The following is a 56,010-nucleotide window of genomic DNA, read 5'->3' as shown; positions in this document are numbered from 1 at the left end:
TCAATGTGATGACAGACATATTCAATGCAATATAAACCCTGTAGGAAATATTACTGATAAATGATACTGTGAAACATGTTATTAATACATTCTTCATAAGGCAAATTATATGGTAGCAATAAAAGAATCTCTGAATCCCAACATGAGCAAGTCTCAGTTTCAACTGTGAAGAGAAGACTGAGCTGCAGATTTGACAGGACAAGTTGCAGCAAGAAAACCACTGGTATGATGTCAGGATAAGACAAAGAGGCTTGTCTCAGCCATGAAACACCACCGTTGGAATGCTGCAAATGGATGGTTTGGGGCTATTTGCTCCATCTAGGGTTGGTGATTTACAGAGTGAGAAGCACCCTGAACCAAAACAGCTACCACAGCATTCTGCAGCGCCATGCAATACCCGCAATATACACCTAGTTAATCGGGGTTTCATCCTACAGCAACGGGTGTGTTCAGCTGTTATATTTGCCAAAGGGGGGTACTTTAATGAGTCAAAAGTTTAGAATACATTTTGGTCTATAAACTAATTCCATGATTTCTTTTTTAATCCCAATAACTTAGTTGTACCATGCTTTCATTTCAGAGTGCAATGAGACATTAAACTGCATAATATTCAATAACAAAAAAGGAAAAATTATGTGCAAAAACTTTTGACCGGCAGTGAGCAGGCAAAAGTGGCTATTTTTAAGAATCTAAAATGCAAGAAATGCAAGAAAAAACATTGTTTAACTGTTTTTTTTTTTACTTGTTTTTTAAAACATTACTTCCTAATATTGTTGATGGCTGTCCTTCAAGCCTATGAAAACATTACAAAATAAAATGTATATGCTAATGTCTGCGGTCACAGAAAGTGCTCGAGAAAGTATTTTATCTTAATTTAGAGTACAAAGTACCAGGAAACTGTTTTTTTTGTAATTGCAAGTACTCATGTGGAAGCAGATACATATATAAATATGTTTGCCAACATATTGCTTTATCTGAACTTTCAAGTCTTCATTGTGACTAAGTACATTGTCCTGTTTATGGGTACGGTTTTAAAAAGTGTTCTTAATGCATGTTAGTCTCACGGGAGTCAGGCTGCAGTATTTGAAGAGTAGCAATAAGTTTGATTGACTTTCTGAACCAGGGATAAAAAAAGACATAAATGATAGGGTTTAGGCAAGAGTTAAAGTACACCAAACAAATTACAAAGGCAGCAGATGAAGCATTTAGGAAGTTATCTTGGCCTGTGAGAGCAACGCAGTAATATGGGCACATGCATATAAGAAACACAACTACAACAACACCAAGAGTCCAGGCTGCTTTCAGCTCCGATTTCGTAACAGTTACTGTAACTGATCGCTGGTGAGTGACTGCAAGTTGACACCTCATGGCACGAGCCTGAGACACAGCCACCACAAACACTCTCAGATACAGAACTACAATCACAGTAATGGGAACAATGAAGGAAAACAAAAGATCAAAAAGCCCAGCAATGTAGTTAACGACAAAGACACACTCTCCAATGCAGGAGTTATACCTTCCTGGTTGTTTCAAGTTATCCTTCACAATCAAACTCTGAAAGATCACAGAAAAAAACCAACACAAACTTATACATATATTAACTCTTTGTTGTGTGATTTGGGTGGAGTAATGCAGAGGGTAACAAATAGCCAAATACCTATCAGCAGATATGATCACCATGGTTCCTACTGAGGCTGAAGTAATAATGAATGCTAGATACTGATACAGAGTGCACATGATGTCACCGAGGAACCAGCATCCATCGATGAGCACTATTTGAAAGAACATAAGGAGACCTACAAAGAAATCAGCGACAGCCAGAGAGAGAAGGAGGAAGTTGGTGGGGGTGTGGAGCTGCCTGGAGAGAAAAAGGAGCATCATATTTAGTTTCCTGCATCAAAAAATGCATGTGGATGCACATACAACAAAAACTGAAATAGAAATGCACTTCATTAAAAAAAGGTCTACTCTTACTTGTAGATACAGATCATATTATGGTTTTAATTACTATTACTGCTATGTTGCTACACAGCACAATTAACTAAACTATTAAAATAATTATTCAATATTTGGAGATAATGAAACATTTTCATACCTGAAGTGTGAGATGGAGATAATGACCAGCAGGTTAAGAATCACAGTAAGCAAAGAAATGAAGGAGAGCAGAATGTAAGTTAGCATGATCTCAAAGTGAGGACGCTTTGGCCTCCTGCAGGAGATATTAAGGAGTTTTGGAAAGCAGAGTTCAGGTTCCTCCATCATCACAGTGAGGCGAGCTGCTAATCATATTCTGTGTCATACAGCATATATCTTTGTCCTCCCCTTTTTATTAAATGCCACACCTTCAGAAGCAGAAATAGTACTAAGTGATAGAAATATGTAAAAAGCAGGGGTGGGACTCAATTAAAAAACAATCTTATTAATTACAGGCTTCGTAATGAATTAATCTTGATTAATCGCAGTTAATCGCTCAAAAAAAATTGCCTCAAAGCACAAATCCTTTTTTTTTTTATTCAAAAGGATTTTAGTGGGTGACAGAATCAAATAATAGACATGGACATGGGGGGTGGGACAACTCCAAGGTGTGATGCAGGTGGCAGAAAGCAGGTAAGACCACTGAATATGAAAAGTATGTCTCACCTCCAAGAAGCTCAGTCACAAACCTGTAGTAGACAGTTCAGGAAAGTCTATATTAATCTCCACAATAATTGTCAACTATAGAGCTTTTTGAAGAAACAGTAACAATAAGTTAAAAAATAGTTTTATTTACCTGCATGGGTCAAGGACAGTGGCCAGCTTTTGGAGTTTCGCCAAGCTAACTTGTACTTACTTTTCCCTGGAACACTCTCTCACAGTCTGTTCTCTAAAACCTAAAAGAGGAATTATGGATTTGATCAACTGGTCCCTAAATGCAATTGACACCCCCTTCTCAACGAGAAGTCGGGGCTCGGGTGAGCCTGAGCGCTGAAGATATCTACCTATTCGGAACCATGGTAACAGGGTTCTTGCTGATCGGCGCTGGCTTGGCCCTGACTTATCAAAGAATTAATCAAGTGGAACCGGCTGTTCAAACCCCCCACAAGGCTGCCCGCTGGGATTGAAATGATGGGATGAGGCGTGCAGCACGGAGAAGATCTTGGAGAACGCACAGTTGCCGTGAATACTCAGAACAAGACCTCTGAGTGAAAAACTGGATTACATCTGGAGGGGCTCGCTGGAACAACACCTTTGAGTGCAAATTCGATCACATCTTGGGGAAGTGCACTGCGGTCGTGAATTCTCAGAACCTGCTCTTTGGGCAAAAAGAATGACAACATCACAGAACGTAAGTTTGGATAACATCATAGAAAGCTGGCAGCTCTCCAACGGGAGATTGAGAGACCAGTGTTGGACTGTTAGAACAGCTTTGAAATTCATATGAGTTGTTCGCACTAAAGTAAAAGCCATCATCACTTCATGCGGAGACCCCTTCGGCGCCAGCTGCGGCCTCAAGGCTGGAGCTGAACAACAACACCCTGATAACGACTGTGTTTAGACTGTTCCCCCCATTCCATGCAAGGCCACCTGGGTTGGCTGGCAGAGTGTTTACTTAGCCTGGCAGGGCGAAGGACACTGTCTCAGCTGCACTCTGGACACACACACACATACACTGATATGCACACACTCATCCCCCCTCCCTTTCCAAACGCCTTCGATGCTTGTCCCCTCCCGGGGAAGATGGCGGTCGACTGGACCAGCGCAGACATGCTGCAGGACCGGATGCGCTGTCTACACCGGCTCTATCTTACCCTTTACCCGCCCCTGTTGCTTGTCTTGTGTTTCTATGGTGTATTGATAGTCATGTGCTTTTTGTGCTGAGGTGTTTTTTCTGTTATCAAACTGTTCTCCCACTAGGAGCTCAGTCTGAGTGGAGTTTTTGTTCTCCTCCTCTCACCTCATGTTATGTATTTTCGTCGTTTTTTTCCTATCAGCCTACCTTTCTGACATGTCTCCCCAATGTGATGTTTGTGTAAAGTTGGTCAGAAGGTTCCTTTGTGAGTGCGCATGCGCCATTAGCGTGCTCAGAGTAAATCATATCACAGAATATGATGAGCGTATGTTGAGGTGAACTGAACAGGAGGAGAGGGACAGGTGCTGCTACGGCGAGACAGACGTCTCTCACGGAGTCCTTTAGTGCTGCAGGCAGGAAACGTGTTCAAATAGCGCACACCTTCAGGTTTTTTATTTCTATATGATTATTCTGCATTATTAAGCAATAAGAACAAGTAGTCTGATGTCCTGTAATCATTATGAAGCTATATTATTATATTATTATTACAATTACATAATGCAATTATATATGAAATACAATGAAATATTAAGGTTTTTGTACAAAGTATTGGTATCGGATCAGTATCGTCGATACCACCCTGAATATTACTTGGTATCGGATCAGGAAATCAGTGGTATCGCACATCACTACTGGTTCTCAATCTCATGTCTCATAATGACATGAATATATATATATATATATATATAAAACACCCAGCACGCCCCTGCGGGCGGTTTATCCTTCAAGCTCGGGTCCTCTACCAGAGGCCTGGGAGCTTGAGGGTCCTGCGCAGTATCTTAGCTGTTCCCAGGACTGCGCTCTTCTGGACAGAGATCTCCGATGTTGTTCCTGGGATCTGCTGGAGCCACTCGCCTAGCTTGGGAGTCACCGCACCTAGTGCTCCGATTACCACGGGGACCACCGTTACCTTCACCCTCCACATCCTCTCGAGCTCTTCTCTGAGCCCTTGGTATTTCTCCAGCTTCTCGTGTTCCTTCTTCCTGATATTGCTGTCATTCGGAACCGCTACATCGATCACTACGGCCATCTTCTTCTGTTTGTCTACCACCACTATGTCCGGTTGGTTAGCCACCACCATTTTGTCCGTCTGTATCTGGAAGTCCCACAGGATCTTAGCTCGGTCATTCTCCACCACCCTTGGGGGCATCTCCCATTTTGACCTCGGGACTTCCAGGTTATACTCGGCACAGATGTTCCTGTACACTATGCCGGCCACTTGGTTATGGCGTTCCATGTATGCCTTGCCTGCTAGCATCTTGCACCCTGCTGTTATGTGCTGGATTGTCTCTGGGGCATCTTTACACAGCCTGCACCTGGGGTCTTGCCTGGTGTGATAGACCCCAGCCTCTATGGATCTTGTGCTCAGAGCTTGTTCTTGTGCTGCCATGATTAGTGCCTCTGTGCTGTCTTTCAGTCCAGCTTTGTCCAGCCACTGGTAGGATTTCTGGATATCAGCCACCTCCTCTATCTGCCGGTGGTACATACCGTGCAGGGGCCTGTCCTTCCATGATGGTTCCTCGTCTCCCTCCTCTTTCTTGGGTTTCTGCTGCCTGAGGTATTCACTGAGCACTCGGTCAGTTGGGGCCATCTTCCTAATGTATTCTTGGATGTTCGTTGTCTCATCCTGGACTGTGGTGCTGACACTCACCAGTCCCCGGCCCCCTTCCTTCCGCTTAGCGTACAGCCTCAGGGTGCTGGATTTGGGGTGAAACCCTCCATGCATGGTAAGGAGCTTTCTTGTCTTTATGTCAGTGGCTTCTATCTCCTCCTTTGGCCAGCCTATTACCCCAGCAGGGTACCTGATCACGGGCAGGGCGTACGTGTTGATGGCCCGGATCTTGTTCTTACCATTCAGCTGACTCCTCAGGACTTGCCTGACCCTCTGCAGGTACTTGGTGGTTGCAGCTTTTCTAGCGGCCTCTTCATGGTTCCCATTCACCTGTGGGATCCCCAAGTACTTGTAACTGTCCTCTATGTCTGCAATGTTGCCTTCTGGTAGTTCAATCCCCTCAGTTCTGACTACCTTCCCTCTCTTTGTTACCATCCGACTACACTTCTCCAGTCCGAACGACATTCCAATGTCATTGCTGTATAGCCTGGTAGTGTGGATCAGTGAATCGATGTCTCGTTCACTCTTGGCATACAGCTTGATGTCATCCATGTACAGGAGGTGGCTGACAACTGCTCCGTTCTGTAGTCGGTATCCGTAGCCAGTCTTGTTAATGATCTCACTGAGGGGGTTCAGGCCTATGCAGAACAGCAGTGGGGACAGAGCATCTCCTTGGTAGATCCCGCACTTGATGGTGACTTGTGCTATGGGCTTGGAGTTGGCCTCTAGTGTTGTACGCCACATCCCCATTGAGTTCCTGATGAAGGCTCTTAGGGTCCCATTGATCTTGTACAATTCTAGGCATTCCAGTATCCAGCTGTGGGGCATTGAGTCATAGGCCTTCTTGTAATCAATCCAGGCAGTGCACAGGTTGGTCAGTCTGGTCTTGCAGTCTCGGCTGATTGTTCTGTCTACCAGTAGCTGGTGTTTTGCGCCTCTGGTATATATATATATATATATATATATATATATATATATATATATATATATATATATATATATATATATATGTGTGTGTGTGTGTGTGTGTGTGTGTGTGTGTGTGTGTGTGTGTGTGTACCTCGTCAATCTCTAGCTGTGATAGCAGTCCCTTCTTTCTTTCTTTTTTTTTTTTTTTCTTTTGTATAGAAAACAGAGATCTGTAGTACCAAATCCCTGGGACAGAAGCAAGGAAGTAAAGTCATGGAGATTAAAGTGAATCTTCCTCATTCCTCTGCTACAGAAAGTCCTCATTTGTGTATAGGCTTTTAGCTGTCGATTGGGGTGCAACACATAGCACTGCACTGCAATCAAAAAATGACTGAACATGTTAAATTGGAATTTAAAGCTATGCTAGATGACTTCAGGTTGTCAGAGGTTGTGTGTGGAGGCATGGAAGAGATGACCCAAACGCTGGACTCACGGTGCAGAAATGAAGAAGATTTATTGGAGGGTGAATGAATAAAGCAGGAACGATGGAGTGGCTGGCTGGCTGAAAGACTGGAAGAATGGCTGGCTGACTAGCTGAACATACAGACGGAGACGACGACATAACATCAATGACACGACAGAGAACTGGTGAAACCGAGGAACTTAAATACACAGGTTGAATGATGACAATGATTGGAAACAGGTGAGTACAGGGCTGAACATAATCTGACTAATGACATGGGAGACAAGCTGACACGGGGGAAAAACAGGAAGTGAGAACATTAATGTGGCGAACTAAACTGAACATGAACAAACTGAAATCACTGGGTCAACGACCCAGGAACCCTGACACAGGTTAGAGTTTAATAATTTCAGAATGCCCTTTGGTGAAGCAGGCATGTTTCTTTCTTGTATACCTTCGAGCCCTGCAGCCTACGGCCCTCAACTGACCCCTGGTCCAAGTTTAAGCTTTAGGGAAGTGTGTATTACAACTCTCAGGTTGGCTAATGGATCCTTTTAGGGAAAGTAAATATGGACCTCTTTTGCAATTTCTTTAAAGACGTTTTTGTTTGCAAACCTCTGGACACTGGATGGAGGCCAGGCAAAGTTTGAAAATTCAGTGTACAAAAAAAAACCTCTCACAGTTTTCACATTGTAGAGAGTGTTTATAGGTTTGGGTCCATACTGTGAATCTATGTCAAAGACATAAACAAACATAAAAAGACAAATGACAACTGTTCTTCCTCATATACACATAAGAGTTCATCAAGAGTGCTTGCATTTGTCTCAGGCTTTTGTTTTATACTTTCAAGTCACTTTCAGGGAATTGTTGCACTGTTTCAGGGAACGGTTGGACTTTGGATGGACTTTGCTCTAATTACATGCAAATCATGAAAATGCATTTATAACACTTGTGTTTGTTAATATGTCACAGCTTAAAAATGTACAAACTTTTAAATCAAAGGAACTGACAGAATCCATGGATGGCAGGCTTTTGAGTGTCCTTGCAAAGAAAGGTGGCTATATTGGTCGCTGATTTGTTTTTTTGTTTTTTAATGTCAGAAATGTATATTTGTGAATGTGGAGATGTTATATTGGTTTCACTGGTAAAAATAAATAATTGAAATGGGTATATATTTGTTTTTTGTTAAGTTGCCTAATAATTATGCAAAGTAATAGTCACCTGCACACACAGATATCCCCCTAAAATAGCTAAAACTAAAAACAAACTAAAAACTACTTCCAAGAACATTCAGCTTTGATATTAATGAGTTTTTTGGGTTCACTGAGAACATGGTTGTTGTTCAATAATAAAATTATTCCTCAAAAATACAACTTGCCTAATAATTCTGCACTCCCTGTATTTTGTGTCACCTTAATACTATGTTAAAGGTGATACAAATTTCTTTTCATGTCTTATAATTTTACAAAGTCTCATAATGCAAGTCAGCAAAGAAACAGCAGAAATAGAAGCTTGCGATTTAAAATATTTTCTATGTTCCCCGTTTAATTTTTTTGAACTAGATTTAGAGTAGACACGCTACATTCACCATTTCTGGTGTTTTATGAAGACTAAAGAGAAAATCACTGGCATGGTCCATAGAGATAAGTGGTGTGATGACTCTCCATATCATTTCAGAGATAAAGAACAAGACATTAGAATTTAAATCAATGTAGTTTGAGGTACCATGTCAACATTTGCATCAGTCTTACATTTTCCATGCAATCACACCACTAACATCCCTGGGAGCATTCTCAGCCCTACTCACAATTCTCCTATAACATAAATGAAGACACAGGATCAGTCCAATCACAAACATCTCAAAATCTGAGGCTACGTGTTAACTTATTACAACAGCAAGTGTAACAACAGCTGACTCGTTAAACTTTAAACTGTGTTTAAAGACCACGGTGTATGATAAACTACTTTTCCTATGAGTAATCGTGAATGTTACTTCCAAACAACCTTAAGTGGTACACATAGGATAATAACTCTTCCAGCTTCTTTGGTATAATGATAGCAGTTAGCTGTTATCTAGAAAACACAGTATGTGCAATAGTACTACATGAAAATGTATTGTAAAAGCTGCCTGTGTCACAAACTAACATAATGGCTGCTCAGTACCTTTGAATATGAATGTGTAAATAGGCTATATGTCCCCAGGAAACATTAGCATATTAGCTGATGCTATGTAACAATACATAACTGCACATTTTATTCAAGTTTCTTTTCAGTTTGACGTGGGAGCTAAGAAGAGGTAGCTTCCACTCTAGCTCGACAGCCTGCGTCAGTGGCTGTTAAAGTCGTCTGGACGTCTGGTCCAATCAATACTCAGCGACAAGCATCTGCCCAGGTCTCCTGTTACTGTACCTCTGTCTTCATAGCTGTCTCAGGCTGTTTTCCAGACGACCATGTGCTGCTGGCTCGGCAATGAGACTTATCACAGAATAACACAGGTAATGTGATGCCACACAGGCCGGCCGCTGACACTTTAATTTGTCACTGGCGATAGGGTTTGTCAAACTATTCCTGGAGTTCATCAGCCACCTGGCCTTATTTGCTCACTCTGTAGATGACTTTTCAGCCCTCTTGAGAAATCCTATTCGACAATGACCTTGATGCTCAACTGCTGCATATTTTTCATTATGTACGAGCCTCTGCGGAGTGAGTGCCATGTTGTTCTTCAATTGAAGAATATGTGCTGGGTACTGATGAAGCAGTATGAGAGCTATAAAATCTGATCCTCTTTCAGTAACTGACATCATTGCTTGCCTCAAAAAGAAGAACAGCAATGAGACTGTTCAGATCTCAGAGGGGTAAACTCTCGGAAGATGAAAGCAGAGAAAAATTTGAACTCTGATTCAAACATTCAGGCAAGTCAAAATGAAAAAAAAATTAAAGGTAAATAAAGAGACAGGTAGACTATTTCGAGTCTAGGAGAAACTCACTGAGATAACTATAAAGTTTCTCACAAATATGCATGAGCTAATTTAAACGCAAACCTGCACACCTCCAGAGGGACAGTGAAAGTGTTCGCAGGTTATCACTAGAGGAATATATCTGCATTATTTCTGAATCTTTGGTGCTTTTAACTTCATAATTTTTACAGTTCCTTTGATTTAAAAGCAGTCCCTTCTTTCAAGCTGATCTACATTACGGCAGCAGTGATCTGTGAGATGCTTGGCTACAAGTTGAACAGCCACAAGGGGCAGTACCCTCCATGGAGAAGGAGGCTAGAGGGGAAGATCAAAGTAGCACGGAGGGAGGTTAGCCAACTAACGGAGTTGCAGAAAGGTGCGGCAAAGAAGGTGCATAAGAAATACAGCAAACTGTCCATACCTGAGGCCTTGGAAACTGCCAAGCAAAGACTCACAGCCTTGGCCAGCCGCTTGAGGAGGTACACCAGAGAGATAGAAGGCAGGAGAATAAACCAGCTGTTCTCCACAGAACCAGCAAAGGTGTACTCTCAGTGGCAAGGGAACAATAAGCGCACCACCAAGGCTGGAGACGGAGCAATACTGGAAGAGCATATGGGAGAAGGACGCAACCCATAACGGCAATGCTCAGTGGCTAGTGGATCTGAGGGCAGACCATAGCGACCTCCCTGAACAGGGTCCAGTAACCATCACAGTGGCAGATATCCAAGAAAGGGTCTCCAGTATGAAGAGTTGTACAAGATCAACAGGACCCTAAGAGCCTTCATCAGGAACTCAATGGGGATGTGGCGTACAACACTAGAGGCCAACTCCAAGCCCATAGCACAAGTCACCATCAAGTGCGGGATCTACCAAGGAGATGCTCTGTCCCCACTGCTGTTCTGCATAGGCCTGAACCCCCTCAGTGAGATCATTAACAAGACTGGCTACGGATACCGACTACGGAATGGAGCAGTTGTCAGCCACCTCCTGTACATGGATGACATAAAGCTGTATGCCAAGAGTGAACGAGACATCGATTCACTGATCCACACTACCAGGCTATACAGCAATGACATTGGAATGTCGTTCGGACTGGAGAAGTGTAGTCGAATGGTAACAAAGAGAGGGAAGGTAGTCAGAACTGAGGGGATTGTACTACCAGAAGGCAACATTGCAGACATAGAGGACAGTTACAAGTACCTGTGGATCCCGCAGGCAAATGGGAACCATGAAGAGGCCGCTAGAAAGGCTGCAACCACCAAGTACCTGCAGAGGGTCAGGCAAGTCCTGAGGAGTCAGCTGAATGGTAAGAACAAGATCCGGGCCATCAACACGTACGCCCTGCCCGTGATCAGGTACCCTGCTGGGGTAATAGGCTGGCCAAAGGAGGAGATAGAAGCCACTGACATAAAGAAAAGAAAGCTCCTTACCATGCATGGAGGGTTTCACCCCAAGTCCAGCACCCTGAGGCTGTACGCTAAGCGGAAGGAAGGGGGCCGGGGACTGGTGAGTGTCAGCACCACAGTCCAGGATGAGACAACGAACATCCAAGAATACATTGGGAAGATGGCCCCAACTGACCGAGTGCTCAGTGAATACCTCAGGCAGCAGAAACCCAAGAAAGAGGAGGGAGACGAGGAACCATCATGGAAGGACAGGCCCCTGCACGGTATGTACCACCGGCAGATAGAGGAGGTGGCTGATATCCAGAAATCCTACCAGTGGCTGGACAAAGCTGGACTGAAAGACAGCACAGAGGCACTAATCATGGCAGCACAAGAACAAGCTCTGAGCACAAGATCCATAGAGGCTGGGGTCTATCACACCAGGCAAGACCCCAGGTGCAGGCTGTGTAAAGATGCCCCAGAGACAATCCAACACATAACAGCAGGGTGCAAGATGCTAGCAGGCAAGGCATACATGGAACGCCATAACCACGTGGCCGGCATAGTGTACAGGAACATCTGTGCCGAGTATAACCTGGAAGTCCCAAGGTCAAAATGGGAGATGCCCCCAAGGGTGATGGAGAATGACCAAGCTAAGATCCTGTGGGACTTCCAGATACAGACGGACAAAATGGTGGTGGCTAACCAACCGGACATAGTGGTGGTAGACAAACAGAAGAAGATGGCCGTAGTGATCGATGTAGCGGTTCCGAATGACAGCAATATCAGGAAGAAGGAACACGAGAAGCTGGAGAAATACCAAGGGCTCAGAGAAGAGCTCGAGAGGATGTGGAGGGTGAAGGTAACGGTGGTCCCCATGGTAATCGGAGCACTAGGTGCGGTGACTCCCAAGCTAGGTGAGTGGCTCCAGCAGATCCCGGGAATAACATCGGAGATCTCTGTCCAGAAGAGCGCAGTCCTGGGAACAGCTAAGATACTGCGCAGGACCCTCAAGCTCCCAGGCCTCTGGTAGAGGACCCGAGCTTGAAGGATAAACCGCCCGCAGGGGCGTGCTGGGTGTTTTTTTTTATGTGTATATATATATGAATGAATATTCTTTATTGTCATTGTCACAAGTACAATGAAATTGAAAGATGTCTCTGGTCAATGCAACATCACGAAAGATAGATACTTAAAAACTATAATAGATAGGATATAAAAGATAAAAATACATATGTATATATAAAAAAATACAGTATTCTCATGAATACACCCAAGCAATCCAGGCCTCAGGCCCCATACATACACTCAACATACAACCTAGTTGATGTATCACTCAGACAATCAATCACTCAGTCAATCTGTTAGGGCATCCAACAAAACATGTTTGAAAACATTCCAACATCAAGGGCACAAATGACAGCAGGGGCAATGAAAGTCATCTACTTTTAGTAGCATTGAGACATGATATTGCAATTGGGTAGAAACTGTGTTTGAGTCTGTTAGTCCTTGTGTATGTTGTTCTATACCGTTTACCTGAAGGCAGCAGTTCGAACATGGAGTGTCCAGGGTGTGTGGTGTCCTTTATGATGTTATGGGCTCTTTTGAGGCAGCGGGAACTGTGTAGGTCTTTCAGTTTGAGGAGAGGGCAACCGATTGTCCTTTGGGCAGCGTTGATTACCCCCTGGAGTGCTTTCCTCTGAGCCACTGTGCAGCTAGCGTACCATATGCCTATGCAGTACGTTAGTATACTTTCGATGGAGGCTCTATAGAAAGACACCATCAGTCTCTGTGTGATGTTGTTCTTCCTAAGCACTCTCAAAAAGTACAGTCTCTGTTGTGTCTTTTTCAGTAGCTCAGAGGTATTCACACTCCAGGATAGGTTTCCCTCTATGCTGACTCCCAAGAAGCGGAAGTCCGCCACCCTCTCCACATAGTCGTCGCTGATGATTAGTGGTTGGATTTCTGTCTTATGTCTTCTGTAGTCAATTATGAGTTCTTTAGTCTTTTTCGTGTTTAGGAGAAGGTTGTTATCCTTGCACCATGAAGACGGCCTCTCCACCTCATCTCTGTAGGCAGACTCATCACCCCCAGATATGAGCCCCACCACAGTAGTGTCATCTGCGAACTTTACAATGGTGTTGATCTGGTGGGCGGGGGTGCAGTCGTGTGTATAAAGCGAGTAGAGCAGTGGACTAAGCACGCAGCCCTGTGGCGACCCAGTGCTTAGATTTAGGGCTGGAGATGTATAACGTCCCACTCTCACTCTCTGTCTGCGGTCGGTGAGGAAGCTATTAATCCACTTACAAGTGCTGTGAGGAAGCCCCAGGTCTTTTAGCTTGGCGTCCAGTTTGTATGGAAGAATGGTGTTAAATGCCGAGCTATAATCCACAAAGAGCATGCGCACATAGCTTCCTTGTCTCTCCAGATGTGTTAATGCTACATTGAGTGCTGTTGCTATGGCGTCCTCTGTCGATCGATTTGCTCTGTAGGCAAACTGGTGTGGGTCAAGGCTGCTGGGTAGGGCTGCTGTGATGTGGTAACGCACCAGTTTCTCAAAGCACTTCATCACAACCGGGGTTAATGCCACTGGTCTATAGTCATTTAGGCTAGAGATATGAGATTTCTTGGGCAAGGGTATTATGGTGGAGGTCTTGAGGCAAGGTGGGACGTTTGACTGTTCAAGGGATTGGTTAAAAATCCTGGTGAAAATATAGGCAAGCTGGTCTGCGCAGTCTCTCAGCACACGTCCTGGTACACCATCTGGGCCAGCTGCCTTCCTCGGGTTAACAGCCCGCAGGGTGCGCCTCACTTCATGCTCCTCCAGAGTGAAGATGGTACTGCTGCTGTGGGCTGTATGATCCAGCTGTTCCTCTGAGACATAGGGTGCAGTGGCCTCAAAGCGTGTGAAGAAGATGTTCAGCTCCTCCGCCAACGCTGGGTCACCTTCAGCCATACCTGATTTGGACTTGTAGTTTGTCAGCTGCTGAACACCCTGCCACACCAGCCGGCTGTTCTTACTCTCCAGGTGGTTCTCGATCTTCTTCCTATAGTCCGCCTTGGCCTTCTTAATGCCTTTTCTCAGGTTGGCTCTAGCTCTGCTGTAGCTCTCCCTGCTTCCGGACCTGAAGGCGCTGTTCCTCTCTTTTAACAGCTGCTGGACTTCCCGGGTCATCCATGGCTTTTGGTTGGTGTAAACCCGGATCTGCTTGTCCACTGTGACAGTATCTATACAGTGTTTGATGTAACAGAGAACACTGTTTGTGAACATTTCCAGGTCTTGATGTTGGAAGATATTCCAGTTGGTTCTGTCAAAGCAGTCCTGTAGCTGTTGAGGAGCGCCCTCTGGCCATGTTGTTACAGTTTTAGTGATGGCCGACGCAGTTTTCCTGATTGGGGCATATGCAGGAATTAGGAGCAGGGATAAATGGTCAGATTGGCCCAGATGTGGTAAGGGTCTTGCCCTGTAGCCCTTCTTGATGTTGGAATAGACTTTATCTAAGGTGTTAGCCCCTCTCGTGGCACACTTCACATGCTGGTGAAAATTAGGAATAGCTGTTTTTAAATCCACCTGATTAAAATCACCCGCTATAATGTGCACTGCGTCAGGGTATTTATTGAGTCTACTGTTGATGTTCGTGTGCAAAAGCGCTAGTGCCACATTAGTATTTGCATCTGGCGGTATGTAAACAGTTGTTATTACCACAACAGTGAACTCCCGTGGAAGATAGATGGGCCTGCATTTGATAGTCAGATATTCTATGTCCGGAGAACAGTGACGGTCTATGATCACTGTATTAGTACACCAGCTGTTATTCACGTATATACAGATTCCCCCTCCTTTTCTCTTACCGGAATTGTTTGTTGTGTCCTGGCGCTGTGCGGTGTAGCCTGCTAGCTCAATAGCAGAGTCCGGAATGGACTGATGCAGCCAGGACTCAGTGATCAGACGAATACATGAGTTTTTGATGTGATTGTCCATTGTTATTTGTAACCTTAGTTCGTCCATCTTGTTCGCCAAGGATCTGACATTCGAGAGATATAGACTCGGGAGTGGTGGTCTAAAAGGCTTCCTCCTTAGCCTGGTTAGCACGCCAGCCCGGCATCCTCGCTTCCTCCTTCTCTCTCGTCGCCGTCTGCGTCTTCCTCCCGCCGGGATAGTAATCCAAGGAGCACCCGGTCTCCTCGCTACTTCCTCTGGTATTTTGTGTGAGTGGATAAATTCCATGGTCACGCTCACACGGTAACTCACTCCGATCTTAAGAAGATCATGTCTGCTGAAGATGTTATTCGCTTGACTGATCGCACACAAAACAAAACACAAAACGTACAAAGATATATATATATATATATATATATATATATATATATATATATATATATATATATATATGTGTGTGTGTGTGTATAATATTTTTTTTTAAATGATTTAATATGAAGGCAACAGGCAGAGTGTTACATGCACAGCCGTAAAGAATGTAGCCTCATGGGCAGTGTATTCTGTACTGCAAGGAGAATGGACTGACATACCCGTTATGTGTCTGTGAGCGAGAAAGAGGGGAGTGGAAAATTACGAGCTGTCACCGAGCTGAAACGGGAGCTGGAAGCATGCAAATATAATAATAACCACTGCAGCACTCTTTTTGCTGCAGCTACGGTGGCTCTTACATCCCACCTGATGAAGACCCTGGAGCGGTTGGTCCTGGTTCAGCTTTGGCCCCTGGTGAGCTCATCACTGGACCCACTTCCTACCAGCCTGCAATTGGAGTGGATAATGCCGTCATTCACCTCGTGCATCGTTCCCTCTCTCACCTGGAGACCGCCGGGAGCACTGTGAGAATCATGTGTTTTGATTTCTCCAGTGCCTTTAACACCATTCTTCCCACAGTCCTGAAGGACAAGCTGGAGAACTCAGGAGTGGACCATCACCTCACAGCATGGATACTGGACACCTCAAAAACCAACCACAGTATGTGAGAACTCAGGGCTGTGTGTCGCACAGGGTCGTCTGCAGTACGGGGGCCCCACAGGGAACGGTTCTGGCTCCATTCCTCTTCACCATCTACACTGCAGACTTCTCCCACAACTCCACCCAGTGGTTCCTGCAGAAGTTCTCTTACAACTCTGCAATAGTCGGCTTCATCATTGATGGGGACGATCGGGAGTACAGAGAACTGACCCATGACTTTGTGGACTGGTGCCAGCTGAACTACCTGCAGATCAACACTAGTAAAACCAAGGAGCTGGTGATAGACTTCCACAGGCACAAACATCCTCCAAGGAACCACTAAACATTCAAGGTATGGACATTGAGACTGTGGACAGCTACAGGTACCTTGGTGTTCATCTGAACAATAAACTGGACTGGACTCACAATTCGGACGCCCACTACAGGAAAGGGCAGAGCAGGCTTTACTTGCTGCAGAGACTCAGGTGTTTTGGAGTGAAGTGGTCTGCTGGGGCGGCAGCATCTCTGCTGGGGACAGAAAGAGACTTAACAGGCTGATCCGGAGGGCCAGATCTGTTCTAGGATGCCCTCTGGACCCAGTGGAGGTGGTGAGTGACAGGAGAATGGTGGCTAAGCTGTAATCCGAGTTGGACAACAACAACTCTCACCCCATGCAGGAGACTCTGACAGCACTGAGCTGCTCCTGCAGTGGCAGGCTGCGGCACCCACGATGTGGGACAGACAGATTACACAGGTCTTTCCTTCCAACTGCTGTCAGACTCCACAACAAAGACTTTACAGATGACTGCAGACAGACACTCACACACATCTAATACACCAACACACATCTAATACACCATGGTAACCTTGATCCTGTCTCCCTGATGTGCAATCAATTCAAAAGTCTTCTCAAGATACAAGACAAGATGGCGCCCTTGTTCGGCAATGCTGCTGTCAGGGTCTCTATTCTTCTGTTTTGTGTTGTATTACCTATTCTTCTGCTCTCTGTGGATGACATTATAGCTACCTACGTTTATGATCGAAACACCTTATTTCAGATCAAATCAGCAATAAAGTCGATGGATAAATATGGGAAACACTTTGGAGGCTTCCCTCCACCACTTGGGCAATCAGCTGTGTGTGAGAAACCAAAGCCACCATTCCCCGACAAAAAGTCACTGGAGGAAGCAAGGTAGTGGGCATCTGAGTGAGATTATGGAAATTTAGGAATAACGCTGATTTAGCATCCTGCTTGTGGCTCCCAACATTGGATGTTTTAGCTAAAACAGACTTCTAGCTGAACGCATGGCTTCTCCTCACGAGTTTCATAAGGATGCCGTGTTTGAGACCAGTTTTCCCAGCCCATGTTAGTGACCGTCTTACTGTCCCACGGCAAGTCCTCGGGAGTGTGCAGGGCAAACCTGCACCAGGCCCCTGAGCCCCAACCAGAGATGTTTCAGCCTCGCCAATTAAGATGACCCTATTAAAGTGTTCAATCTCAAACAAGGCATTTGTTCTTAATGATCTTTTTATTAGGAATAACCTGGATTTTATGTTCCTAACTTAAACCTGGTAGCGAAGTATGGAATTTGCTCATTTTAATCAACTGTGCCCTGCAGATTGTATTTGTCTGACCACACCACAACTTTCTGGACGTGGAGGTGGGCTGGCTGTTATTGCTGGAAACTCCTTTTTCTGTCATCTTGTGAAGACCCCTTCTTTCAACTATAATTAACTAACTCTTCTGAGATTCAGATGATGAATCTTTTTTTTTGTTTTGTTTTTTTTGTTGTTGTCCCGTTTGGATCTTTAGCCATCAGAATTGTTGTCTTAAGGCCAAAAAAGATGCCAAGCGGATTTATTTTACCAAGTGGATCATCATGGCCTTGCCATATTGGTCCATTTGATTGACCTTTATTATAATTATGTATAATTACGGGCCACAGCCCCGTCCTCCAGGGCATGAAGCAGGTATGGAGGAGATCAAGACTCCAGACATCCAGAGGCCCCCAGAACACAAGAGACCAAGGAAGACCAACAGAGGGGCAGCCGCGCCACTATCCCAGAAAGAGCTGAGGAGAGTCCCAGATGAGGGGTCACTCAGCAGCTGCGGAGCAGAAGCCAGGGGGGGTTGCAGTGACGTGCCCGTGAGCTCCACTGGCAGCCAGCTGTGCCAGAGTGACCGAGCCCCAGGCCGAGAGGCTGAGGGCACCCCACCCCCGAAGTGGCCCGAGCGAGCCCCAGGCTCCAGGCCCCGATAAGCAGCCACCAGGAGTGAGCCGGTGTGTACCTGGACGCCCATCCCCAGACACAAAGAACCACCAACGCACCGATGTCTGAGGGCGTCTGCCACTGGCAGGGGGAGTGGTGGGGGAGATAGGCCTCCAAACCTTGGAGGGCCTGAGATGTCCCCAGAGAGGTGGTGTTTGGTACCCAACCTGACATATAGACACAGACATACAGGCACACACAGATACAGACATCCATTCTCACCCTCATGCTCTCATATGCACTTACTCCACACTCAACCAACGTGGAGACAGACATAGAGAGACACTGTACACACAATCACAGTACCCAAGCGTACTCTAAGCTCCGGGTCTAGGTACCCTTGCCCCTGGAGGGGGAAACTGCACCCAAACCCAGGTAGTGTTACCCTTTTCCCTGCGGTGGGGAGAAGCAGACCGCCCCGACTCCGCAGCAGCAGGGAGGCCCCACACTCCAGACCCCAGTCGGACGGCCAACTCCTCCTCCTAGCCCCCCCGCTCCAGCAGGTCACAGAGAACGGGGGTGAGAGAAGACTCCAAACCTCCCTCCGCCCGCTCATATGTAGTGTTGATGCATGTGTGTTCTAAGGTGCATTTCAAACCCAGGAGGGCATGGAGCTACCTGCCAGAGAGCAGCAGGTAAGCACATAGCCCCTCCTGATAGCCCTCAGTGTTTACGTGTATTTAAAATTGAGAGGTTATGCATTAATCACCTATGACCGGGATACTTTGTTAAATCTTCATTTCCCCCCTATGCTGGGTTGGATCAAGGCTGGAATTTTGGAGATGTATCTTTCCACGTATCATTTCTTCTACTGGTTCATACGGTTCCCCTCTCTGCTACCCGCCTAAGAAGCGCTATAGGAAGAGGGGCAAACGGAGTGGGTTTCAGGTTCGCTTAAAGGCTTACCTTAAAGCATCAGCTGCAGCTAATTCCCTCACCACCGCGGGGATTATACGACTTCCATCTGCTCGGGATCCATCATCCTTCAGGCTGCTCAACCATCGCTGGATCTGTCCGGTCGGTAAACAAGCCTGTCCAGTTTCTCCGGTAGTCTCTCTGCCTGTTCGTGTTTGGATTGGGTCACCCAGTGATGGTGTACGGCTCAGGCATTTAAGCCAGCTAAGACGTGCTTCCAGCAGAGATACGATGCCGATCTCTCGGATGGCTTTATTAAACGCAAGATCGCTGGTGAATAAAACCTTCATCTTAAATGACCTCTTCCTCACCTCTTGGCTTGATGCTCTGTTATTGACTGAAACTTGGATTCGTCCTGGTGAGTCCTCTTCTTTTTCAGAGCTACTACCCCCGGACTGTGCATTCTTCAGTTCACCGAGGCCCTCGGGAAGAGGTGGAGGCGTGGCCTCTGTTTTTAAAAACAAACTTAAAGTTCGGCAACTGCCTTCTCCTACCTATTCTAGTTTTGAGGTTCAACTTTTGGAGCTTGCCGGACCCCCAACGATTCTATGTGCTGTGATTTATCGACCACCTAAATATAATAGGTATTTTATTTGTGAATTTGCTGACTTCTTAGGTTCATTTTTATTAAGTTATGATCAAGCTCTTATCACTGGAGATTTTAACATACATATTTGTTGTGCTGATGACCCCCTAGCCAAGGATTTTCTTGCCCTAATTGACTCTTTTAACCTTACACAGTGGGTCAGGGAACCAACTCATCTTAAAGGTCATACCTTGGATTTGGTCCTCTCATATGCTTTGGATATTTGTACTATGGACATTGATAATGCTGATATTTCTGACCATTTTTTGGTTGTGTTTGATGTTGAGCTATGTGCAATTGATTTAAATTCTAAAGGCTGTCATCGCCCTGTACGTATCATTAACTCTGAGACAGTGGCTAACTTCATTACGGCCTTTCTAAACTTTGCCTTTTTTGATCCAGACTTCACTGATACAAACTGTTACACACCTCCATTGGTTGATGATTTTGCCAATGCTATGCTATCCACCTGTTGTTCCATCTTAGATACTGTGGCCCCTATAAAGATGAAACGTCCCAGAACTTCTCATAAACCATGGCTAAATGACACTATACGAGCCTTACGTCGTGCCTGCCGTCAATCTGAAAGGAGGTGGAAAAAAAGACAGGCTTCAGATATCCTATGACATTCTTTGTAGGAGCCGCTTTCTCTACCAGAACTCTGTAAAGGCAGCTAAAGCAGCTTTCCTATCAAACATTATTGAGACTAATAGCCACAATCCCCGAATGTTATTCACAATTTTTAATTCAGTGATAAATCCCTGTCCGGACTCTTCGAGTTCGGCCTCTCAGGCTCTCTGTGAGCAATTTCTTAATCATTTTAGTGGAAAGGTTTTATTACTGAAGGCTTCACACTCTCACTCTCTTGTGCTGAATCCTGTTCTGGTTTTAGGATGCATGTCCACCTTTTCTCACTTTGAGCTGTTATCACTCCCCACTCGGGAATAATTGAACAACTGAGAAACTCAAACTCTGTGCACGATATCCTTCCATCCCGAATTATCAAGGAAGGTTTTGAGGAAATTGGGCCTTGCATCTTATTCTTAATGAATTTATCATTGTTAGTGGACTGTGTCCCGACTGCCTTTTAACATGCGGTAGTGCACCCCGTTCTAAAAAAAAGTAATTTTGATCAGAAAGACCCTACCAATTATAGGCCAATCTCGAAGCTTCCGTTTTTATCAAAAATTTTAGAGAATGCCGTCGCTTATTTTTTTTAAAGGCTTTAAAACCAAGTTAGTACAAACATCGGTAATGTCACATAACTTTTCCGACATGTGGCCAACAGTAATGTTTTAATGTTCTTCGTTATTAAACATTCGCACATAAATAAGTAACATAATATTCAGTACTTACTTTTAAAAGTTTACTCTTCAGCCGCCCCTCTTCCGCTGTTTTTTTTTCCGGCAAAATTATCCACACCCACTGCCGCACTATGCATTCTGGGATATGTTGGGCCACGAAGTCTACACCGCCACATCCTTACAACTCAATGAAATGAAGGACACATTTGAGGGCCGCATTTCGAGCAGCCTTTGAATTGGGACAGCCTTCGTCGCGTCGCTGTGAAGTAATTGGCCTTAAAATGCGGCCTTTAAGGCTGCAGACCCTGAATTGGGATACAGCCAGTGGGTGTTTCTGAGTAGCTTATCTGCTTAGCAATTTAATTAAAAAACTTTTAAATACATTCTTTTTTCATATAATCTTAACGTGCTTCATCCGAAGCACACTTTCCGTGTACTCACTACCTAATTTATAGCCAAAGTATTTACTCACTGTCTGTCATGAGATTTATTTCAAGAGACACTTCTTCAGCTGAAAGTCAGAGAGTGGAGACACACACGCTGCAGATTTTACTTGCAAGGGCGGTCACAGAGTGCTCACATCAGAGTGGAGGCCCTGTGAAGTGCGCGCTCTGTTCTTGCACTTGTCTTTATTTATACACAAGAAAAATGAAAACATTTGTTCAGTGGAATGTTGATACGTGAGCATATGCATATGTGATTGTGTGTGTGTGTGTGTGCGAGGTCAGAACTGCTTGTTCAACTTCTTACTATCGCTGTGGGAAGATTCAGATAAAAATATCAGAACACGTTTTATAAAGAACAATCAGTTCTAAACAATGAAAAGAGCAATCAGTTCTAAGCAAGGAAAAGGTCATCATGCAGTATTCTATCACATGTAAACTTATATCATTAAAAGCTTATACTGACTACTAAGTGCAATTTTCCATTTCCATTGTCTCTGTACTGTTTCACTAGCTTAGCTTAGCTCGTAGCCGACTCGTGAGCAGCATGGCTACTTCACCTGTCCCTCCTGCACTTTCTTCCTCATTGTGTCAGATGTTTAGTTACTCCTCGGCCTCCTTTAGCAGTAACGATACTTGTAACAAATGTAGCATATTTGCAGCTCTGGAGGTCAGGATTACTGAATTGGACATGTGAAGCTAGAGACACCAGCAACTAGGGATGGGTATCGAAACCCGGTTCTTGTTGAGAACCGGTTCCCACTGTTTCAATTCCTTAGAATTGTTTGCCATTTTTGCAAACGATTCCCTTATCGATTCCAGTCGACCGGAATGACGTGACCACGTTGCGGAGCGTCATTTACCTGGCAGGAAACACGGCGCCTAAGCGGCTCAAATGCTCAAAAGTTTGGTTATACTTTACGAGAACGGATGACAACAGGGCAACTTGCAATACTTGCAAAGTAGATATTTCATTTAAGGGAGGAAACACTACGAATATGCAAAAGCATTTGCTCACAAAACACGTGATAACCTTAAATGAATGTCATATTTTTCATTCCGCTCCGGACTCGTGAATCTCAACCCAGCAGTAGCGCTAACGTTTGCACGTTTGCCAGGATAGACGAATGTCACCGAGCAGTGACTAAGTTTGTGGTCAAAGGCTGCCACAGCAGATGCCCCGATTTTTGGTAGGTGAATGTGTTTAATTGTAGGCAGTGACAGAGTCCAAAAAGGCCCAGACGGACAAGTTCGGGGGGCCGACCCGGAGGCCGACGGCGCCGGAGGCCAAAACAGCACAGTTCCGGGGGCCGACCGCGTAAAAGGCAGCGGCAGTGGGGCAGGTCCAGAGGCCGGCCACGCAGTAGGCAGTGGCGTGGAAACAGTTCCGGGGGCCGACCGTGTGGACGGCAACAGCGGCGTGGAAACAGTTCCGGGGGCCGACCGTGCGGACGGCAACAGCGGCGTGGAAACAGTTCTGGGGGCCGACCGTGCGCACAACAGCGGCGGTGACAATGCAAGTCCGGAGGCTGGCCATGGTGGCGAAGACGGCCAACATGCGGCCTGGCAGATGACCGACGAAGTTGAGGCGGCAGTTGGGGACCTGACGGCTGCGTGGCCCCTGCAGCACCAGGTGAGACGGAAGCTGGACCAGACGAGGCTGAAGCGGAGGCTGGGCCAGGCGAGGCTGAAGCAGAGGCTGGGCCAGGCGAGGCTGAAGCAGAGGCTGGGCCAGGCGACGCTGATGATGCTGAATCTGGACCAGGCGACGGCGTGGGTGAAGCAGAGGCTGGACCAGGCGAAGCTGATGATGCTGGAGCTGGACCAGGCGACGGCGTGGGTGAAGACACGGAGGCTGCAGCTGGCGAGGATGAAGACACGGAGGCTGCAGCTGGCGAGGATGAAGACACGGAGGCTGCAGCTGGCAGCGGCGTGGAAGCTAGAGACGGAGGCGCTGCAGCAGGCGGCGGCGTGGATGAAACTGCTGCTGCAAGCGTGGATGAGGCTGCTGGTGGAGCAGCTGGTGGCTGGACGGGCTCTTCGGGCCCTCCGGCTGACGAGGAAGAGGAAGAAGGCTGGACGGGCTCCTCGGGCCCTCCAGCTGACGAGGAAGCGGAAGGAGGCTTGACGTGCTCCTCGGGCTCTCCAGCTGACGAGGAAGCAGAAGGAGGCTGGACGGGCTCCTCGGGCCCTCCAGCTGACGAGGAAGCGGATGGAGGCTGGACCGGATCCTCGGGCCCTCCAGCTGACGAGGAAGCGGATGGAGGCTGGACCGGATCCTTGGGCCCTCCAGCTGACGAGGAAGCGGAAGGAGGCTGGACGGGCTCCTCGGGCCCTCCAGCTGACGAGGAAGAGGAAGGAGGCTGGACGGGCTCCTCGGGCCCTCCAGCTGACGAGGAAGCGGAAGGAGGCTGGACGGGCTCCTCGGGCCCTCCAGCTGACAAGGAAGCGGAAGGAGGCTGGACGGGCTCCTCGGGCCCTCCAGCTGACGAGGAAGCAGAAGGAGGCTGGACGGGCTCCTCGGGCCCTCCAGCATGGGCCTCTGGCAGGGACAGAACAAAACCAGCAGGCACACGGGCCTCTGGCAGGTACAGATCAGAACCAGCAGGCACGGTGGCCTCTGGCAAACACATAGCAGACTGCAGCTGCTCAGGCAGCGACAGCCGGGTGCAGTCCTCAGCTGGCTTCTTAACCTCCAGGGGTCCAGAGTCTGCTGGGGGCTTAAACCCAGCCTCTGGGGAGGCCCTGGAGTGCATCTCAGTCTCAGAACTAGCCCGCTCTTGAGGAAAGTTTGCAAGATTGTTTGGTTTGTATCTCTGCCTGGAACGAATGGGTGAACAATAGTTTCTTTCGGATTGAACTGGCCTAGCTGGTTGTACAGGAGGAGTTGGTGAAGATGATGGCTGAACAGGTGGCTGTGCTGAGGGCGACTGAAGTAAAGGTTGAGACAATAATGGTGGGGAAGTTGGAGACTGAACGGAGGATAAGGCTAATGATTCTTCTGCCAACTGGGCTACTGACTGGGCTATGGATTGTAACATGGTTTGTAATAAGTCTGGCTGTGACTGTAATTGAGCTGTGGATTGTGAGGCTGAATGTGGTGGAGGTGGCAACTGGGCTTCTGGCCGGGCGGCTAACTGGGCTTCTGGCCGGGTGGCTAACTGAGCTTGAGGCGATAAACAGTCTTTGTCCTGTGCCGTACATAACATTACCCCTGAGTAAACAGTCCCACAGTTCAGACCAATAATATTGTCCTGTCCACTCACCACAGCCGGCCGCTCAGAAATCCCCAGGTCCGACTGTGGCGAGGAGCGTCGGTAGCGTGAGCGCCGTTTCCCCCTTAAAGGCTGGACCGACGGGCCGGGCAGAACATCCTCTGTCGGACCGGGCAGTGAAGCATGAGTTGCAGGGTGGGTGGTAGCAGCCGGGGGGTGAAGACGGAGCTCGTTCAGAATGAAATTCTGTGCGAGTGGGTGAAGTGAGCTGAGCAGCCAGGGGAGACCAGAAACCAAGCGCTGTAGCCGATTAGCCACGGCTTGGCGAAATTCTCTCCCCTCGTGCTCCAGCCAAACGTTAATTAATTTGTCCACAGAGTAAACAATATCCTCCCGGAGCTCCTTGGGCGGGTTGAATGCTGCTGGGTCCATAGTGGCCGGTTCGTACTGTCATGGCTGGGAAGGCGAGCCGTGTGGTGTGGAGGAAGGAGGACCCAAGATGCAGGCAGTGGATGAAAATGCTAGTGAAGTTTATTTACAAGGTCTAGTGGCAAACAAGCAGTGGGGCATGACAAATAACTGAAGACACCTAAACTGGGAGAACTAAAAATAACAGACCTGGGAGCATACGACAAAGGGATGAGAAGCAGAGAGACGCAGATGAGGAACAGGACACTGTGGAACACAGGGTAACACAGACTGATACGGAGTAACACAGACGAACCGGCAACAGGCAGGAGAACACACAGGGCTTAAATAAACACACCAGCAATCAGGGGATGAGAGACAGGAGGGCAACACGGCTGGGAGGAATCAGAGCTGACGGGACAGGGGAAACGTAAACTGAACACACTCACATCAGACAGAGACCTTCACAATAAAGCAGGAAACTAACAGACAGAGAACCAGACAGGCCACTGAACTTGACAGGCGGACTCATAAGTAGACACAATAACACCATGGACAGACAGAGGGAACACAGAGAAGTGGGAGCCGGCAGGCAAAGAACAGAAACCTAACAAATGGCAAAATCACAACAGAATACATACTCGGAATGAACAAAAGCATAAGGAAACACAAAACACTGAGTCCTCAGACTCAGGACCATGACAGTTGTGTAATTGCTACAGAATAATTTATGTTATACTTTGTTATTGCTACAGAAGAATATTTATTTTATTATTTTACATTTACAATTTTTTTTCCTGGGGACCCTGTGACACCCCATTGAAGAGCCGTAGGCTGGATCTCTTAAGATCTCACTGCTGGGTTTGTAAGGCCATGTTACTCCTAAATTTCTATCTTGTTCAAAGAGAAGATATAAAACAAAGTTCTAAGCTAATCAACCTTAGTGTTCTCCTTTTTTAAAAAGAAACGATAAGAGAATCGATAAAGAATCGAATCGTTAAACAGAATCGAAAATGAAATCGGAATCATGAAAATCTTATCAATACCCATCCCTACCGGCAACCATAGTCAATTGTCTTCCAGGGGCCAGAGCAGGCGACATTGAGGGAAATTTAAAACTGCTGGCTAAGGGTAAACGTAAATTCAGTAAAATCATAATTCACGTCGGCACTAATGACACCCGGTTACGCCAATCGGAGGTTACTAAAATCAATATTGAATCGGTGTGTAACTTTGCCAAAACAATGTGGGACTCTGTAGTTTTCTCTGGTCCCCTCCCCAATCAGACCAGGAGTGACATGTTTAGCCGCATGTTCTCCTTAAATTGCTGGCTGTCTGAGTGGTGTCCCAGAAATGATGTGGGCTTCATAGATAATTGGCAAACCTTCTGGAGGAAACCTGGTCTTGTTAGGAGAGACGGCATCCATCCCACTTTGGATGGAGCAGCTCTCATTTCTAGAAATATGGACAAATTTATTAAAATTTATTTATTATTTGGGACCAGGAAGCAGAGTTGCAGTCTTACACGCCTCTCTGCAGCTTCTCTCCTCCTGCTACCCCCCCCCCCCAAAACCCATCTCCATAGAGACTGTGTCAAATTCAAATTCAAATTCAAATTCAAATTTTTATTTGTCACGTACACAGTCATACACAGTACGATATGTAGTGAAATACTTGGACAACTGCTCGTGACCTAAAGAAAACAAAAAAGGGAAAGGCTATGAATAAGATAGGAAATAAATATGAAAAATTAAAAAGGGTAAATTTAACTAGGAAAGAATAAAATATAAATTAAGGTTAAAAATGAAATAACTGTACAACACACTGGGAAAGAATAAGATAAAATATATAAATTAAATTGAAAATAAAATAACTGTACAACAAAATACACAATATAGAACTATATAAGAATGTATGAACAAAATACACAAGAAGTATAAATAAATATATACACAATAACAGCAGCAGTGATTTAAGTGATGAAGTGAAAACAATGTCCAGAATGTCCAGTGTGTGTGTAAGAACTATATGTGTGGGTCAGTACTGTGTGGTGGTGTGATTGTGACTGAGAGACCGTATCGCCTGCGGGAAGAAGCTCCTCCTCAGTCTCTCTGTGTTGGTCTTCAGGGAGCGGAATCGCTTTCCTGACCTCAGCAGAGAGAACAGTCTGTTGTTGGGATGGCTGAGGTCCTTCACGATCTTCCTGGCCTTGGTCCAGCACCGCCTGCTGTAGATTGAGTGCAGGTCAGGGAGCTCGGAGCGGATGGTGCGCTCAGCTGATCGCACAACCCTCTGTAGAGCTCGTCTGTCCTGCATGGTGCTGTTCCCGAACCAGGTTAAGATGTTTCCCGTCAGGATGCTCTCTATGGTGCACGAGTAAAAGTTCCTGAGCACCTTGGAGGGCAGTTGGAAGTCTCTCAAGCGTCTGAGGTGGTAGAGACGCTGACGAGCCTTTTTCACCACGGAGTTGATGTGACAGGACCATGACAGGTCCTGCGTGATGTGAACTCCGAGGTATTTGAAGCTGTCCACTCTCTCCACTGGGCACTCGTTGATGACGGGGGTCTGGTAGTTCCTCTCCTGCTTAGTGCTGAAGTCCACTATCAGCTCCTTTGTCTTACTGACGTTTAGAAGGAGGTTGTTCCTCTGGCACCAGTTCTCCAGATTCCTAATCTCCTTCAGGTAGGCCGTCTCGTTGTTATCAGAGATCAGGCCCACCACGACGGTGTCGTCAGCAAACTTGATGATGGTGGTGGAGCTGGTAGTGGCCACGCAGTCATATGTGTACAGAGAGTACAGCAGGGGGCTCAGAACACACCCCTGGGGGGCTCCAGTGCTGAGAGTGGTGGAGGCTGAGACATGTCCGCCCATCCTTACTGCCTGTGGTCTGCCAGTTAGGAAGTTGGAGATCCACTGACACATAGATGAGCTGAGTCCCAGATGCTCCAGCTTGGTGGTGAGTGTGGAGGGAATTATGGTGTTAAATGCAGAGCTGTAGTCTATGAAGAGCATTTTAACATAATTCCCCCTTCTAATGTCCAAGTGAGTGAGTGATGTGTGGAGGAGATGAGAGATGGCATCGTCTGTGGAACGATTTGGACGGTAAGCGAACTGTAGTGGGTCCAGTGTGTCTGGTAGTGAAGAAATGATGAAGTCTCTGACCAGGCGTTCAAAACACTTCATCACTACTGAGGTGAGGGCTACAGGGCGATAGTCATTGAGAGAAGCAGGGTGGGGTTTCTTCGGGACAGGAACAATGATGGACTCTTTGAAGCATGTGGGGATCACCGACTGAGATAAAGAGATGTTGAATATCTCCGTGAACACAGGAGCTAGCTGGTATGCGCAGTCTCTTAGGATACGACCTGGGATGCCGTCTGGTCCTGCTGCTTTCCTGGTGTTCACTCTCTTGAAGGCTCTCCTTACTTCATGCTCGGAGATGACGAGCACGTTTCCGGTGCTGGCAGTATCTTCCTGTCTGCAGCCGTTAGCGCCGCTAGCACTAGCATCGTTGGAGTCCTTAGCTGCAGCCTCGAAGCGAGCATAGAAAGTGTTCAGCTCGTCTGCCAGAGTCACGGCCGCGTTCGTCATACCGGTTGTTGGTGCTTTATAGTCCGTTATTGTCCTTAGTCCCCGCCACAGGCTCCTAGAGTCACTCTGTTGGAGTTGTGACTCTAGTTTCCTCCCGTAGCGCTGCTTCGCCTCTTTTACCGCCCTCCGCACGTTATATGACGCGGCTTTGTACGGGTCCATGTCCCCCGTCGTGAGTCCCGTGTTGTAGGCAGCGGTGCGGGATCTCAGAGCGTCGCGGATGGTTTTATCCACCCACGGCTTCTGGTTGGGAAACGTTGTGATAGTCTTTGTCTCCACGGTATCATCCGCTAGTTTCCCGATGAATCCCACAACCGCTTCCGTAAACACGTTGACATCATCATCGGAGCTGTTTCTGAACATGCCCCAGTCTGCGTCATCGAGTGCGTCCTGTAACGCGGCCACTGATTGATGCGTCCAGCGCGCGACCTTCCTCTGAACCGGAACTTCCTGTTTCAGCCTTTGTTTGTATTTTGGCATGAGGAAGATGGCGGCGTGATCAGATTTGCCAAACGGAGGGCGGGATTGTGCCTTGTAGCCATCCTCGACCGTAGTGTAGCAGTGGTCCAGTGTCCTTTCACCTCTGGTGGGGCAGGTGATGTGTTGATAAAAGTTCGGCGCTGCGCGTTTGAGGTTGGCGCTATTAAAGTCCCCCGTCACAATAAGCGCAGCGTCCCGGTGTTGTGTCTGGTGCTGTGTGAGTGCCTCATGCAGCTCGCATAAGGCGGTGACCGTGTCCGCTTGTGGTGGAATATAAACGGCACTTATAATGACCGATGTAAATTCCCGAGGTAGATAAAAGGGACGATACATGATGGACAGTAGTTCCAGATTTGGTGTGCAGGAGCGTGTGAGAGGAACAACGTTCGCACTGTTGCACCAGTTGTTGTTCACCATTAAACACACGCCGCCTCCCCTTGACTTCCCCGAGTCCCGTGTCCTGTCCATGCGGTGAACCGAGAAGAACTCGGCCGGCTGGATGGCGTGGTCCGGCACCGCTGGGTTCAGCCATGTCTTGGTGAAGCAGAGGAGATTGCAGTCCCGAATGTCTCTCTGGAACTTTATCCTGGCCCTGAGGTCGTCAAGCTTGTTCTCCAGTGACTGGACGTTGGCGAGCAGGATGCTAGGCAGAGGTGTGCGGTGTGCACGAGCTCTCAGCCTGTTCCTGACGCCGGCTCGCTTCCCTCTAGGCCGCCGCTGCTTCCCTTTGTTCTCCCTCAAGATCTCACTCGGCCAGCTCGGATCCGGAGTTAAAAACTTCGAATTGTGAGTACATTGTATACCAATAGAAACAAGAGTGTCACTGTCATACCTAATGTACCCAATGGTGATGATTTTGCCGATTTAGAAACGCTGAAAACTAACTTAAAAAGCAAAGACAAAGAAAAAGTGGTCGGAGCGGTCGTGACGGCAGCCGACCTCACCGGCGCCATCTTCTTAAATTCTTCAGCTCCCAAACAGACAAAAGACAAAATAAAAACCACCAATAAACAACTTAAACTTAAAAAATTACAAAGAAAGAACAATACAGTATCCACATCTTAACCAAAGAGTAAAACAGTGAAATGTGGATTATTAAATATTAGGTCTCTCTCCTCCAAGTCTCTGTCAGTACATGACTTAATAATTGATCAACAAATCGATTCACTCTGCCTTACAGAAACCTGGTTGCAGCAGGATGATTATGTTAGTTTAAATGAATCAACACCCCCGAGTCATTCTAACTACCAGAAATCTCAAAGCACTGGCCGAGGGGGCGGTGTGGCAGCAATTTTTCACACCAGCCTATTAATCAACCAAAGACCCAGACAGACTTTTAATTCATTTGAAAGCCTGATGCCTCGTCCACCCAAGTTGTAAAACTCAGAAACCAGTCTTACTTGTTATCATCTATCGTCCACCTGGGCCTTACACAGAGTTTCTCTCTGATTTCGCAGACTTTTTATCTAATTCAGTTCTGAGCTCAGATAAAATAATTATTGTGGGTGATTTTAACATCCATGTAGATGCTAAAAATGACAGCCTCAACATGGCATTTAATCTGTTATTAGACTCAATTGGCTTCTCTCAAAATGTAAAAGAACCCACCCACCACTTTAATCACACTCTAGATCTTGTTTTAACATATGGCATAGAAACTGAACATTTAACAGTGTTTCCTGAAAACCCTCTCCTGTCTGATCATTTCCTGATAACATTTACATTTACAATAATTGATTACACAGCGGTGGAGAGTAGACTTTATCAAAGTAGATGTCTTTCTGAAAGCGCTGTAACTAAGTTTAAGAATATAATCCACCCACTGTTATCATCTTCAATGCCCTGTACCAACACAGAGCAGAGCAGCTATCTGAACGCTACCCCAACAGAGGTCGATTATCTTGTTAATAATTTTTACCTCCTCACTACGTACGACTCTGGATACTGTAGCTCCTGTGAAAACTAAGGCCTCAAATCAGAAGTACCTGACTCCGTGGTATAATTCTCAAACACGTAGCCTAAAGCAGATGACTCGTAAGCTGGAGAGGAAATGACGTGTCACAAACTTAGAGGATCATCATTTAGCCTGGAGAAATAGTTTGTTGCTTTATAAGAAAGCCCTCCGCAAAGCCGGAACATCTTACTATTCATCACTGATTGAAGAAAATAAGAACAACCCCAGGGTTCTCTTCAGCTCTGTAGCCAGGCTGACAAACAGTCAGAGCTCTGTTGAGCCAACCATCCCTTTAACGTTAACTAGTAATGACTTCATGAACTTCTTCACAAATAACATTTTTATCATTAGAGAAAAACTTACCAATAATCATCCCACAGATGTAATATTATCTACAGCTACTCTTAGTACCATTGATGTTAAGTTAGACTCTTTCTCTCCAATTGATCTTTCTGAGTTAACTTCAATAATTACTTCCTCCAAACCATCAACGTGTCTTTTAGACCCCATTGTAATGCAAAGTTATTTAAGGGCTAGTTTTATTGCAATGGGAGAGTTTACTGACTGACGCGCAGAAGAAATAGTTCTTTATGCAGCCTAGATGGTGTGAATGACGAGACCAGAGACTGCAATATCTTGTTGAGGAAAAACCAAAAATATATTGAATAAATGGGGGAAAGGGGAGATGGAACAAAATAATTAAAACAACACACAACATAAATAAATGCCCACAATTAATTAATAAATTAATTCTGTGATTTTTTTCTGTGCAAGAGTCCTTTTGTTAAGTGTCCTTTTGGTCCTTTGTTAAAGTTTCTTTTTTAAAGTTTGCTTTTAAGGAATTCCTCCTTAGGGTCCAGCTTCATGTAATGGGGAAATATGTCCGTAATCCAAAGACTGCAAAGTGGGGGAAAAGAGGGGAAAAAAGAATGGCCCATCCGGCTCGCCACTTCAATATGAAGAAGATCAATTCAAGGTGGGAAAAAAAACCCTGACCTGTAGGCCAGAAAAATGTCCATTAGCACAGCGGTCTCCAACCTTTTTTGCACCACGGACCGGTTTATGCCCGACAATATTTTCACGGACCGGCCTTTAAGGTGTCGCGGAAAATAAAACTAGTACCGGTACCGAAAAAAAGAAGATTTATTCATAACACACGTGAAAAAACCCAGGAAAACCGAGTTAACGATAAAAACGATAACAAAATAACGCTGAAAACCGATAAAAACCCTGAAAACTATACATTTCACACATGAGCCTCAACTCTCTCGGCCCGGGAACCAAACGACTCACGGACCGGTACCGGTTCGAGGCCCGGGGGTAGGGGACGACTGCATTAGCACATCAAGTTCAATTCAGTTTACCGGTAAATAAATACATTTTTCTGCAAGTCTATGCAACAATACGAATCATGAATTATCATCATCATCATCAGTCACAAATGTACAACAGTTAAATTATTAATCATCTTGGCTACGTAACTTAATCCATACATTCCAGTAGCGTTCACTACAAACAAATACAGAAACAACATTAAAGAAAAACAACTGTCTAACAGACAGCATAGCCGAATTCAAGGCAACACATAACAATAATCAGTCAATTGCAATTTGTTTCATAGAAAACCCATTTAAGTGCTTAAATAAATAAAAGTGTTAAAAAAAAAACAGTTTTCGAACCGGAGTTCTACTTGCGGTGAGAACGCCGCCGAACAAAGTAATTTTTTAATCGCGGAAACGATCGACTCGTTACTGACAACTAAAAGGTTGCTTTTGGTAGATGTTAAGGACACTTACTGCTGAGGTGATACAATTTTATAGACGAATGGAGGGGAGAAAACGCTTTGTTTTCCAACGCCGTTCTAAACGCCATCAGCTTACAGCCACAGAAGAGGTCGAACCCGAAAGTATCCCTCCACAGCCAGTTTTCATACTTGCCACGACGTGGAAGGAGCAAATCAGGAGAGGGGCCTCAAATCAGCTGACGTGGGTCATGTGACAATGCGTAGGTGATATGGGTTACACCATTCCTACAAAACTGCTCAAAGAAATCCTGCCATTAATTAATTCTTCGACCTTAAATATGATCAATCTATCGCTAATAATCAGCTATGTACCACAGGCCTTCAAGCTGGCTGTAGTTAAACCTTTACTCAAAAAGCATCTCTAGACCCAGCAGTCTTAGCTAATTATAGGCCAATCTCCAACCTTCCTTTCATATCAAACATCCTTGAAAGAGTAGTTGTCAAACACCTAACAGATCATCTGCAGAGGAATGGCTTATTTGAAGAGTTTCAGTCAGGTTTCAGAGCTCATCACAGCACAGAAACAGCTTTAGTGAAGGTTACAAATGATCTTCTTATGGCCTCTGACAGTGGACTCATCTCTGTGCTTGTCCTGCTAGACCTCAGTGCAGCGTTCGATACTGTCAACCATAATATCCTATTAGAGCGATTAGAACATGCTGTAGGTATTACAGGTACTGTGCTGCAGTGGTTTGTATCATATCTATCTATTAGACTCCAGTTTGTCATGTAAATGGAGAGTCCTCTTCACACACTGAGGTTAATTATGGAGTTCCACAGGGTTCAGTGCTAGGACCAATTCTGTTTACATTATACATGCTTCCCTTAGGCAGTATCATTAGAAGACATAGCATACATTTACACTGCTATGCAGATGACACCCAGCTCTATCTGTCCATGAAGCCAGATAACACACACCAATGAGTTAAACTGCAGGAATGTCTTAAAGACATAAAGACCTGGATGGCCGCTAACTTTCTGCTGCTTAATTCAGATCAAACTGACGTTATTGTACTCGGCCCTGAAAAGCTTAGAAATATGGTATCTAAGCAGATTCTTACTCTGGATGGCATTACCTTGGCCTCCAGTAACACTGTGAGGAACCTTGGAGTCATTTTTGACCAGGACATGTCCTTCAACGCATATATTAAACAAATATGTAAGACTGCTTTCTTCCATTTGTGCAACATCTCTAAAATATCCTGTCTCTTAGTGACGCTGAAAAACTAGTTCATGCATTTATTACTTCCAGGCTGGACGACTGTAATTCATTATTATCAGGATGTCCTAAAAACTCACTGAAAAGCCTTCAGTTAATTCAAAATCCTGCTCCTCACATACAAGGTCTTACATAATCAGGCCCCATCTTATCTTAATGACCTTATTGTACTATATCACCTTATTAGAGCACTTCGCTCTCGCTCTGCAGGCCTACTTGTTGTTCCTAGAGTATTTAAATAGACGTAGGCTGCCGGGGATTCCCATGACTCATTGAGTTTTTCCTTTCCAGTCACCTTTCTCACTCACTATGTATTAATAGATCTCTTTGCATTGAATCATACCTGTTATTAATCTGTGTCTCTCTTCCACAGCATGTCTTTATCCTGTCTTCCTTCTCTCACCCCAACCAATCACAGCAGATGGCCCCGCCCCTCCCTGAGCCTGGTTCTGCTGGAGGTTTTTTCCTGTTAAAAGGGAGTTTTTCCTTCCAACTGTCGCCAAAGTGCTTGCTCATAGGGGGCAGTGTTGGTCAAGTTACTTGAAAAAAGTAATCAGTAACTAATTACTGATTACCTCCCCAAAAAAGTAATCCCGTTACTTTACTGATTACTTATTTTCAAAAGTAATTAATTACTTAGTTACTTAGTTACTTTTTAAAAACACAATTTACAACCTGAAGAGGTGATAAAGTGATAGATCTTTCAGCCCAATTCTACTTTTTCTGCATAATCCATCATACAAAATGTAATCAAATGGAAAAGTCTCTTTTTTTTAACTTGTTTTATCAGTTTTAATCTTTTAACTTTATGCATCAAGCAAAAATTTAATTATATGCAACATTCTCTGACTTGAATAAATTAGTTTAACATTTAAACCTATTTTCTACACATTCCAGCACATAAAATAAAATATTTTTTGTGTTTACACTCACTCTTTCAAATAGATGCAAGTAAAACACAGCAGAAAATAAATAAAGTCAAAGACTCAGCGGTCCTGTTGCTCTATTTTCACCTGTAAAGCAGGACTGGCGTAGGCGGAGGTTTACCCTGGTGCAGGTGTGCCGCGGTCAGTTGAAGAATCCACGTGTTTCTCTGTGAATTTCCCATTATGTCGTTGCGCACTCAGTGCTTGCTTGGAAGTTTAGGGGGGTTTTTCACTGTAAAAAGAAGTTTTCTTCCCATGCACGTTGGACGCTAATGTTTTTGTCACTTTTTATGGAATCAAACTCAAAATAAGGTCAGTACTTCCACGCTTTAAACGCTGCACGCTCATACTCTCTCCCACAATCGATATGTGATCCATTGTTGATCTGCACACAGCTGTTGTCACTAACGGCGCACTCGCTTACGTCACTGTCGTGAGACATTCTCGCAAAAAATCACGGTTTTAGTAATGCAGTGAGGCAGCGTTCCTACGGGAAAGTAACGGTAATCTAATTACCGTTTTTGCAATAGTAATCCCTTACTTTACTCGTTACTTGAAAAAAGTAATCAGATTACAGTAACGCGTTACAAGTAACGCATTACTGCCCATCTCTGATAGGGGGTCATGTGATTGTTGGGTTTTTCTCTGTATCTATTATTGTAGGGTCTACTGTACAATATAAAGTGTCTTGAGGCGACTGCTGTTGTGATTTGGTGCTATATAAATAAAACTGAATTGAATGTCTGCCACGGATGTGTATAGGCACTGCTAATGTTAGCATGAACAGATAAGTCCTGCAAGCTTGGAAGTTGTAGTGGGCTGAGCTAACTCTTGTCCCACCTGTTTATATTTCGTTATGGGAGCTGGAGTGGGCAAGTTATTTGCTTGGAGGTCTATCTTTTTGCTTTTCACTGTCAGACACAACGCAGCAACACACTACTTATATGTGCATACATTTTTTTCTACGGTGACTACAAAAAATAGTGCACAGTAAAAGAGTAAAAATGTGTTAACTACACATTAATTAAACATTTTGTGCTTTGGGCAAACAAGTGAAAATGAACAGTACTCTATGTTTGTTAGCCTAACATAAAAATGTAAAGACATACTACATATGCACTACAAAGGCTTTTTTCCACTCTGTTCACATTACTTCATCTATTATTTAAAGAATCACCAACAAGAAAAAATGCAGCTGTCATTGTAAAGGACTTCGGCTTTGGGTCTTTTCAAAACATATAAGAAAACCAATGAGTACTTTATTAGTTGTGAGTAGTTTATTTATTTGTGTGTGTGTTTGTGTGTGCGCACGCGTGCATGTGTGTGTGTGTGTGTGCGCATGTGTGTGTGTGTGTTTGTTTGTGTGTGATGAAGAGTTTCAAAATCTTGGTCTAACGCATGGTGACTTTAGAAGAGTCAGGCTGCAGTATCTGAAGAGTAACAATGACTTTTATAGATTTTCTGAACCAGGGGTAGAAAAAGACATATATAATGGGGTTCAGACATGAGTTAAAGTAGGCTAAGCATAGAACAAATGTCAGTGATGAAGCACTTGGCAAGCTGTCTTGGCCTGTGAGAGCCACACAGTAATATGGACACATACATATAAGAAACACAACAACAACAATACCAAGAGTCCAGGCTGCTTTCAGCTCCGATTTCTTTGCAGTTACTGTTACTGATCGCTGGTGAGTGACTGCAAGCTGAGACCTCATGGCACGAGCCTGAGACACAGCCACCACAAACACTCTCAGATACAAAACTACAATCACAGTAAAGGGAACAATAAAGGAAAAAGTAACATCAACAAGTCCTGCGATGTAATTAATGACAAAGACACACTCTCCAATGCAAGAGTTATACCTGCCTGGTTGCTCCAGGTTATCCATCAGAATCAGACTTTGAAAGATGACAGAACAGATCCAACACAAACAGACAACAATTTTAACTCTTTGTTGTGTGATCTTGGTGGAGTAATGCAGAGGGTAACAAATAGCCAAATATCGATCAACAGATATGATCACCATGGTTCCTATGGAGGCCGAGGTGATGACATATGCTAGGTATTGATACAGAGTGCACATGATGTCACCGAGGAACCAGCAGCCATCTATCAGCACAATTTGGAAGAACAAGAGGAGGCCCACACAGAAATCAGCGACAGCCAGAGAAAGGAGCAGGAGGTTGGTGGGGCTGTGGAGCTGCCTGAATAGGGAGAGAAAACACAATATTTTATATTTAGTTTTCTCTATCAAGTGTTATTCAAATTGAAGTATATAGTGCAGAGGCTTAAAAAGAAAAGAAATACTATCTGTGAAAAGAAATGTCTTTCTTACTGCTTGAGATCAATTCAGTTTGATATCTTTCTACCTGAAATGTGAGACGGAGATGATGACCAACAGGTTAAGAATCACAGTAAGCAGAGAAATGAAGGACAGCAAAATATAAGTCAGCATGATCTCAAAGTGTGGACGCCTGGGCCTCATGCAGGAGGTGTTAAAGAGTTGTTGAAAGCAGAGTTCAGTTTCCTCCATCACTGCTGGAAGAACGGCAAACTGAACTAAAATGTGTCTGTCGTCTTTATATTCATCCTCCCCTCCTTCTTCCACACCTCTGTTGTTGTTGCTGGTGTGGTTTTTCTATTCCTGTAATATACTGTGTGACAGCATACTGTCACCTCATAGTAAAACAGTTCTCAATTTCTGGTCCACTGGGGCTTTTCTGTGGTGCTTTTCCCCCCCACGTGTTCTTACTTACTTCCATAGTCCAGTGATATGAATATTAGGTGAGTACCATTGAGTGGATGATGGCAAACTGTCATTTATCCTGAAAGGGAAGGCTGAGTGGTTAAGGCTTGACAGTTGGACCTAATCGGCTCCCTTGACCTGCTCTGAAGGTCCTCTGAGAGCTGGAAGGTCACTGCAACCAGGGTGACAAAGCCCTAAAACTGGCTAAGAAGTTATAATGTGCTGCCTCTCTGTTTGCTTTGTGAGGGTTCAGAGGAGATTCGGGAGTTTACAATACGGCTGCCCCTCCCCAAGCCTAGTTCTACTGGAGGTTTTTTCGAATTAAATTGAGTTTTTTCTTCCCATTGTAGGCACGTGCTTGCACATAGGTGTTTGTGTGATTGGTGGGCCTTATGTGTATCGTTATAGGGTCTTTATCTTGAAAGTCAAGAAGGCTCAGCAGCGGCTGTAATACGTGAGGAGGCAGAGGAAATTCTGCATGTCGGCCAAAATCCTCAGCAGGTTCTACAGCTGTATTGTGGAGCCCACACTGACCAGCTGCATCACTGCATGGTACAGCAGCACTACTGACATTGACCGCAAATGCCTGCAGAGAGTGATAACAACTGCAGAGAAGATCACCAGAAGTACGCTGCCCTCTCTCCAGAGCATCTACCATTGCAGAGTCCAGAGGAGAGCTGCCTCCACCCTCAAAGACCCCACACACCCCAACATGGACTGTTCCAACACGTTCTCACTCCCAACTCGTCAAACGTGTGACGCATGGTCAGGCTCCCTCTGCTGCACTTATGGACGCGCAGGTACCCCCCTCGCGTCGGGAATTGACGTGAAGGGTCCTCCGATTGAAGAGATTGCCGCGGAAGTGCCTGTTGTAGGTATATTTAGACATTTTCCAAATCACATTGTAGTGACGTATACAGAACACAATAAATTATATAATGTAAACAACTACCTGAAAAACAGGTAGAACGATACTTTTGTATCGTTTGTTGCATTTATGGAGGGAGTGATGTATGCTGGGTAATGGCACAGCTAGCTACTGGGTGACTTTATTCACCCGCTTCGGCTGTTATCAGTCCATACAATGGGCGTTATTAGCACAAATCAGTCCCATAGATATGGGCCATCTCCTGCTAGATTGTTCAGAAGGTTGTTCTCATCCATCCAGATGGAGGATCACTAACAGGAGCGTGGAAGACTCCAGAATCCACTCTGGCTGCAATCCGGTGGATATGCAGTGGGTACAGGTAAGACCATTTAAACGGACAGCATTTATAGACTGACTATTAAAAGTCAGCGAGTGTCAGTAATGTTAATGTGGTTATGTTAGTAATACACAGAGTGCTAATATAACAGCTTTAAGATGCATTTGTAGATATTATTACGTGTTTTACCGTCTTTATGGTGCTAGCTTAAAGTTACGGTGTAAACGTTAGCTTATATTGGAGTAAAGCTGTTACTGGTTAAACGATGTTAGCACAGAAATATTAGCTTCTATCATGACTGATGAAGTTACTAGTTAATAAAGTTTCCAGTAAAGTGTTTAATCGCAGCCACAGACTGACAGCAAATATCTCGATTAGCTTCAGTGCATCTATAATAAATATGTGCAAGTTTCAGTGCTTCGTTTAAACTGTATGATACTTATACTGACCCAGGGTCAGTGTAAAATACAATCCTAGCTGTGTGAACAAAGCCTGGCTCCTTTAATCCTGCATGACAAACCTCAGGATGCAGGTTATTATTACTCTTTCCTGCTGGCACACCTGTCACACCAGAGAGTCAGCTAGAAACGTACAGTGACGTGGACATCATGCAAAGACTGCCAGACTCTGTAATACTGCAAATGATCAGTGACTCAGGTTATCACTGAACTTTAAACGGCACCTCTGTGTCTCTGTGTGCTGAACATCTAGGATTGAGTCAGGCTGCATTGACTGTGGGACTTTAATGTTTTAAAAGCAGGTTGAAGACGGCTCAGAAACATTTGAAGATTAAAATTCAGCATTATGGCTGCTGGTGGTTTGTAAAGCCTCTACTCAGCTGTATTTTTGTTACTAATTCATGTTTGTTGTTGTTTAACACAGATTTCAGAAGAGCAAAGATGCTTAATAGTTTAACTAGATTTCATTTGTCAGTGTGGGACTGCTGAGTCACCTGAAGAACTCATTTCATTCATTCTCCACATGATGTTCATTTACAGAAATGTTTCACAGGAACTGATTCCTCCCAAAGGGTGAACTAGTGTGTTTCCATAGATTACCTCTGTATGAATGTACTTTTAAATGAAGGCAAGTGTTTGTCCTTTTTTGTTCCTCAGGTACAGTACGTGATATCAAGGGCAGGCGGTCAACACTGGGGACAAGAAGCAGACGTACTTCCAAGAGGGAGCTGCAGTGAGGTCAGAGGTCAGAATCTGAAACAGCTCAGGTTTATATTTTAGAGGTTATAAAAAATCAAAATGTATTTATGAAGAAACCTTTAAATAATAGTCATAATTCTGATTATTATAAGAAATATCAAACATGTAAGTGGATTTTCTGTTACACATATTGTGTTAGACCTGCAATAAACTGGCAGCCTGTCTTTGTCCTGTATCAGCTGGGATAGGCTTCATCCTCCCGCAACCCTGAATTGGATACATTGTATTCCAATTATGTAATCTGATCATTTACAAACTCAAGGTATCTAATCAAAATGTAAGTAATAATTATAAAATGGGAAAGCAGAAATAAGTGTGACATAAATGTAAATGTGTGAGCTGACATAGAGGACAGCTACATGTAGTCTGAAAAACCTTTGTTGTCAAGTTTGCAGGTATATCAGCACGAGACATTCTTACATAGAAGAGACGTTAAAGTCTCTAACTCAGTGAAGCATTATTGGTCCCGTCTGTTTGGATAAATATAGTAAGTTGATGTTTGTCCATTTATTGACACATTTTCTTAAGTGCTTATCCAGCTCAGGATCACAGTGGAGCTGCAGCTGGATATGTTCACTAAATAAACCTTACAAAAGTTAACAATAAACCTGCATCCATGTACGTTGTTGTCCACAGGATGTGGAACATGTTAATAAATGTTTGTGTTTATGCCTGTGTCTTTCACAGGAGGCGCTGGAAGGTTTCCCTAATAGTTCCTGGTGAATCAAAGCAGAACCATAAAGGTTGCTGGACTGCATGATGGCCTTACCCCTGAGCAGTCATCCTGTTAAAGGAGGAACCAGTTAGAAGCTGTTTTCAAAGTAGCTGAGCAGATTTCATCTCAAGTAAGCAATTAACTGTTTGTTCATCTGTTCTGCCACTTAAAGAGCATTTAAGGACGTCTTTTGAGTGTCCAGTTGAATTCATTCTACTGGCTCTCATGGTCATTTGTTATTATAGACATATTTTTCATGTTCATCCAGCTATTTAGTAAATTCTATCTATTTAGTAATATCCGTCAGCTATAAAATGTAATATAAATATAAAAATATCTAAATATCTCCTGTCTTTTATGTTTTAATGATGTAAGTCTGTTATCGTGTTACATTAGCATTCCTCACATATCAATGAGATGCTGTACAGTACAATCCTACTGACACAGCAGAGGGATAACGACGGCTATTCAACATCGTTACACGACACATTCGAGCTGCATGACGCAGACAAAGTGGCTAAATCATCTTTTTGTGGTTTATTGTCTTCAAACCAGCAGACAAAGCCGATTGCAGAAGATGTCAGAGAAGAACTTCAGGCCGTGGACTGAAAAGGTATTTTTTTCTTGTTATCAAAAGACATTTGGAGAGGCAGCTTCTACAACTGGTTGCGCTAAAGTAAAGCTTACAGTCTAAGAAATCACAGTGTTGATATTCAGCACAAAGAGAAAAGCTCACTTGTTTGAATTTATTTACAATCATAGTTTTATAAATTGTGACTGTAAACAGCTTTTACAGCTGTGATATTGTTTGACACTCGATATCAGGTGATGGGTTTAATTTAAAGGTTTCTGTGTCCCAATGAGCCATTTACACTGACCAGTGTCAGTTTAACTGTAACACATTCATTATTTAGATTCAACAAAGAAATAACTGAATGTAAAAATGGCAGCCCTCAGGCAGGTTTATAGAGATACATGCATGCATTATGAAATTTATGTATCCCAGATAATTGTTATTCATCTAGTCATGGCAGACCTACCTCTTCCTCCCAAGTTAACTGCAACCCAAAAGAACTAGTGGGGCTATTTACACACTCACAACCAGTGTGAGGTAAAAAGAGCCACCAAAAAGCTGTCAGCCACAGATGTGCTAGAAGAGTTAGAAACTCTACTTATGGAGAAACTTTCTAAGTCTAACAGGGGACAGGTACTCCTGCCCAAATAACATGATATAACCCCACATACAGCCCAGCCATAAAGTGAACCAAGTCATTTAGTTAAAGACAGCATGGGACCAAATGCATGTAACCAGCCTGCACCAACCTGACATTTCTTCCTCCTGAATTAAATGAATGGATGGATGAAAGTTAAATGACTACAAACCTAAAGCCACTAGTTCCCACACTGGAGCTCCCTGACACTGTGTGTTAACCGTATTTAGCTTGTATCAACAGTTGTAACAGGCTAAGCCACCTGAGACACTGCATTGAATGATTGTTCCTGTCTTAATGGTTTCAGCTGACTGGTTTCAGCTCAGATGTTCTGCTTTTTCCTTTCAGTAGATCAAAGCAGCTCCTTCTGCTTCCAATTTAGAAGAAGAAGAAGAAGAAGGCGAAGGCTTCAGCGAAGTGGCGTTCATGGTCTCAGTGAACAGTCACGGTCACACACTGCATGTGGTTTTAAAAGCAACATGTCTGTTCACCACAACACTGGAGATGTGTAATATTAGTGCAGCTACGGTTTGTTCTTGAACATCAGTTCTGTTTTCTACTTTGATCACTTAGACCAAAAGTGTTGTTTGCAGATTCTTTCTTTTACATCTATAAAGCACCTGCTCATTTTTTATTACAATTAGTTTCACATAAATGTTAGTGTTTCCTTTATGATCTTTTAATGCTTACACTACACTGTACATGTCTACATTAGAGACATTTCTGTTTCCTGTTTCTGTTTACTCAGAGTTGTGAAATGTTCTTTTATTTGATGCACAATATGAAGCTCATAATTTTCTTACAAATAAAACTCTAATGACAAACATGAACAGCTGTGCTTATTTCTGAGACATAAGTTTTTGAATGTGTTCATATTTAGACAGTGTGCATCTGTATGCTGAAACTGTGATGGTGAACCTGAGGTGATGGTCAACAGAAGGCAAATATATATCAATATAAAACAATATTGAAGTAATGTCTTTACCCTCTGCAGCGTGTGCACGCAATCACCTTATTTACTGTAGTAAACGTGCACCGCTAGCTCACGTGACTGACTGTCCATGGTTACATCGTATATTATTAGCTATGTAAACAGCTTCCAAAGATACCGCCATAGCTCTCTGCAGCTGTAACACTTAAACACTTTGCAAGTCATTTCACGTGTTTGATAGTTATGAAGACAGAATATGTTTTTAAGGTCATGCTAGGCGGTTGCTATGGTGGTTGCTGTGGACTTGGGTGGACCGCGTCCGATTCCTGTTATTAGCTGTCCGCCGTAGGAAGGCTGCGTTCCATTTACAAGTAGTGACAGTCTGCCGCAACTCTAACTCAAACCCCGCTTTGTTCTTTAATTATAGGCCTTTTATAGCCGTTCATGACACGCACACACACATAAAGCACTTTGCCTCACCATGAGAATGCAAGTTTACCTAACCTAACCTTAAAGTATCTGATAGAGGATAGAAAAATGAAGCAACCAGAGATTTAATGATGAAGACTCTGGGTTCTGTAGTTCACGTTTTACAGTCCTGAATGACTCTTTGCATATGATTTATTGAAGAGGAGTTTAGAATGCACTTTACATTTAGACTGTTGCTGTTTCATTTTTTACATTGTTGCCGTGTTATGTCATGAATAAGGTTCACCTGCTGGGGGTTTGATGGATCAGCTGGACAATACAGTCAAAGACAGACTTCATTCATCATATGCAAGAATCCTAGTTGGATTTTTGTTGTCACTCATGTTTTTGAACCAAATATTGAAAACAATTCTGACAACCTGGGTACCTGGTCAGGTGTACATTACCTTGTACTCAAGCATCCCAGGACAGAGCCCTGCCCCACCATGAGCCTGGGGGGATACGTGGTTATTAATATAAAAGGACCGATACTGAATATGAATATTTCATGAAAATTAATAATGGATACTTTATTGATCCCCATGGGGAAATTACTTGTTTTTCTCTGCATTTGACCCATTCACTCTGTGAAGCAGTGGGCAGCCCACTAAGCAGGCGCCCGGGGAGCAGTGTGTAGGGACGGTACCTTGCTCAGGGGTACCTCAGGGTAGCCGTTAAGTGGATTCGAACCGCCGACCTTCCGATCATGGGGCGACCACTTTACCTACTGAGCTATCCCTGCCCCTGAAAATTGAATTATAATACAAATTAGTAATAAGGGTTTCTCTGCGCCCTTCTCCACCCCATACTCAAAGAGCTGCGGGCAGAGAGGGTGACAGGCGAGGATGGCACTGAAGAGAAGATGCTGGGTTTCTGGAGTCTCCTGGTCCTGTCAGTATTAGTAGGATGCATCTGCTGTGTCTTCTCGTGGATGCTCACCTACCTTGACTCGTTCCAGCCTGGTATGGACTTCCCAACACTGCGGACAGTGGCCCACATCAGAGACGTTTAATATTGATTACATATGTCTGAATTGCTAACCCTAACCCTAACCCTAGCTCAACAGACCACAATGCCCTGGACTGTCAGTATTATTACATGCTGTGAACATAAGTACCTTTGATCACAGTTTATGTTGTAAAAGAGAAGGAATATTGGAAAGAAAGATCAACATTGTGATATTATTTCTTCCAAACTGAGCAGAAACATGCTTGTCAGACTCTCACAGCAAAGGATCAGACTCACTGTGCATGACAGCTCGGGCTGTGTTTAATCTTTGATTAAACACAGCCCGAGCTGACTGATTGTCAGTTGTTTAGTGCTTCTGTACAGTTAAGGTCACGTCTCTATTTCAGAATAATTAATATGCAGAAAACACTAAAAGTTGATTGTCTTCCAATATTCTAGCATAATTAAAAAACTTTGACTTTGTAAGTACATATTATTAGTCCTAATGCCAGCATGATTCTTCATAACTCCTGCTTTGAAATACTGAACTTTAAAATGTACCTGATGAAAGATCATTTACAGTGGCACTCTGTCAGGATCATTCTGACTGTAAGATCACTGTATTAATCTGAATCCTTCTGAAATGTGCTGTGAATGAATGCTGATGCAACTCACTGTGGGAAAGCTGTTAATAAAATGAATCTGTGACACATGCAACACATTCACAGAGGAAGAGGACACAAAGGGAGGACACGCAGAGGCTGTGTTGAAGTCAGAAATCCAAATCTTTATTAAAAAACAGGCGGCGGTAACAAACAGGAAGACAAGCAGTCCATCAAACAGTCTACAGGGTCAAACATACAGAGAATTCAAACAGCAGTAAAAAATAACCGGACACTGAAAAACTTAAAGCAATGTGTGACGCAATAAAAGGAAGCAGCGCAGTATATTCACTGAATTATCATCAATTACAAAAGAGAAAAACGACGATTTCTAAGGATCATTTTCTTAAATGCAGTTAGAGTGTGGCTGGTAAAGATGGAAACATACAGCATGTAAACTGTGTGAGTTTGTGAACTTTGTTAGTAACAAATGAGGTAAAAAAAACAAAACAGACAAAACACAGAAAGAGGCTCTCAGTATTCATTAATAATTAGAAAGAAACATTCTGGTCGTGGATTTTTACAGTCTCAGTTGCACTCGCTGTCATCATTATAATCATCATGACCAATGGCGAGGTCCTGAGGTGGGCGGGGCTGTCTCTGGTGATGTCACCATGAAGGAACAGCATCTGGCACGTGTTGCTGAAACATTACAAAAACAGCAAAAACATCTCCCTTTGATTCTATTTCTCCATTCCTGCTGAACATCAGGCAACAAATATCTCAATAAATCACAGTAAAATGTAAAGCACATATTTTCTCTGCTTTGTCTAACCTCTGCAGAGCCTCTGTCAAGAAAAACATAACTGTAAGCATAAAACAAATATACATTTCATAACACGTCACTGGACAAACCTCGGTCAGCTGATTTCCTCTGTGCAGTGGAGACGAGCATCAGTCAGCAAGTCAAGGTGGTGAGATGGACTGGTGTCCTTTGTGACTCTGCTGGTTCTTCTGAGGAAACACCACCGTCTCTCCACACCGTCACCATCTGTGAGCACAAACTGCTGCTCTGCCAGCATGTAGGAATCACATATCACACACAGGGGTGAAGAAACATCAGAGCTCAACTTTGGATACTTTAGATCTAAACAGATCAAAGTAGCTCTTAGTTTCAGCAATCAGTGAGCAGACAAACATGATACCAAACTGATTCTGTATGAATACAATATGGTATTTTCAATACAGGTGTCAAATTAATTTATTAAAACTAATACAGGTATATGTATATTTTTTTTTGATAAATTAGTTTGCTAAATTATAAGAATATATATATATATTTTTTTCATTTAACAATTGCAACTGAAAGAAATTAAATATTGAACAAAAATATATTGTCACATTCTGAGCATGCTCAGCACGCTGACAGACTTGAAGTTGCTACAGATTTTAAGAAGTGATAATTACAGGGAAGAAACTTCTCTTTTTCATCCGTTTAATCAAACATTTGATGCCTCAGCTGTCTCAGTCTATAGCGTTCTGCAACTACAACTAACCTGAGGCTTGGATTTGGCTGCAGGTGCCCCTGTACATCCTTCTCAGCCGCACACATGCGAGTACCATTTAATCCCACTTCTTCCTGAGCTTTGCTTCATCACAAGACCAAAGGTGGCGTCCCGTGTCACAGTCTTATCATCATCCAGAAGAAACATTTGAAGAAACATCATGGAGAAGAAACATTTACACGCCTCCTGGTTTTGTTTTCTGAACCTGCAAAAAGACTGAGGACAACAAAGCCCAGAGAACACGAGATACACAACATCCAACATTCAGACTCAATGAAGAGCACCAGGTTGGTTCAGTTACAGTAGATATGAGCATACTTCACATCATATTTCAATTAAATATGAACAGGTTCCTCAAATGTACGCAGTTCAGATCTGATTTAATTTAATTTCCTTCACACAGCACATTTGTCCAGGCTGACAGGTAAACATAGAACTAATCTCAGGTAACATGACTCAGAGTAGAGATTCAGTAAGAAAGATTGAGGCTCTAATATTATTACCACACAATCCAAGGACACACCAACAGCTCAGATTTGTAGAACTATTTAAACAAATGTCTTCTGAATATTTAATTCAGGTTCACAGTGGGAGGGTGTGTGTGTGTGTGTGTGTGTGGGGGGGGGGGGTGTCGTGGAATTTTTTAAATAAAGTCTGCAACACAGAAAGAGCTGTGATCAAGCTATTTATTACTGCGCCAACACACATCAAACATCACAGTTCAGTCATGTCAGCGCTGCCACAGAAGTGGTGCTCCTCCTCCTTTATGCATTCCAAGGAAGAGGGAGGAAGTTACAAACTGATCCTACCACACTTCACGTGTCTCGCTATGAAACCTAACGGATCAATGGTTATGCTGTTTTGTGCCCTTGGCCTTATCAGCACCTGTAAAGGGAGTTGTTTTCTCAAACTGCTGACGCTGAAGTAAGTTCATCTAGTTTTAGAAACTTTCACTGAACAGTGTCACAACTAAGCATATGCATAAGCACTTTAAATGAGAATAACAGAAAATTTATTTTACAGAGGCCAGAGCCTGTCCCAGTAGTCATAGGTAGAGCACACCTGGACAGGTCACCAGTCTGTCAGAGGACTAACACAGAGACAGACATCAGAGTAACAAATCTATTTAAAATTAATGTAAGTTTGCTGCAGCTGTATGTATGAACATGTGTTTCTGTGCTCACAGTCCACCTCTCAGGAACCTGCAGTTCATTTTTAGTCTACTTTAAACAGACCTCACAAAAGGCTGATGTGGCTGGATCAGTAGTCTGATTTAAGTACGATACCTTTGGCCAGGGATTCATCTGGTGCATCGCTTCACTGCAGTCTTACGTATTTTCCCCACACCTGAATAAAAAATACTGATATATACAAATAACAGCTTCAGCTGATGCAGCCTGACTCAATCCTAGATGTTCAGCACACAGAGACACAGAGGTGCCGTTTAAAGTTTAGTGTTAACCTGAGTCACTGATCATTTGCAGTATTACAGAGTCTGGAAGTCTTTGCATGATGTCCACGTCACTGTAAGTTTCTAGCTGACTCTCTGGTGTGACAGGTGTGCCAGCAGGAAAGAGTAATAATAACCTGCATCCTGAGGTTTGTCATGCAGGATTAAAGGAGCCAGGCTTTGTTCACACAGCTAGGATTGTATTTTACACTGACCCTGGGTCAGTATAAGTATCATACAGTTTAAACGAAGCACTGAAACTTGCACATATTTATTATAGATGCACTGAAGCTAATCGAGATATTTGCTGTCAGTCTGTGGCTGCGATTAAACATTTCACTGGAAACTTTATTAACTAGTAACTTCATCAGTCATGACAGAAGCTAATATTTCTGTGCTAACATCGTTTAAACAGTAACAGCTTTACTCCAATATAAGCTAACGTTTACACCGTAACTTTAAGCTAGCACCATAAAGACGGTAAAACACGTAATAATATCTACAAATGCATCTTAAAGCTGTTATATTAGCACTCGGTGTATTACTAACATAACCACATTAACATTACTGACACTCGCTGACTTTTAATAGTCATTCTATAAATGCTGTCCGTTTAAACGGTCTTACCTGTACACACTGCATATCCACCGGATTGCAGCCAGAGTGGATTCTGGAGTCTTCCACGCTCCTGTTAGTGATCCTCCATCTGGATGGATGAGAACAACCTTCTGAACAATCTAGCAGGAGATGGCCCATATCTATGGGACTGATTTGTGCTAATAACGCCCATTGTATGGACTGATAACAGCCGAAGCGGGTGAATAAAGTCACCCAGTAGCTAGCTGTGCCATTACCCAGCATACATCACTCCCTCCATAAATGCAACAAACGATACAAAAGCATCGTTCTACCTGTTTTTCAGGTAGTTGTTTACATTATATAATTTATTGTGTTCTGTATACGTCACTACAATGTGATTTGGAAAATGTCTAAATATACCGACAACAGGCACTTCCGCGGCAATCTCTTCAATCGGAGGACCCTTCACGTCAATTCCCGACACGAGGGGGGTACCTGCGCGTCCATAAGTGCAGCAGAGGGAGCCTGACCATGCGTCACATGTTTGACGAGTTGGGAGTGAGAACGTGTTGCACTGTTCACACTTCTGCCCTCGGGACAGAGATTCAGAAGTGTGAAATCCAGAACATCCAGACTCAACAACTCCTTCTTCCCCACTGCCATCAGACTCTTGAACAGCTGACCTATTTTTGAACAGTAATAACAATTTTTTTGATTTAAGTTTCTTGAAGATGTTTCGCCTCTCATCCAAGATGTTTCTTCAATTCTAAACCAAATGGTGGCGAGTCACTTTTCTTTCCATCTTCTTAGTTTAGTAGATGAAAGTGAAAATTTGAAAAATTTATGCAGATAATTAATTTACATTTTAAACTTATATTGTACCGTAATTGTCATAAAGATCATGAACTGGATATTTATTGATTCTACCCTCCCAAGCACCAACTAAAAGAGCAACCCAAATTCCAGAACTCTTATCCATCACTAGACCTATGGTAAATGGACTGATTCTTACATAGCACTGTTCTACTCTCCTAGAGTACTCAAAGCGCTCTATACAACACACCGCATTCACACAAGCACTGATGTCTCTGTGTTCTCACTGCTTTCTAACTAACATACACTCATACTCAGATGGATGCATCGGAGAGCAAGTGGGGGTTAGTATCTTGCCCCAGGGGCAATTCTAGGATCAGAGCTTTGGGGGTGCTGAGCACCCAGAGAGCTGCCCAGCCAGGCAAGATAAACCTGTCTCTGTCAGTCCCTGCATCCTTAAATGTTGTCCCGAGTTCTCTCTGACTGTCTCTTTGGTACATTTAAACCCCTGTTCCTCCCTGTCCTCATTGTCTGTTGTCTTCGTCTCTGTTATCAGTCATCATAATTTTACCATCTCCGTGCAAGTCTGCAAATTTCTTTACTAAATCATAAGATTCTTGAATTCATCAAGTCTCTCTGTGCCTGGGTCCTCGTCACAAAACATGACATCACTGTTTTGTACATTTTAACACAATTTAATCCCACATTTGTGAAAGAAAAGCAAAACACTTTTTTGAAAAGTCTGTAAAAAAAACCATCAAATCTGATAAAGGTTATTTAAATGCTGCAAACGAAGAATGGATTGGAATAAAAAAATACATATCCTAACCTTAATTACTGGGGAGATTAATGAATGATGCTCATAGTGAGTAAAAAGTAAACTGACTGCATTTTTTGGAAAGAGATTCACTTTTAATGTGTATGTATAATATAATACAGATGCATAAAAAACACTTCCAAAACAGAATAAATTATTACAAATATATTAGAAAATATTTAAAAATATATATATAAAAATGGAGGCAACTTTGCCTGTGTCAGGAGTAGTGTCGTGGATGAGAGAGGGAGGACCCAAATGCTGGACTCACAGGTAGGTAGGTGAAGGTGGGTGTTTATTGCCGATGGAGAGAACAAACAGAACAGAGGTAGGAAATGGCTGGCTGGATGGCTGACTGAATGAACAAAGGACTGACTGAATGGCTGGCTGACTGAACGCAGGCAGAAACGACAACATAACATCAATGACACGACAGTGAATGAGTAGGTAACAGAGGGCTTAAATACACTGACTGATGAGGATGACAATGAGAGACCGGTGAGTACACAGCTGAACATAATCTGGCTAATGACACAAGACGAGCTGACACAGGAAAAGCAGGAAGTGAGCACATGGAAGTGGAAAAATAAACTGAACATGAACAAAACTGAAAACACTGGGTCACCGACCCAGGAACCCTGACAGCCTGTGGTAGAATGTATACAATCTATGAAAAAATCTTTACTGCAAACAATAATTTTACTAATTTAAAAATAATAATTTTGTGTTTTAGATTTATGAGTTTCATGCTTTCATAGTGGTCCTTAGGAGAGCTTGACATTTTCTCAGGTGGTCCACACTGTAAAAAGTTTGAGAAACACTGATAAGTGTGTGTGTGCTTTTGGAAAACATTTAAAGCTGCTGTACAGAATCTTTGAAACAAGCTTAAAACATGTTTAGAATATAAACAGAGCATCTGCTTCTCTTTACAGCTCCTCACTCCACCAGGGCTGTTTGGCACTGATAGTGTGCAAATGTGATGTACGTACTGCAGCAGTCATACAGACAACTGGACGGTCCAAAAGTTGGCCGACCTATTACTGGCTGAGGTTTCAGTAGAGTTGTGGCTGACCCACATAAAAATCTCCCCGATCAATGATAATGTTATGTTGGAATGTTGTTAAAGACGGTCAAAATGTTTCAACCCAGTTTGTTTAGCAGACTCTGTACAGCAGCTTTAATACAGGGAGGACGCAACTTCCAGATTGTGAGTAAAATCAGGTTTTTTCTCTTTGTCAGTTTAACAGTTTGTTGTGCCTGTCACTGTTACCTGCTTCTTCCTGACCTTGTACTTTCTCCTCACGTTCCCTCTTTCCTCTCTCCCTCTTTGGACTGACAATCATACACAAATAGATTGTATTCAATTAGATGATAAATTACATTAATATGAAAAAAATTATATTAAGATCACTAACAAAAAGTCCTCTCTCAGTGTACTTTCAACCAAAAGGCAAATAACCAAACCACATGAACATCTAATAAAAGATATAAACATTGAAACACTGATCCAATATTATTCTTGATTCACAGATCATTTGATTTTACACTTTTACCTGAATGTGGCTCCTTTTTTTCAAAAAACTTCCTTATATCCATTATGAACCTGGCTTTCTCTCTGTACACACACACACACACAACAGGAGTTATAAGGTTAATGGGCATCCAGTTAGTTAGCTAGTTAGTATCCATTACAAACAGGACAGTGGTAACCAACAGTAGGCTACGGACAATTATAAGTTTTAGATTTTAAATAGGCTGTATACATTTCAATGGGAGCAACAGGACAGTCAGATGTCGCTGAATTTACTACAGAGCAGGACGGATTGTAGGTGTCATGAAACGCTGTGTGGCAGGCAGGAGATGAGGACTCAAAGTGCAGGACTCACAGACTCAGGGGATGAACTCAAAATCACAGCTTTATTTGCTGGTCACATAAAAAACGAGCAGACAAAGTAAACGAAGCTAAACTGGGGAAACAATGAACTAAAACTCACAGGGAGATCCACACAGCAAGAGAGACGACGCAACAGTGACTCAGAGAAACACAGGGTTTAAATACACTGGGAAGTAACAAGGGGAATGAGACACAGGAGGACACAGCTGGGAGAAATCAGGACTGACGAGACAAGGAAGCAAAGCAGGAGACATTCACATAAGACACGGACCTTCAAAGTAAAACAGGAAGTATGACACAGAGACGTGAACTTGGCACAGTGGAGACAGCAACTAAGGCTCTGTCCCAATTCAGAGTCTGCACGCTTGAAGTACGCATTTTAAGTGCGGTTACGTCACCGCCACGCGACGACGGCTGTCCCAATTCGAAGTGTACTTCAAATGCATACTCCAAATGCGCCGTCGATTTCCCCAAATATCAAGCGTGGTCCGGTGCACGCTTCGTGGTCCCATATATCCCACAATTCATAGCGCGGCGGTGGGTGTGGAGAATTTTGCCGCAAAATACGGCAGAGGGGAGCGGCCGAAGAGGGTTTTTTTTTTCAAACTTTATTGAAATTATAAAGCGAACAGTCAGTCATTCCAGTTCAGTTTGTACAGTAGACATACAAGGCAAATAAGAGTAACAATATACAGTACAATGAAATAAGAAGGATAAATAAATAAAGGGAAAAAAAAGAAAAAAGGGGGGGAATGTGACAGACTTCATAACAACTTTGTATTTGAAAGTTGTGACAGCTCATTCGTTAAACATTTCTGAATGAATTTCAATCAATGATAAACCTTTTTTATTGGAAGTTAATTTAAGAGAGTTTAAGTAATATTCAATTTCAATCAAAAACAAATTAAATGATGGGATTGAGTTTTGAAATTTACATTTATGTATATGGAATTTCCCTAATAAGATGGAGCGGCCAAAGAGTGAACTGTCAAAAGTACTGAATATGACGTCACTTATTTATGTGCGAATGTTTAATAATTAAAGTCAGTCATATATCCACAAACACAACAAGCTGAAAGTCAGTGATATATGTATATGTGTGTGTGTATATAAAAACACCCAGCACGCCCCTGCGGGCGGTTTATCCTTCAAGCTCGGGTCCTCTACCCGAGGCCTGGGAGCTTGAGGGTCCTGCGCAGTATCTTAGCTGTTCCCAGGACTGCGCTCTTCTGGACAGAGATCGCCGATGTTGTTCCCGGGATCTGCTGGAGCCACTCGCCTAGCTTGGGAGTCACCGCACCTAGTGCTCCGATTACCACGGGGACCACCGTTACCTTCACCCTCCACATCCTCTCGAGCTCTTCTCTGAGCCCTTGGTATTTCTCCAGCTTCTCGTGTTCCTTCTTCCTGATGTTGCTGTCATTCGGAACCGCTACATCGATCACTACGGCCGTCTTCTTCTCTTTGTCTACCACCACTATGTCCGGTTGGTTAGCCACCACCATTTTGTCCGTCTGTATCTGGAAGTCCCACAGGATCTTAGCTCGGTCATTCTCCACCACCCTTGGGGGCATCTCCCATTTTGATCTCGGGACTTCCAGAGGGTCCCGGTGATGTGGAAGACATCATGCCTCGTCCCTGTACCAAAGACGCCACGTCCCAGTGGCCCCCAGGATTACAGGCCCGTGGCACTGACCTCCCACATCATGAAGACCCTGGAAAGGCTCATCCTGGACCAGCTGCGACCCATAGTAAGACCACATCTGGATCCCCTTCAGTTCGCTTATCAGCCTCGTCTCGGAACTGAGGACGCCATCATCTACCTGCTCAATCGTGTCTACACCCATCTGGACCAGCCGGCGAGCACTGTGAGGGTCATGTTTTTTGACTTTTCCAGTGCTTTCAACACCATCAGGCCGACCCTCCTGGTGATAAGTTAGCAGCGATGCAGGTGGATGCTTCTCTGGTGTCCTGGATTGTTGATTACCTGACAGGAAGACCACAATATGTACGTCTCCCACAGTGTGTGTCTGACAAGGTGATTAGCAACACAGGGGCACCACAGGGGACTGTCCTCTCCCCCTTCCTCTTCACCCTCTACACCACAGACTTCAGCCACTGCACAGAGACCTGCCATCTTCAGAAGTTTTCTGATGACTCTGCGGTGGTTGGATGCATCAGCAGGGATGATGAGGCAGAGTACCGGGCTGTGGTCGACTCCTTTGTCACGTGGTGTGAGCAGAATCATCTGCAGCTCAACGTGGCAAAGACCAAGGAACTGATCGTGGACTTCAGGAAGACCAGGAAACACTTGACCCCTGTTTCAATCCAGGGGGTCAGTGTTGACATTGTGGAGGACTATAAATACCTTTTATAGTCGCCTCTGTCAGTGCGCCGCAGGGTGGCTGTGGCTACAATGTAGCTTGCCATAACCAGTGTGTGAATGTGTGTGTGAATGGGTGGATGACAGGTTGTGTAAAGCGCTTTGGGGTCCTTAGGGACTAGAAAAGCGCTATACAAATACAGGCCATTTACCTTGGAGTACACATTGACAATAAACTGGACTGGGCTAAAAACACCACAGCACTTTACAGGAAGGGCCAGAGTCGTCTCTATTTTTTGAGGTGACTGAGGTCCTTCAACATATGCCAGAAAATGCTGAGGATTTTTTACGAGTCTGTTGTGGCCAGTGCGATCCTCTATGCTGTTGCATGCTGGGGGAGCAGGCTGAGGGTCGCAGATGCCAACAGACTCAATAAACTGATCCGTAAGGCCAGCAATGTTGTGGGGATGGAGCTGGACTCCCTCAAGGTGGTGTCGGAGAGGCGGATGCTGTCCAAGATAAAGACAATGTTGGATAACACCTCCCACCCACTCTATGACATGCTGGTCAGTCACAGGAGCACGTTCAGTGAGAGACTGAGATTACCCAAAAGCACCACTGAACGACACAGGAAATCTTTCCTGCCTGTGGCCATCTCCCTGTACAACGCATCCACTTAACACACTATTTACTGCTTCAACTACACATGTTTCTTTTCCAGCTATTTATTTATGAGTGACTTATGTATGTATGTATATATATGTATATATTGTACTATTCTTAGTTAGTGTATTGTCTGTCTTGTCTTAATGTTGGTTATAATGGAGCACTGTAACAAAAAATAATTTCCCCCAGGGATCAATAAAGTATTCTGATTCTGATTCTGATTCTGATACTCGGCACAGATGTTCCTGTACACTATGCCGGCCACTTGGTTATGGCGTTCCATGTATGCCTTGCCTGCTAGCATCTTGCACCCTGCTGTTATGTGCTGGATTGTCTCTGGGGCATCTTTACACAGCCTGCACCTGGGGTCTTGCCTGGTGTGATAGACCCCAGCCTCTATGGATCTTGTACTCAGAGCTTGTTCTTGTGCTGCCATGATTAGTGCCTCTGTGCTGTCTTTCAGTCCAGCTTTGTCCAGCCACTGGTAGGATTTCTGGACATCAGCCACCTCCTCTATCTGCCGGTGGTACATACCGTGCAGGGGCCTGTCCTTCCATGATGGTTCCTCGTCTCCCTCCTCTTTCTTGGGTTTCTGCTGCCTGAGGTATTCACTGAGCACTCGGTCAGTTGGGGCCATCTT

General features: G+C 44.1%; 2 protein-coding genes and 1 long non-coding RNA gene across 3 annotated transcripts; 1 reads left to right on the top strand and 2 right to left on the bottom strand.

Annotated features, from left to right (window-relative positions):
* Nucleotides 1-1,044: 1,044 nt before the first annotated feature.
* On the bottom strand, nucleotides 1,045-2,262 carry LOC146650336 (trace amine-associated receptor 13c-like). Its single transcript, XM_085385142.1, has 2 exons — nucleotides 2,096-2,262; nucleotides 1,045-1,858 (listed from the first exon to the last, which is right to left on the bottom strand). The coding sequence occupies exons 1-2, from the start codon at nucleotides 2,260-2,262 to the stop codon at nucleotides 1,045-1,047; spliced, it is 981 nt and encodes a 326-aa protein (XP_085241268.1).
* Nucleotides 2,263-36,610: 34,348 nt separating this feature from the next.
* LOC146650335 (trace amine-associated receptor 4-like) lies at nucleotides 36,611-37,759 on the bottom strand. The gene is made up of 2 exons (XM_085384324.1): nucleotides 37,590-37,759; nucleotides 36,611-37,424 (listed from the first exon to the last, which is right to left on the bottom strand). Exons 1-2 carry the CDS (start codon nucleotides 37,751-37,753, stop codon nucleotides 36,611-36,613), a joined length of 978 nt encoding a protein of 325 aa, XP_085240450.1. The 5' UTR covers nucleotides 37,754-37,759.
* A 2,501-nt stretch (nucleotides 37,760-40,260) lies between these two features.
* Nucleotides 40,261-42,676, top strand: LOC146650334 (uncharacterized). The gene is made up of 4 exons (XR_014907857.1): nucleotides 40,261-40,374; nucleotides 41,076-41,233; nucleotides 41,659-41,716; nucleotides 42,663-42,676. It is a non-coding gene; the product is annotated as an uncharacterized LOC146650334 (long non-coding RNA).
* Nucleotides 42,677-56,010: the final 13,334 nt, after the last annotated feature.

This window comes from Rhamphochromis longiceps, linkage group LG16 (genome assembly GCF_057381845.1).
Source record: "Rhamphochromis longiceps isolate RC_006_pf linkage group LG16, R_longiceps_female_GT1.1, whole genome shotgun sequence".
Classification (NCBI taxonomy): Eukaryota; Metazoa; Chordata; class Actinopteri; order Cichliformes; family Cichlidae; genus Rhamphochromis; species Rhamphochromis longiceps.
The sequence above is the reverse complement of the archived record's forward strand: the minus strand, read 5'-3'. Positions and strand labels throughout refer to the sequence as shown.

Excerpts from the sequence above, each read along its gene's own strand:
- LOC146650336 (XM_085385142.1), bottom strand. The coding sequence starts at position 2,262 with ATGATGGAGGAACCTGAACTCTGCTTTCCAAAACTCCTTAATATCTCC. Across the intron at positions 1,859-2,095 it reads ATCTCCATCTCACACTTCAG|GCAGCTCCACACCCCCACCA; the intron begins GTATGAAAATGT and ends TTTTCTCTCCAG.
- LOC146650335 (XM_085384324.1), bottom strand. The coding sequence starts at position 37,753 with ATGGAGGAAACTGAACTCTGCTTTCAACAACTCTTTAACACCTCCTGC. Across the intron at positions 37,425-37,589 it reads ATCTCCGTCTCACATTTCAG|GCAGCTCCACAGCCCCACCA; the intron begins GTAGAAAGATAT and ends CTCCCTATTCAG.